General features: G+C 44.7%; 2 long non-coding RNA genes across 2 annotated transcripts; both read right to left on the reverse strand.

Annotated features, from left to right (window-relative positions):
- Window positions 1–29,756: 29,756 nt before the first annotated feature.
- LOC137480687 (uncharacterized) lies at window positions 29,757–42,805 on the reverse strand. Its single transcript, XR_011003033.1, has 4 exons — window positions 42,089–42,805; window positions 41,376–41,434; window positions 34,988–35,174; window positions 29,757–30,292 (listed from the first exon to the last, which is right to left on the reverse strand). It is a non-coding gene; the product is annotated as an uncharacterized lncRNA (long non-coding RNA).
- A 2,689-nt stretch (window positions 42,806–45,494) lies between these two features.
- LOC137480689 (uncharacterized) lies at window positions 45,495–60,495 on the reverse strand. Its single transcript, XR_011003034.1, has 3 exons — window positions 60,376–60,495; window positions 49,352–49,707; window positions 45,495–48,204 (listed from the first exon to the last, which is right to left on the reverse strand). It is a non-coding gene; the product is annotated as an uncharacterized lncRNA (long non-coding RNA).
- Window positions 60,496–60,948: the final 453 nt, after the last annotated feature.

Here is a 60,948-nt window from a genome sequence, read left to right on the forward strand (position 1 = left end):
CCCACCTGGAGCAGACTCTGGTACCTTTCTACATCTCTTTGCCAAACTAAGCCAACATCCTCTGCTTCTCCCCTCTCTCCCCACGCTGCTGTACACCGTTTGCAGCAGCTGCAAAGCTGACAGCGTCCTTTCCCACCGCCTTTGGGTACAGATTGCAGGGGAAGCGCCGCACGACCCTGAGCTGCCTCCCGTGCCCGGGGTGTGTGGCAGAGCCAGGAGAGGTCGGGCCGCTGGCTTGACCTCCTAAGCTCCATCTGCCTCCGCGCAAGTGAAGACACACGCTCTAAACATGGATTATCTTTTCAGGACATTTGTTTCGGGAGCGAGTTGTGCTAAGCAAAGGTACGTCAATTGATAATAAACCTGCTCCACACTGTCATTTGTGGGTGATTTGAGGAAAACCAGACCATGTAATCAGGTCTAAGGGGTCCCTAATACCAGAGACGCTGGTGCTGTCAGCTATAGAAAATAATTAGAACTGTTATCCCTGTGGCAAGGAGAATGTAAATACATCTAAAATACGACATAATGTCATTCTCCTCTGTAAGCCAGGGGATCTGCTTCAAATAAAAGGGCCATTAACACAACAATTAAAGCCGAGGGGGCCGGTGAAGTAGGGAGCTGGCCTGGTGCAGGGCGAGGCGAGCGAACGCCCGGCGTAAATCTTTCGCCATCCCAGCCAGGAATGTGACTATTAGCCCTCTCATGACCCGAGGGCTTCCCAATAATGCATCTGCTCTCTGTCAGGGCCAGGATTTCGTAACGTGCTCCAGTGCGAGCCCAGGGCTGACTCCACGGTGCGGCGCCAAAGCGGGAGCCGGCGGGAGCGGGAGGCTCCGCTCGGACCTTGGCCCCCGTTCAGCAAAGCACTTAAACCGCTGGGCCTGGACACGTCTCCTCCCAGGGATGTTCGGGCACTCGGAGATGAGCCATGGGTGGGCTTCACTCAGTCAGTTTCCCTGTGCTCATCTTGCGAAGTCCTTCCCTCCAGCTCCGCTGTGGGGATGTGCCCGCGGAATGGGGAACGTCCTTGTACCACTCCAGCTCAGGGAACCTGCAAGAACCAAGACACGGAGAGCACCATGGAAATTAAGGCATTTTTCAAAGGAAATAATGTCACTGCTTTCACCATCCAGACAGCAAACACCCTGAACAGGCTCCAGGCACCATAGAGATAATATTATCTATAAGCTCTTTGGCAAACTTTCGGAAATGATGGACGAGTGCCTGGAGAGGCCAGCGGTTCCCACCTTTCAGCCAGTCTGAAATAGGTGATGATAAAAGTCCCAAACGTATCAGGAACTTTGATTCCAAGACAAAATGCATCCAGCACATCCCTGCAGGTTGTTGGCAAAGGAAAAATATCACTGAACTGACAAAATCAGCTTGCACAATAATATCGGGCTCAGGCATAAGTTTTTCTAAGGCTGACAAGTTAGGTCACAAACAAAAATTTTATTTGCTTCTTTGTAGAGATGAAAGTCTCATGAGATTCAAAATACTTCTTCATATTTTCTCCTCTGTTTTCGATTTTTAGTTTTGTGACTTTTTGTGGTAAATGCAAAATTTTATATGTCCGGTGGAAATTTGTAAATGCCAGAAAACAGGAAATGGCTGAGTCTTGCAGGAAGAAAACAGCACTCTTTGGGAAAAATCTGTCAAAAGTCAGTTTTATTGCACCTATCCTCTTTTTCAATTCTAATAGTGCTTCTAAGAGCATGACACAGCAGGGTCTTCAAAACAAAGCAAAATCATCAGAGTTGTGCTTTTAAGGCCCAGTGTTTCAAAATCCACAGGTAACATGTTGCCTGGGCATATGCACATTCCCATTTTCCACCCCAAATGAATAAATTTAAATAGTTACAGGACATACAGAAACTTGTAAGGCTAGTTAAAAATTAATGCTAATTTTTAAAAAGAAGATAATTCATATCCGCTCAACCTTTATAAGTAAGGAAGGTCTGAAAAATCAACTACAGAAGTCACATTTCTCTTACAAAATCATACCAAACATCCAGGAGACACACAAGGATAATTTCTCCCTACATTAATGACTTTCACAAAAGAAGCCCTTGTTTAATAACTGAGAAGCAGAATAACTCAAGCTATAGTAACTGAAAATCAGAACTTATGTCCAGAAATATTTGCATCTCATGAAATGAGGCTCTGGTTGCCAAGAAATTCAGAAATTCAGACCAAATTCTGGGGCAAAGCAAAAATGTCTCATACAGTCTGGGCTATGTGGGCACTCAGTCCATCCACCACTGATGGATACAGGATCAACACCCTCTAGAGGATGCACAGCTGAGCTAAGAGAGAATGATGTATTTTAAGGTAGGATCTCAATATGGAAAAAAATTACATAAGCAAAAACTTATCTGCATGTCCAATAAAGAATAATCTTTGAAGATTCTCATTACAAGTAAACAGAGGATAATAACTAATGGATAAGCTAATTAGTCATGCAAATCTGATGGATTTTCACTGCCTCCTTCCAGCTACTTACTTCTTTAGAAGGCATTTCATTTTCTGAGTAGTGCACAGTTTAACATCCAATTCATATTAGCTGGGCAAAAAGACAGTCCTTTAATCTTGTGACACTTGGGTCCTCAGTGTGAAACACAGGGAAACTGTCCAACGGAGAAGCAAAATGAGTCATAATATAAAAGAAAATATTAGCAAAAGCTCCCATGGAACAAAATCAGGTGGTGTTCTCTGGCAGATCTAATGCCTGAGCATTGTAGACAGCAGTAACTTATAACCTGCGATTGCAGAGACAGCAGCTGACACGTGTCCCCTTCAATTTTGTGAGCTGCCTTATATATAATAAAGCTGGTAAAAAGCATCTGAAATAAACCACAGCCAGCCTTTATAGCTAAGGTCACACTGGCCAAAAGGGTTGTGAATGTTCCAGCAAGCTAGGAACAAGTTTCTAGACAGCTGGAGATATTTTGAGCAAACATGGGCCAAATTAAACCGACGTGGGAAGCCAAAGTGAAACCAGTAAAAGCTTGCCTACTCAGATGACTTTTGTTTGAGCTGGAAGCTAAATTCAAACAAAATTCTTGGGATGATACTGCTTTGACTGTGACAGCAGACACCTGAGTCATGTGATAAGCACTTTGCTTTAAAAATTCCACCATGTCACTCCTGAGAACACTAGCATATCAGATCCATGAGAAGCAAAAACAAAGGGGGAAAAGAAAGAAAAATAAAAGCTTTTGTACAAACTCTGTGAACCAAGTCCCCTATGTCTCTTTCCTTCCAGACATTTGTGAAAAAACAGCTCACTGGAACCACAAAAAACAACAACTGAGCAGCATTCTAATATGGGACATCCTGCTGGACCAGCGTGAGTTGAAGGAAAAAAGAAAGCCACAAACGTCAGAACTCAAATTGGACACTCAAACCTAAAGCCTTACATTTTGGTGCATTTTTTCCCATTTAAACCAGTGTAATCAATTGGTCACCATAACAGGGGCTTCAAGCAGCTGGCTCAGTCACGTCCATCTGTGACGAACCCTGGAACCAAAGCCATGTGTTCGAAAGTACACACACTTGGAAACACAAATAAATGATCAACTATTGTGTCTTAAAATATCTACAGTTGACTTTGTGCATCACCACTAATAAGTATCATAGCACACTGTGTAGTCCTAATGTTGTTCCAATCAATTCCTTAGAAATACAATTTATACTGCATTAAGTCCTAGGGACGGATTTCCCCTCATATTGACTTAAAAACCATGGGTGAAGTTTTATCAAGGGTCATTGCCTTGTGCTAATGACCCTATCTTGGGAAAGGTTGCAGTTCAGAGGGCATGGGAAATAATATGAAGAGACTATCAAGAAAAGAAAGATTATAAAACAAGATAGTAACTTGGGGAAAGTGTTGTGGTTTTTTTTTTCCCAGGAAGCAGTAAATAACTGGAAAACTGGAAGGTAAAAAACTTCCCTAATTAACTTAAAAGAATTATTTTGAAGCAGATCCTTAAAAGATGATTAGTGACAAGGTCCACAAGTAGGTCTTATCCACCTCTGTCTACGAGGTGGTCTCTACTTTGCTTCCTTCCTGCCAGCTGGGCATCAAGGCTTCATGGCGCACCTGAGTAGAGCAGGGCACTGTCACATACCCCATCTGCCCCAGTGCCCACCAGCCTGGAGACAAAAGGCTGCAAGGATGAAGCAAAACTGAGCCCAGTCCCAGCACGGGGTCAGATCATGGCTGGACCACGACTCCCAGCCAGAGTCCAGCTTGGACCAAGGAGCTGGAAAATGCTCCTTGGACCCTATTCCATCTCTGGGATGTTTTTCAAAACTGAACCAGCTGCAGAGCCAAGGTCTGATAAAATGGAACCTGGAAGTTGACCAGGCCTGTTTTTTGGATTTACAACCCCAAAATCCAACAGCCAAGACACCACAAATCCAACAGGATGCCTGAAAAGTTGGGCTGCTGCAGGCCGCATGCTTTTAAGGTCCACATTTGGGTTTATAATATGTTCCAGTATGGTGCAATTCTCCCTTTCATGGCCTTTTACCTCAAATAGGACCCACACATGCTCAGTTTTGCTGTATCTACCTTCTTCACCTCCACTTTCTCTCTACTCTCCACGACCGCTGCCTTTATCCATGTTTAGCAGCCTCAAAGATAAACTCAGTAAGTAAATGGCCAAGGGATGTTGAGGCTGCTACAAGAACAAAACCAACCACTGACTCTCTTTTTATCTATTAAAGCAAAGGCTTAAATTCTCCTAAAAATAAACTGGGTGTTGTTGCAAAAGAAAGCAGCATTCATAGCAGTAACAAGAACAGAGATAAATGTCCTATGAGAATATAATGGAACTCCAGTAAATTACTTTAAAATAAGAAATCCAGGGTGATGGGGAAACTCCCCAAAAGTGAACAAGTGCTTTTCACATCTTAAATAAGGAAAAGATTCCTTCCCACCCTCCCTTATTTTTTCTTCCTTTCTTTCCAGCAGCTAGAAGTCCCATCTGGTTCCTGTTTCTATTCGTCTGATCTCCCAGAAATTTCTAAAAGCCATAAGCATCAGCCAAAATTTCCCCAGGCATGGACTCCTTTCCAAAATAGCCCACAAAACGGCATTTTTTAGGTGGGTTGGTTTGGAAGGAGCAGAAAGGGGGAATGTTGATTTCTGTAACATTCCTAGGAATTTCTTGCATCTATTCTCCCCTGTAGAATTTCTTCTCTGCCTGAATTCCCCTTCCACTTTCCACTGTCATGCTGGTCAGCACCAGCACTGCCCACTCCCATGTGGCAGGATTCAGTTCTTGTGTCAGCTCACAGGATGATGAGAGGCTTTTATCCTCAAGGAAGGCAAAGGAAGTTGCAATGCCCTTGCAGCTGAGATCTCCTCTGCTGGGCTGGTCTCTGTGCCATTTGGAGGCTGCATAACTGGATGTTTTCCCTTGCTAAGGTGTTGCCAAGACAGAAATTTTGGAATTAACAACTTGATGTAAATAAGCAAGATAGACAAGACAAAAAAGCATGGATCAACCCTACATGCTCTACTTCATGGCCTTAGGGACAGGTGGAAGAGGTTTTCTAGGAGAACCCCAGCTCCCATCTCACCTGGAAGCAGAGGCAGCATTGTATGGCACCCTCAGGTCTCATTGCTAAAGAGAATGGTGGCTCTGAAAAGCAACCAGTGTGTCCAATTTCTGTACGCTTAGGATCTGGTCCAAGCAAGATTTGTAAAGGTGATTAGCTCTCACTGACCTTGGTGTGTGCTTAAGAGCTTCCCTGGACACTTTACATAACTAAGACCAAACAAAAGCAGCCCCATTTAATTCATTATGAGTACACCTCTTGATTGCACCCATGCTTCTTGTAAAGGTGCACAGACCTGTCATGTTTCTTGGTCTCCTCTGCTTCTGAAGCCTCACCATCCTTTACTAAATGCAACAAACTTTTACAAACTTTTAGACAGAGATTCAGAAACACAGGGAGAACAGGGCAGCTCCAGAGATGGGACATGGACTCTAGTGGTCTGTCCCCCACAAAAAAATCATCCCAGGTCACTGATGACTAAAGGTTGCTACCTTTAGACATCTGAAATTATGAATTTATTTTAACTTCACAAAAAAACCCCCAGTTGCCTCACTGGACCCATCCAGTATTTATAGAGTAACAGAATAATCTAAAAGGTCACAGCCTTATCTCTACACCCTGCACTTGCTTGTGCTTGCTTAAGAAAATAAGCTAGAGGCATAAGAGAGGGCAGGGAGGCTCTAAGGCTCTGTGGCACAGCTCCAGGACAAAATGCCATGCTGTACAGTGTTCAGCACATTCTCTTGCGTTGTCAAAACACATCCACTCAATAAGTCTTGGATCATCTTAGCACCTAGTCCTGCTTGAGAAGATATCACTGGAGTTCCCTGGCTCTCCTGGCACAACTGTGGCATGTCACCAAAAACCCCATGGCATCCCTTTGCCCTTCCCATTCACAAAATATTTAACCAAGCCTGGTATTTTTGTACCAAAGACCAACTGGCATTTCTAGTCCAGGCACAGTCTGAGATGCCGCTAAGAACACCTCTCAAATCCTCTGTACAATTAAATACTTCATCAATAAAAAGTAAACACACTTCATTTTCTATTATAAAAGAATCTCTCCCTCCCCCCTAATGTTTTATTTTAGCAAGTGCACTCAACCATGTTCTCAATCTGCACTTCATTTCCTCCTATTCAGTTTTCTGTGGTTCACAGACAAAAATACCTGGGGGAAAAAACAAAAAAAGCACAATACCAGATCCCAGGGGGCTCTGATTTACCACAGGAGAAAAATGTGTAGCACTGTACAACAGGAGCCTACTGCCCAGGATGGGAGCTGGAGACACAATGGGTGAAACAGAGAGTGTTAAGCTCAGGGACAGCAGTGCCAAGAGCTTCTCAAGTCTTCTTCCAGCCAAGGGTATTTCCAGGAGGGTATCCCTGTCTTCTTAATCTATAATTTATCACTGTAGAAGTAGTAAATAAAGAAATGGGGTCTTTCTGTACAGGGCATTCCACCAGCCCAAGAAAAAGAGCAAATAAGAGCTTTAGTCCCTGTTCCTGCCAGACCAGGCCCTTTCATCATTATAGAGTTAATACAGAGAAATGCATTTTTGCAGCCACGTCCATCCATGAGGATCTCACAGTGCCAGGTCTTCTGCAGCTGTGGTTGGCATAAGATATGAAAGCAGGCAGAACCTGACAACACATTGCCATGGAATTTATAGAGCAAGATGTACAGCAAGATGACATGGCCATTGTCTCTGCAATTTGGGCGGAAGGAGGTTTGGGAAGAGAGGTTTGGTGTTCTTGGCAATGAAGTACTTCCCACCCACTGCAGCACAGACTTTCCTCACCAAACAGATGCTTCTGGTGCTGCTCCTTGTCAGAGAGAAAACCAAGGGGACACAGGTGAATCAAGACCAAAGAATAATCCATCAAAAGAGAGCCAGCAGATCCACCTCCTCCACTGCAGCAAGTCAGGGCAGCCAAGGGATAGCAGGTGAGGCTGGAGATGGAATTGTGTCCATCCCAGCAGGTCCCATCTCACCCATTCCACTGGTCACAGCAGTGATGGAAACCGCAGCAGGGAGTTCACTCACACATTTTATCACATCACTTCACTCCAAGTGATGTGCAACTAGCACTAAGTAGGTGACACAGCATTACAAACATTGAGCCTTGTCTCTGTGCTCCAGCTTCCCCTGCTATCCTGAGTGGAGAATTGCCAATTACAGGGTTCGCTGGAGTTGAAGTAGCAAAGAGGAAGGAGAGGGACAGAGCAAAGCCAGAAAATAAAAAGATGGAGAAAGGAAAGACTGGAGGAAGGAGGGGACCTGGGGCTAAATACAAGTGTTAGGGAACAGAGAAGAGTTTGTAAGCACAGGGATGGGAAGGCAGAGATGAAGAGCCAAGGATAAATTGTTTTGTTGAGTGCTTCAATGCTGAAATAAATATAACCACCCAAGGGGGCTGTGTGACTCAGTCTGACATTTTGGCTATTTTTTTTCATGCCACCAGATGTAATCAATTTAGCTGGGGGGGCAAGGGGGAAGCACACACATATTTTTATTGCATTCTAATATCCAAAAAAAAAAAAAAAAAAAAAAAAAAAAAAAAAAAAAAAAAAGTACGTGTTTTGTTTTGTTTGGGTTTCTTTCTAGTCATAGTATACAACATTTTGCGCAGAACCAAGCACAAGCAGAACTTTCACCTGCCCTTTACCATCACAGAAACTGGAGTTTTAGGGACTGGGTGCAGATCAACCCCCTCATCTCCAGTGCAGCAGGGAGAAAACCCCCAAGCTGAAGGAGGATGTAAGGGGTAGCTCTGCAACTTTGTTCACATTTGCCTCAATACGCACGAGGGAACAAATATGGCCAATAACATCCTAAGATATTGTCGTGCTGAAATTCTTTGTTTACCAAGAAATGACATGTTGAAAGCCCTTGGCATTTATGAAGCAGATGATTTCTATTTTGAAATTGAAGCATTTTACAGTACTTACCCAGACAGTTGGAGCGATTAATTTGCCAGATCTCATGTGGAGGACTGAGGCAGATGGGTGAGCTCCAGAAAAATCTCTTAGGGTCCTAGAAGAAGTGGTGTGTTACTCAGGTGGGTGGTGTCACCCTTCCATCCGGGACCAAGGTAAGGGACCAAGGTAAGGGAGGGGGCCTGTACTGCTGGTTTCTTTCAGTTGTAGCTGCAATTGGGCATTCAGAAACCTTCGACTCCTGTCCAAAACTTTGGGGAAATGTTTCTGCGTGCTGTTAAACAGCTCCTGCATTCTACCCAGGGCCTGGTGCTGTTCTGTGGTAGGTGAATAATTCCCATATTTACTCTTTGCAAAATATTTTGGACTCTGGAGAGTTTTTGCTCAGGCAGACTCCTCCTGAATTAGTAACAGCTTTGCCTGAGCGACAGCTAAAAAATGAGAAGACAGTGCTGGAGAAATTCATATTTTTTAATTCATCTCACCCATGGGCTTTGCAGATTAGTGTGCTGGTGGGAAATACATATTCCTGTCTTTCTGCTATACAGCTGTCCTCCTCTGCCTCCTGCCCATGTATCTTTGGAGGAGCCATAGGAACTCAGCCCAACACAGGACCTAGGATCATACATCCAATAACGAAACATAACTATTCACTGAACTGGTTGCTAAGCCTCCATCCAATGACCAACATAATGTCCATTTTATCCAACATCTAACCCTTAACTGGACCCACATTTTATTTGAAAATCTGTAAAGATGCAGCAGTCCTCAAGAGTTACTTCCACCACGACTAGGGTGTCTTCTCCTTGGATAGTTATTGGCATGGAAAAGAAGCCCACAACTTTCCCTTTTAGGGCCTCTGTTTTTCAGCTGTCACTGAATTAATCCCCCTTCCATTTCCTAGGAGCTCTGTGCTGAAGGCCATCAGAAACAGAGGAGTTCTGTGAGGCTGCTTAGTTTTCAAAGATGATCTCTAGTATATCTTAATTTTCAACTCTGAGCACACAATTTTTTTTTCTGTCTTTAACACATCCCCAGAATCTGAAACGCTATTTCAAAATCAAATCCACTGCATTTATTTAAAGTGTCACAGTTGCTCTTATCTGTCATGTTAATTATAAAGGCTTTTTTCCCTTTAAGTGGGAGTCATTTGAAATATATATAAATGATTCCATAACATGACTTCTTATCACCTATTCTAATGTTTCAAATCAAGTCATCCACAGTGATGAATCCTGGGTATTTTGCAAATTAGCCATTTTGAACGTGTTTTGTGTGCAAGGAATTGTGTCTTGTGCTCTGTGCACAGTCTACCCTGATTCTGTACATGTATGTACATGCCTGAAAGTACCAAATTTATATCTACTTGTAGGGACAATCTCTGAACATTCAAGAAGTTGCCTTATCACAATGGGGTAGAGAAAGAGATAGAGAAAATTCTACAGCTGCGCAATGATCTTGTCTTAACTCTGTAATGTCATTAATCCTTGGACTGGAAATTGCTAAGTTTTAAAGATTGAATTAGTTAAGTTTAGTATTTGGTTACCCTAGCTTTCTAAGAAAAAGAAGGTTGTCTAAGGAAAACAATCTTTAAGTTTGAAAATCCTAAGGAAAGACATGTATTAAAACCACAAGCCTCCTGTAAATGATAAATTCAACCCTGGAATCGCTGCTTCAGAATCACCATGAATGCAGGTCTCTCAGTTCCCAGAGGTAATTTTCAGTCCTGCAGTCCTAAACAGATTTTTCTGTATTTCAGCTGTCCTTACAAAAAACAGAAAAAAACCCAAACAAAACCCCCTACCACAAACCAAAAGCCTCCTACCAGAGATACCCTTAACGAAGTTAAGACCAGGTTTTTAAGTCTGGCATCCTCGACCCAGATAGGGAGACAGGCAAGCTGCAAATCCAATAGTTGCACTAAGATACCCATGTAAAATTTCTACAACTTTATAACTGATAAAATGCTTTTCCTTAAGCTGAATAATTTTTCTAGCCTCCTTGCTAAGGAGATGGAATTGAAGTCATGATTGAAAAAAAAGTTGATACATTAGACGTAGGAAGTGGAGATTTTTGCCTTTATGTTTTTGAATCATCCTGAAAAAGTAGAGCACATGAAAAACTAATGACCAAAATATATTTTTTAAATAGAAAGTGTAGTTTTCACAAAATCTGAATGTTCCATGGAAAAACTTTAATTTTGCCAGAGCTGCTTAGTTTTCCACTGGGGAAGATCTAAACAAGAGATTTCCTTTTAAGTTCTAGTTGACTGAAATGTAAGATTTTAAGTAATTTTTCAAATAATAAACAAGTAAATAAAGTGGGATCATCCTCTAAGGATTTCTTTCAGCCTGATATCTCCTGAAACATGAAAGATGGACCTATACCACAAGGCAGAGATTAGCAAGGAGCTCTACAAATAGGACTCCAACTAGCACAGTCCATACCTTCAGCAACAATGTGTCACTGGGCTAAGAAAAAGCATGGAAAATTTCAACACAAAAGGACTGAGCCTGAGTAAGATATGAGCACAAGTGATGGAGGACAGGCAGGAACAGCAGCTGGAGCTCTACGTCCGTTCCAGCAGCTCTTGCCAACCATTAATAAATACCAGCCCCCTGTGCAGACCAAGGTGAGACAGACACTGTCACTCGTGCTGTTTAACAGCCTGCAGGAGATACCTGCTCTGGCTGCATGAGCAGAGATCCACACCATCATCCTTACCCCCAGGGACACCACCCCTTGGGATGTGATACCTTAAGCGCAATATCCCACTTTTGTGAGCTTCCATGCATGGATCCCTCTGGCTGCTGGTGGCCTGGGAGTCCTGCAAGCACCAGAGGTGTGGTTGGGTACCTCATGAACACCTCCAGCACAGACTCAGGTCCTTCTGTGTGTCTTCCTTGAGCACAGGGGCACTACACCATTGCCATGACTTCCATGTGACCAGCAGGAAGGGAGCCTGTCCTCTTCCACCTTTCTGCTTGCCAGGACTGGTTCTGGCCAACCTGGATGTCTGTTGCAGAAGATGATGCTCCTATGGGGAGGAAGAGTTTCATGGAGCCTTTCCACTGCACACCTGACCTCTCCTTGTCCTCCTTGAGAGCCTGGCATTGCTGAGACCTGAGCACAATCAGAGGCAACTGCAACCTGAGACCTGAGTCTGTCCCAGCCCGAGGCCCCCACGCAGCTTCTCCCCACATGTCTCTGCCCTCTCTCAGAGCAGGGCAGCTGTCTCCAGAAGGCAGCTCTTGAGACAATTTTCAGACAATCCAACACAAATGGAATTTGAAAACCTATTTCTTCAAAGTTTCTTCCTGCCCTGAAGCAACTTATATTTTTGTTCACACTGCTGGCGCTCAGTAAAATGGAGGATGGTTTTCTTTTCCTCTGGAAAACAGAAAGAAAAACAAAAATAATCAGTGTTGCCAGCTTTTGAAATTTTAGTCCCACGGTACTTGATGTTTTTCTTCACCCCTTCTTCAGCTTCTTGCTTCAATGTGTTAGGCAAAAATCTCAGATTTCATTTTGAAAAGAGAAGAAAAAGGAACAAGCAGATCATGGACTTCCAGGTTCTAGAAAAAAGCTGAGAAAGATTAACTCAGAGCATCCTAAGGCACCTCCAAAAAAAAAAAAAAAAAAAAAAATGGAGAAAGCAATATTTATCACCTTTTTTTTTTTTAAAGAGGTGAGTTAAAAAAAAAACAAAACAAAAACAAACAACCCTCATGACCTGAAGGACTCAACTGATTTTTGAGCCCATGGGATGAAGAGTCAGCTAATTCTATAGGTACCAGCAGTGGCTTGCACTGGCCAGATTTCAGCTCCCTGTGCAACAACATGGAGATAAAATGTCCTTTTTGAGGAGCAGGGCTAAGTTGCTATCCCACACCTTGGTCTTCTGAAGAAAAAAAGGAATAAATTAGGGCTCGAAGAGAAGGAAGATTGCACTTCAGTGGGATTTCACAGTTGCTCTGTGAGATGGTTCTGTGGTGGTCTGTTCCAGGAAGACAAGTGCCCATGTAAACCATGTTTTTTCCTGGGTTAATCAGAAGATCCAAGGAGATTAAAACACTGCATATAGACATGGACAATGCTGAGAGGTACAGGGTACTGAGGGCATGGGCTGCCTTCTCATGCACCCCATCATGTGCTGGGGGACCAGTCAACCCCAGGAACAGTCCCTCCTGTGCTTGCTGGGTCTCTGCACTTTTAAGAACTGTGCCAAGAGGGCCCACTTAGTCCCTGTGTCAAGAACCCATTTCAGAGGAAGAAGATGCACTCAGAGTAACTGAACTGCTTTGGAGACTTTGCTTTTCCTCTGTCTTGTTCTGGCATTTAATTTTTTAAAAAAATCTAAAACACAAGACATCCATTTTTGAATTTTGTGGCTGAAATTTTGTGGCTGCTGTTTATGTATGGAAAATATTTAACAGTTCAGTCAGAAAGCCCAATATTCAGAACCTTAAGGGCAATCCAAAACTCCTAGGGTCTTCACAATCAGACTAAAAATACCATGAGAACAGGCTTCCTTGGACCAGATACTGATTTTCTGCAGCAGTGTGAAGGAATTAAAGTTGTCCTTAAGCACCAGTTGGGAACTGCCCTGACATTTTCGTGTCATCTGCTCCCTGGTCCTCTTGTGAAGGCCATGCAGTGATAGGCTGGAGGCTTTCAGGGCCCTGCTATAATCCAGCAAACCTTGGCTGGTAGAACCAGCCCCAGAAGAGAATCCAGCTGGCTTAAGTTAGAGCAGCCCTGTGGCTGCTCTAACTTAAACCACCTGCCAGTTCAGTCCTGGGCCAGCTCTAGGATCTGGGAGGTAGGAACGTGGACAAAAGTCAAATTTGCCTGCTGTCTTCCTCATCTGTTCCAAGAGGAGGCAAGAGGTCCCAACCCCATTTGGAGATGTCCCTGGTCTAAGGTGTCAGAGAGACACCTTTGAGCTCCTGGTTGCATCTGAAATCCAAGAATGTCCACTATTCAGTCCCATCTTCCTTCCTTACCTTCTCTCATCACAGTGCTTGCATTCATAATATTGAAGCCTGAACATGAGGAAATGTGCAAGGACAGGTTATTTCCTGGAACAGCTGATGCTTTCTGCCCTCTTTTGACTTCCCAGACAGCCTCTCCCCTGCAGCTCTCTCTCCCTCCAGCCTGCACTCCTGGAGGGAACCAAGCGGTAGAGACCAGACCAGATAGAGAGGGTATTTTTCTCTTTTGAAGAGTGAAAAATCAGAAAGTATATTTAAAAACAAGCAAACAAAACTTTCCCCAAATATTTCCAGAGCTGCTGATCTTGGTTTGAGCTTTGGCAGTAAGATCACAATGAATTTAAACAGCCCCAGTTCACCCTTTCACAGAGACACACATAATCATGTGCAGTGGTAGGAATTACCCTGGTAATACAAGCCTGAATTGTCCTGCCCCTGCCCTTCCTCCTTGCCTTTCACCGTGCAGCTACCAAAGATAATGAGTAACAGTTATATTAAACAGGGATTTGGGGTTTTTTGCCTTTTTTTTTTCCCCTCTAGAAAGTGGATAACATCCTACAGTAGATAGAAAAATCCATCCGACTTTATTTAACTGTAACATTTATTAAGAGCAGTGAAAAGGTCAGCATGGACTGTATGGGCTAAACTCCTTCCCCTAGCCTTGAATGCGACAAGAAAGCAGATCCTTTAAGATGCAACTATCTTAAGCTCCCCTCCGATGGTTAAACTCTTAGTAATTCTAGGTTTTGGAGACAAACGTCAAAGCAGAGGGCTCTTCCCTTCATTATTCAAGAAAAGGCCCCATCAATATTATCTGTAATAAGAATCTGCTGTTGACATGGCTCACCCCGCAGTTCCTGTTCCAGGCAGTAGTCCCTGTCAATAGGATTAAAGTGGAGGAATGCCTTTGACAAGTCCACTGGCTGCTGATTCATTGCTGCCATCAGGCTGCCGGCTGGGAAAGGCAATGGGCACCACGAGCCAGTCCTGCCCTGGCCAGGCAGGGACAAGTGCTCCTGAAGCTTTGATTTCTTGTGCCTGAGGGGAGCTCCCTGGAGCTGCAGGGGGAAGTGGGGAGAGGGAAAGCCTGGGAGTGGTTTGCACTGCTGGTGTCCTACCTTGTTGCTTTTGGCTGAGCAATGGGCACATCAGCTGGGAAGTTTTGAGGTGGCTGGATGAGCAGTGTTGAAGCCAGGGGCACAGGGAAGCCATCCATCCTGTACAGGATGGGAAGCAGTGTTCCTCAGTCTCTGTCACCATCTCCTCCTTGTCAGTCTGGGAGATTGCACACTGAGATGAAAGAGGGACTCTGCTCTCACCCTGGAGTGCTCTCAGTGCCAAGCAGCCCACAGGAAGCCATGAGCAGTGACACCTGAGCAGTGCTGCCCAGCTGCAGCAATGGCAGCTGACAGACCGGAGGCACAATGGCCCTGGGAACCCACAGGGAGAGGCACGAGCAACTTTTTGTGACTCGTCTTTCTCCTGGAGCTTGGCCTATGCTTCACCAGTCATAAGGATGCAAGGATGTGCTCAAGGGACCAGAAGTAACTCCATGATAAAAATGAACCACTGTGGTTAAAGCCCTGGAAGGAAAGCTCTGGGCACCAAGGGTGCATAGTTGGGCACATCCAGTCCTCGACAATACTGACTTGTGTTTTTCTTCTTGTTTACCACAGTTCCCTGTACAAAGGCTCTGTCATCACCCCCTGGCTTGCACAGCCCCAGGTCAGCAAAGGCCCTGGCTCACCCTCCCCTGCAGGCTGGTACGCGCGGTGGAAGAGCCAGAGCAGGGATTGTGCAGCCCCACTAGAGCCCGCAGGGTCTGACACCGCCTAAAAACCAGCACCCAGCCACAAAAGTCAGGGGAAAAGTGAGCTGCAGGGAAAATCGGAGCCTCCTAACCTTCCACCTCTCAACTCTTCTAGCAGAGCATGCAGGACACATGTGCACACACACATACACATTAACACCCTCATCTTTTCCAGTGACTAAGCTCCTGTCTAATTCGTTCTGTTCCTGTCCCCTCAGGTGCTGAGGCCAGGTCAGGAAGCAGGCAGCCTAGAGTAAATAGATCAGCTCTTTTTAAAATAAAACCTCTATTATTATCCATAGGAAAAAAAATAACAACCCTCATTTTCAGGAATTGTTACATTTAATTAGGCTGCAGGTTCCACTGGGCTCCACAAACGGAGCCAAGAAAGCATGAATGTCAAAATATTCTGCACACAAGATGAAAAACCCTGAGCTGGGCGATTCAGTGAAAGGGAGCCCTGTCAGCTCGCCTGTCAACTGGGCCGCAGATTTTTCAAACCTAATTAAAATGATCTTTAATTTTTTTTTCTTCTGCTTTTAAAAAAACACATTTTTCTTTAATTTTTTAATTTTTTTTCCGCTTTAGTTTTTAATCAGTCTGATTTCCTGCATTGAGCCAGCCAGGAAGAAAGTGAAAGGGAGACTCTCACAGGCATCCAGGGCTGGAAAACAGGAGGATGGGTGGCTGTTCAGGCAGCAGAGCCTTTGCTGCAGCTCACCACGCACCCACTGTTTACTCACATGTGAGATCAGCCCTAACAGGAAGAACAAGGTACCAAATTCTGTCCCTGCCTGTTTCCTGCCACCTTTGGGGGAATGGGACCTTTTGGGCTCTTTGTAAATAAACAGGAGCACATCAAAGGGACACCTGACCACTGCACCCATTTTTGGAAAAAATAGAACAACTTACAGGCACTCGAATTTCTGGCTGACAGCTCATACCAAAAAAGCCTTTACTGCCCTGGTATTAGCTAGCAGCTCTGATGCTTTGGAGCTGATAGAGGAAATCAGTTTGCAAATCCTGAAACAGGAGCCTTATAGGAGAGCTTGAGCCACTGATTAATTTTGCTCACATCTATGCCTTGCCCCTGTGGGGCCCTGCCAACCCCCACTCTATCACTGGGTTCATTGTTTATATGTGTGAAGTTATTTGGATGGGCTGATCTCAGCAAAGAGGTCTGTAGAATTCTGCAGCAAAACCGGAGCTTGCTGAGATGAAGGTGGCAGCACAGGGCAGAGCAAGTCATTAGGAATAATAACCAGCACGATAAAAATGGGCATAAATAGGGATAAAGAGCTTTAAACCAAGAAACTAATACTTAAGGGAAGGTTTGGTCAACAACTATATAAACACACACTTCCCCTCCCACCTTCCCTGCTCTAGTGTCTTCAAGAAAAATATTTGCTTACTTAAACAACCATTTTTTTTCAGCCTAGTTTCCTAGAGAAACAATTTGTTTGTGGTCATGCTGTGGGTGTGTCTTTCTCCCTAATAAAACTTGTGAACTCCCTGGCCAATTTCAACCAACTTTACCAGAAGGGCAGAGTCCTCAAAGATACCAACTGCTTTCAAGTCTTGCCAGAGCTGGGTAGACAAGAAAACACTGAACTCATGGTGAGACAAAGGCTGCAGCCTGGGCACTCCTGATATTAAACACCAGAGTATCCAACCTGGAGTTGCCGCTTCCTCTGCAGGAAGCCACAGTTCATTGACTCACACGAAGTGCAGTGTAGAAATGGCATCATTTGGGCTGAGAATTCAGAATTAATGGTCTCTTTCTGAGAAATGTCACAAGATCAGCGTCAGCATGGGAAGGAGTCCCAGCCAGGTAAAATGAGATGCCTGCAGGCCCAGGGTAGTAGCAGCACTGCTCTGCAGCCACCTAAACCTGTCCTCAGCCCTTCCTGCACCAAAGCCACCTCTTGGGCACCAAGGGGATCCAAGGCCAGGAGCAGGGATGGGATCACCTTCTGCTCCATGCAACATCCCAGCTGCAGGGTCTTTCCTGCTGCTTGGGCTAGCAGAAGTAGAGGTAGGTGCAGTCTAGCTACTGTGGGAGTCAGTGACTCATAAACTGAGAGCATTTGACCTGGGATCAGCCAGAGGGAAGGACATTCTAACAAGGTCACTCTCCTACAGCATCAGTTTTCAGGCTCAACTTGCACTTTAAAAGCAGATCGGGAAAGGCCTGCTGCAGATGTCTCTCTCTCATAAAGGGCACAGAGATGCTCTTGGCTAGGGTGGGACCATGGAAGTGATCTGGGACCTGCCATACTCCAACAGAGCTTGGGTGCTGATGGGGAGGAGGGCTTGAAAAGGACAATGGAATAAATTGAGAGTCCCAACCAGGGCTGCTCAGTGCCAGCACAAGAAAATGTCCTAATTAAGAGGGTCTCTTTTCCTCTAGGTTGGGTTTAGGATGGTTTAGTGCAGTCAGATTTAGGAAAAAAGTCAAGGACGTTACCAAAGATTTGGATGCAGCCATGAGCTCCTGTTCTCCAAGATGATGGAGACACCATAGGGGAAGGCGAAAAGGACATTTATAATGGGGAGGATCTCGATTTCAACAATCCTACCCCCGCTCCCACATAATTTAAATATGGAAATCTCCTCAGAATATCACAACAATCCATTTTGTTGTGGATGTCCTGGCACTTCTTCCCTCTCTTCAGCTCCCTATTATCTCATTGGGAACACTCTCACATCCGCTGAAAAAAAATAAAGCATCTCCTGGAGTAAGCAAACCCTTCAGTCGGAGCTAAAGGAAGCCTGGCAGGTTTTACCTTGTGATTGCTCAGGGAAAATTCACCCATGTGATCTTTGTGTCTCACAGAAGAGATGAAATCGAGCCTTGCGCAAGGCGCTGCAGGGGAGGGATGGACAGGTGGGTTTGCCTCACGGTGAACAAGCTGGGATCTTGCGTGCCTGGGAATCATGTCCCTAGGGGAATAGATGGAGCTGGCATTTTTGGGACCCTGTGACTGGCTGTCCAGCTAGTAATTTAGCAAAGGGTGAGCAGGTAATTTCCTGTTGGACTGGTCTGTTGGAAGGGCCTTTCCCCTCCGGGGAGCTGCTGGCTACGCAGCCAAGCCTGAAGACACACGGGAGCAAAGCGTGCTCGCTCCTTTTATAGCAGGGCTGGTTTCCCCGCATTGCCGTCATCCTGGGGGTGAGCAGTGCTCTAAGACATTTGAGGCTCTCCCCCGCAGAGGGTAAAAAGTCAAAAGGGTATTAAGCTGTCACATTGGGGCAATTTATGTGTATAAACAGAGCCCCGCTTTGCTGATTTACACCCTGATAGCACATGGCCCACAGGTAATGAACGCAGCACATCCCCACATCTGCCAGTGGAAGCAGTTTGGATTGACTGACCCATAAAACTGCAAGGCCTGAAGTTATCTGTCTTCACATCTACATATACACACGCAAACAGCCGCAGCCAGCAAGTGCTCATGGAGTAACACGATATAAGCAATAAACGCTTTCCCCCAGCAAAAGTTAGGGGAGAGATTAGATAAGGTGGCTAAAACAAACTTTAACCACCACGGTGGGAGCTTGACTGGGCTGTCCTTTTACTCAGCTGAATAAGTCACAGCATAGGGAGCCCACAGCAGAGTCACTCTGTAGCACTGGTTCCCCAAAGGGTGCAGACAACTCAAAGTAGCCAGCCTATCTCCACTCTCTGTGAAAGCACCCTTATCCCCATCATGATGAGAGAGCTGTGCTCCCTCCCAAGCTCAGGGTCTAGTTCAGTCTTGCCTCCCACTGGAGAAGGGCACCAAATCCTTTTTCCCATTTGGGAATGCTCCTGTTGGGAGCTAGAGACACGGCTGGCTGTGGTGGGCACAGGGGAGAGGGAGGTGGCTCTGGTGCCATTGCTCCCCTCCCAGATGGTGCAATACAGCTCCCTTCAACTGCATTGCACAACCAAATCCCACTCCCTCCCACCTTTCCAGGCAAAATCACTTTGCAGCTGACCTAGAAACTCCATCCTTCTCCCTTAAATGACTCCAAGAAAGCAGATCACCCCCTGACCACCGACATCTGAAGGTAGGACTGATGGACACACAGATGGGTGCCTGCTCCTGACATACCATGTGCAGCCTTTGCTTCCCATCACTGCAGCTCATGCCTTCACATCACTGTGCCGCTGTGGGGATGTGAGCAGCCACTACATTCCCCTTCTGCCCAGCAGACTTCAGTGTCAATTGCATGCTTTGGGCAAGAATAACAATTGGAAAAAGTAATTGCATTTATCATGTTGGCGACTCAGCCAGCTACATAAGAATGTTACATAGCAAAACCACAGAATTCAGCCTTCTTTTCACACAAACAGCAGAACAATGACTGGCAGGAGTTCCCTGACATCAGACACTTGCCTTTAACTCAAGCAGTTTTTCCACCAGCATCTCAAATCCACCAACCTGGGATGCCACAGCAGTCTGGCCTGCAGGTAAATTGAAGCTGATGAAGATACCAACATCCAGAGGACAATTTCCAACAAGCAAGCAGGCAGGAATACCACAGCAGACTTATTCTACTATTTTTTCAGTGGAGGCTCAGAAAAATATAGGATTTAACTTCTCAAGTCACACCATGATTCATAGGAAATTAAACTTCCCATGCTTGAGGCAGCAGTGATGGGTGACAGATTATGGAAGAGGCAAATGATGGCTCTTCCAGTGTCACCATAGACACTATAGATATGTGAATTACAGCTGTGCCTCTTACTGTAGCTTTTCAACCTGCACAGTACCGTGTGTTATTTCAGTCTAGACTTTCCTCCTTTCCTTAGCCCACTAACTCTGCCCCTGTGTAACCTGGTCACTGTGCCTGTACACTGCTTTCTTGCACAATTTGTCTCACTAGAATATGCTGCTAACTTGCTTTGCTGTTGTGAGGAGGGATTTAAGATAATGCAATGCCCATCTCAAAGAGTCCAAGTCATAGAATCAACTATTATTGAACAGGCTCCATCCCTTCTAACCAAAGGGGGCCACAAAATCCTACCCACTCTTTTGGACTGTAGTGACTGGGAAGCCACTCTGAAAGTTGTATTTTTTCAAAGTAGATTAGATCCAATTTGAAACCAGCTCACCAAAACAGAGCCTGCACAAGCATCAAGTAAATTTAGCTGCTCAAGAGACAAGGTGAGGTGGGAAACAGAAGAGCAGTGCTGCCCCTTTTGGATGCAGTGCCCAGCTAGATGGGTTAGCCAAAACATGACTTTGTTCCCCAAAGCCTTGGAAGCAAATGTAAGTTAAAATAGGTCCCTCTTGGATTCAGTGTTCATTGGTCTTCTGACTGCATGGTGTGTAAATTATGTCAGTTGTAGGCTCCCTACAACTTCATTGTCTTGGCATAAAACACCAAAATGAATCTGCCTGGGGCATTCTTCTGCTCACAGGATATAAACAGTTGGCAGTGACTGATCTGCCACTTGTCAATGCACCCTCCTAGCCTGATCCTGCGAAATAAACTGCATTAGCCTAAGCTACCTTCAAGCTGCAGTAAAGCCATTCCTGGCATTAGCTTGTTCTTCTCAATGAAACTTGAACTTAGATCTTATTTAGCAAACAACTTAAATACATAGCAACACCAGTGCAACTACACTTAAATCAGTCCTAGATGTTGGTTCATGCTGTGGATACAGGTTATGATGGACATCCTTGTCCTCCAGGTCTTCCTGAGCTAGCTGATAGTTTAACCACGAGATGCTCATTGGCACCTCCCTAGAGAGGCGGCCACCCCACAAACCCACTGCTGGATGGAATCTTTTCAAGCTGAGGTGGACAAGAACCAGTTGGTTGTGGGTATGGTAACATTTCAACTATCACAGCTTATGTTGTCAACACCTATCTAAAGATTTGGAGTTACAACCAGCACCACCTACAGCAGTTTTAAATCAATTTTGAGATGTCTATCCAAGAACTTGTACTACATTAGTTTAAAAATACTTTAGTGTTTTTTCCACATTTGTGTATAGACCAGAATATAAAGGTGCCTAAGAACTCACAAGTTCTACCTCCCCCAAGGCACTTTTGGTGCAGACTTCAACATAAGCAGAGCTTCAGCTTTTACTTCTGTGCAGGTGTCAGCCACCAATCTGGCTATGCCAGTGTAGCAGTGCTGGTTTAATCTGGCTGAGATTCTGGTCCCTGACTCAGGTATGCCATGAGTTGCTGAGCCTGGACAAAGATCCCAGACAACAGAAATTAATTCCTGATCAAGCTGACTCCTTGAAGCCTTTTCCCAAATGACTGCCTCCACACCCAACTTCCAGTTGCTGTGCAGTAGTCTACTACAGAAAAAAACCAAAAAATCCTAGTATTTACTCCACTCCCCACATCTGCAAACTGAGACCAACTCTATCTTCAATTTTGCTCTGGCGGCTTAGCAAACGGGGTCACTCAGGGCTTTTCTATCTTTCCAAAATGATTCTGTCTCTTTCCTGAACCCTCTCCAGTATTTTGATGCTTTTACTCACCACAGCAGCACTGCCCTCAGGAGGAAATAAATTAGAGACACTCTATGCTCTTTCTACCTCCGAGTGTCGCCCTGCTCAGTTACAGCTCTACCCCAAGACCATCCAGCCAGTTGATTTTTGGCTGGTGAAGAAGCTTTTCCAAAAATAAAAAAAGCTTCCCAAAAGCTTCTTCAGGATCCTTCTTCCTGGAGTTCGCTGTCTTATAAACACAGCTTTTATTATTCGTTCTTGTGTTCACCTGCATCACTATATTTGTTGTTTCCTTGAGCCTGGCTCCCCAAGCACTCTGTATTCTTCCCTATCAGTGACCTCCCCTCTCCATTATTTACTGTTTCCGTCTCATCACACCATCAACAGACTACATCAGTGGTGATTTTATGTTTTCTTCCATGTCATTGATAAAGATATTAAAACCAAGAATACTGGAGGGACTTTGCTACAAACACAGCTGGCAGATGATTTACAGTTACATTTGGAGACTTGTCAGGGAGCCAGGTTTTAATCCATTTAATGCACACCCTCTTGATTTTATACTGCTCTAGATTTTTAATCAAAATGTCATGTGGTACCCAGTCAAATGTCTCACAGAAGTCTTGTATGTTACTATCACTTTTATCAACTAAACTAAAGAGAGGCATCCCATTCTATTTTCCATTAACTCATGCTGATTGGCATTAATTACAATTTTCATCCTTTAATTGCTCATGGACTCCCATGAATGAGGGCTAACTTGCACCACCCAGTGCACCACTAACAGCATCTGTCTGACTCATCCTTGGCACAGCCCACGTGTATTTTGAGAACAGCAATCCTGTAAAATCTGAAGGTGGACCTGGGCACAAGCAAAGCTGGGCACTGTCTGAAGTGGCACAATAGCAGGACCATGGAAACAATCATGGCTTTGCTGATGGCTTTGCCTTTTGCCTCCCTTTTCCAGGGGGTTGGAAGGGCAGGTGAGGTGCTCATTTTGGACACTAAAGAAAGGATGTGAAGAATGGCTCTGTCAAGAGAATCAACCACAACCAGTCTTTGAGGTAGCACTGCTCCACACTGGAATCATTTCCCCAGGAGTTGTCAGGAGAGTCTTTTTCATGGTACAAGGGGTGATACAAAATGTTTCTCTCACTGCAAAGAGATCAAAGCTGTTTATTCAGCACACACATGAGACTGAAACATACTTCTAACAATAACATAGCACGTGTTATCTTATTATCACAACTATTTGGTTTTCTTCCTTGAAGGCTGGACGTAATTCATTAGCTTAGCACTGAGTCACTGACTTGTTTTTTTTCAAATCTCAAGGCAAATATAGGAAGAAATCCCACAGCACCTAGCCACAATACTGACACATCTATGACCCTGGACTGTTCTCTTTTTATCCTTTAACTCTGCAAATCATTGTCTAAGTGTCCCAAGTGGAAGCAATTCCTCACCAAGAAACTACAGAGAATAAAAGGAAACGAGAATTTTGCTTCAAACATCCAAATCATGTTTGTTTTCATTTTGACGTAGTTGGTGTTTGAAAAAAATTTGGAGCAGAACAAAAGTATTGGTTTAACTTTAAGCTTTTTCTTTTTTTATGAGGGAGGTACTTTAAAAAATTGATTTAACTAAAACTGAAGGAAATTTCTAGGAATAAATGTCTCATGTTTTGCAGGAGAGGACAAAATATAAAAGCTGAAGTCCTTCCAACACAATAGCAAAGGCACATCAAAGTGAAGTCACATAACATTTCAGCATCACTAAAACAGCATTTGTTTATTTCATACAAATATCTTAGCTGAGGGATTTTTCCAATCATCAGTCTTGGTCAGTTACTACCAGAATTCAACTGCAGCCTGTCTCCATTTCAAGTGTGCAAGCCCTAGTAAGGGGTAGAGATGAAAACCTCATGACTACCACAAAAAGTAATTCCCATAACAAGCCTGCTTGGATGGAAATGAAGTATCTGATGTAACTACCTAGAAAGCCCTTCTAAACCTTGAGTTTGGGAGCCCCATAAATCTGAGCACCAGAAGCAGAGGACAACGGGCGACATAAGATTGCAACTCCCCAGACAGAACCATTCTCAGTGGCTTTTTCCGTTTTCCACTTGTCCAACACTGAAGAAAATGACTGTGCTGGACAGTAGGAATGTTTCCCTGCTCAGTGGTGATTATACACAGGCTCTTCTCTGTCCCAGGGAACGACACAGAAGACAGCAGTTTTCAGCTGTAAGATACTCTAGTTTTCATCTTTTCTCTGCTAAAGGCAAAATCTTGGCAGCACATGCTGGAAAAACACAAAGGATATTGCAGTCTTGGGGTTAATGGCTATGCTGCTGAAAACTTTGCAGAGCCTTTGACTTATCTCATTAGCAAGCCAGAGATCTGCTTTGGCATTAGATGTCACCTATGCATTTGGAACAATCCCAGCATCAATAAATCTCAGCAAACATTCCCTCACTGCAACCCAAGTGCCTGCAAGGGTGCTAATCCCCAGCCAACATTCACTTGGCTAAATTATTTTTAAAAGATGATGCAGCTAATACTCCTTATTCCAGAGAATCCTGCATTGTTTTCCTTGTAAATTGCTCCTCCAAAAGGATAAAAGCTACAGCTTCTCACTTTGCACTCCAAAATAACCCTTCTTGGCCAGAGCAGCAGCCTGTGAACTTCCCCAGGAAAAGTGAGATGCAGCTGGTGAGTCAGAGCCCAGTCCCCAGCCACAGCCAGAGTGATGGTCAGGGGCCGTGGCTGTGTTTTATCAACCCTTGCTCTTTGTGCTGTGCCTGGCGTTTATGTCTGTTTCCCTCCTGGATTTGGACGTCCCTCCCGCCGGTGGGGCTGGGGGGCAGGAGCAAGGCCATGCAGGAGTCAGCGGCATTGAAGGGCTCTGTGCTGGCAGAACAATGGGTTTGCTCCAGGCACAGCTACTGACTTTTAACAGCTTTTGCCAGTAACCCCATACGGGATTGCATCATGGAAAATCCTAGTGGAAAGCTAGGAACAAAGGAAAGATGTCAGGCTGCTTTTAAAAGGGACTTGTTCTCAGAGCAGAGGAAGCCCTTTGGTGGCCAGAGTGGGAGGCTCAAGCAGAGGAACCTGAGCTCTGTTAAAGACTGGAGGCAAATCTGAAGACATACACCAGACGGGAGAGATGAGAAAAGGGCAATGCTCAGGAGGCGACAGCTTTGCCTCACTTTGCAGCGTTCCTGCATTGTCTAGGGATGAAATGTGTGTGTTTGTGTGGAAAAAATTCCTATGCAGATGTTATGTCCCTTTATTGAATTGTCCCCATGGTCGCTGAAGAGTCCAGAGTGCCGGTCAGGACAGACGATGCAACAATGCCCACAGGCTACTGAGCTCTCATCTGTGATCCAACATCCCCAGAAAGGGAGCCAGGCAAGAGACATGTCCCTGAAAACCAGGGCTTGGGACACTGCCTGGACTCTGTCCAGGCTCGGGTAGCTGAAAAGCACCCAGAGCTGATTTTACAATGTGTGACAAGAGATTTTGGTCAAGAGAGGCTCTGTTCTTCAATAGAGAAGCATAGTGAAAGGTACAAACAGAATCACCACTCCATTTCTGAAGGGATCACAGCTCTAAGTGGTATCACATTGCAAGCCCAATGAGAAACCTTTTGATGGGGATTAGAAAAGCAACACTTCTGTAAGTATGGAAGAAATTGTTCACGAGAAGGAAAACTCCCAAGGAGAGCCCAGCAAAGACACTCTACACTGCCCAACCATGGGCTCACTGAAGTCTGTATACCATGTGACTTTGGCTCTGATGTGATATACACTGTATATCTGTAACTTACAAAGACGGACCTTCTTGTCTGCCTTGATTATTCTAAACTGGTCTTTCTTTAACCCTCCAGGGACAGCATGTGGAAGGATAGTGCACAGCAGGTGCTTGAGAGGCTCTGCTTCCTACTTTGTCATTCCACTCAAAACACTCCATTTCTCACTGGCAGCAGAAGGAGACCCCCACCAGCCAGTGTGATGCACTTAGATCATATGGCTAAAGGAAGGACACTTAGGTACCATCCACAGAAAGGAAGCAGCAGAGGCTGTAAGCAAGCCTGGAAAATGAGCACATTTGCATTCTCATTAGCTATATGGAAAACAGCTAGGAAGATCTTTTTTTTTTTGGCAATACAGCTAGCCACTGACTTTCTTACTTGGCTGAAAGACTGATGCCAAGGAGCAGCAAAGCAAAGCAAGAGAGCTGGCCTTGAACCAAGGGATTTTGCAGAGCTCTCATTTTGCATTCATTCCCCTTAGTCTAGGGGTCTTAAATGTTGTCAGTTTTAGGGCATGATTTGGAAACTGGATTGCAGAAGGAGCTCTTCCCTGTTTGTATATGGGTGTCCCTGCCTTTCCTTTTCACTCCATCCTTGGCCAAACAGTTCAGATTTTGGACAGAAACTCCCTCCCAAACTCCAGTGCTCCCGTGCCTGTGAGTGTACAGGGCTGGCTGACTGGAGCAGGGTGTGGAGTGCTGCTCTGGCAGCATGGTCACATCCGCAGTGCCCAGCCAGCTCTCCCTGCTGCTGGCTGGGGATGGCTCTGCTGCCACTCCTTGTCACAAAAGACACACTCTTTGCTCAGCCAGAGGCGCTGCACACCGCTCTGGGCTGCCTCAGTCCCAGTCATACTGGCAGTGTTGCTGGATGATAAATGAGGGCTCCCTTGCCTGAGAGCCCCAGCACGGACTGGATATCTCAATCACCTTGTCCCAGTCATCTCCAGAAACAGCAGCCAGAGCAGGAACAGCACACCTCTCTCCTGCCTGTACCAAACACCATGAGCGGGGACACAATGGCCCTATGCAAACACCATGGAGAAGCGAATCCCAGAGTGCCAGAAGACTGGGAATGCTCCTGGTTTTCCATTACTGTGGCATTACGTGGGACTTTGCTTGGAAAGGTTTGCTGCTCTGGGTTGCCCTGAGAAATCTTTACAAGAAGATGGAAAAGAGTGAAGCAGATACCAGCTGTGAAGAGAAACCCTTCTTCCACCAACTTCCTTTAAGGTTGGAGGTGGTTATGTATCTCAAACCTTTCCCCCACCATCATTTCAAATAAATGGTTCAAATTTGGTCTGCCTGCATTCACACGCTTTTATGTTTGTTTACCAATAATATTCTAACAATGGCATTTACTGTCAAGAACATTTACTGAAATGGCAAATAATAGAAACCTCAGAAACACAGCAGTTCAGACCAGAATCTGGTTCTGAAAGTCACGTACTAGTATTTCAGAGAAGAAACAATGCCATGTGAACGTTCACCTAAGCCAAAATCAGCAGCACAGCTGAGATTTCAACCATTCACTAGTAACACGTTCATTAATCAAGATATATTGCCTGAATTATTCTTAGATGTTATTCAGAGAATTATTTCAAATAATTAATATATGTAAGAAAATTACTGGCTCTGAACAGAAGAATTGAACTTGTCATATTAGAGCTGAATAAATGTCCTGCAACTATTTACTCCTCTCTTTTGGATACACTAATTTAATCACATTCAATCTTTAACCCCATTGGGGCTGAAGGAGAAGTTCTTCTATAGCTCTGCTTGCTGTGGTTTGGGACACAATCCCCAGGAACTCCATCCCTCTCTGTAGGGGGACTGTGGCCTTGTCTCACGGGCTCTCCATTGTATTTCAGGAAGGAGAGTCATAGTTTTACCTTTCACTTACCCCAGGATAATTTCTGTGGTCTTCAGCAGAGCTGTGGTTACACGTCCATGCACAGGACAAGAATTGCACCAGGTTTAATCTTGTCCACGGTGCATTGTTTCAGCATCTCAGAGGAGGTGCTGGCAAGAGCTGGCAGGACCTGGTGGTCCATGGCCAGATGCTGGGGACAGCCAAGGCAGGGCAGGCTGGAACCTGTGCTTGGATCTCCAAGAAACAAAGAAGTCTTGACGCTATTTGGGCTGGTCTCAGGAAGAGAAAAGTGAGCGTCACCAATTTGTCCAAACATAGACATGAGAGGAATCAGATCCAGAAGCTGAAATTCCCGACTTGTGCTGTTACAGAAAAACGTGGTGGCAAGAACCACAGATCCTCAGCAGTCATGCATTTTGATAACACCTTCAACAAGTAGTGTGGGGTTTTTGCATTGGTTTGTTTGGGGTTTTGTGCCTATGGACTTTCCAGACACCAGAAACTGCTGTAGCCCTCTGTGCCCACAGAACAACACAATCCCACCAACCTGCACTTGCACCATAGGTGACCCGTGTCCCGCAGCTTTTGTCTTTCACAATGAATTCCTGTTACCTGTAAGAGCAGCCTTGTCCCTAGAATCCCTCCAGCACATGTGATGGAGCTTCAGGATTAAGGATGCAGGATCAGGCTTCACGTGGATAAAAAATAAAAATATAGAGAGACATGTAAGACAAGTAGAATAACTAAGGGAAGAGGCACATTTACATGAAAGTTGTTAAATAGGTGTCTTGTTAACTGCATTGTGGCATTGTTCCTTGTCCTGTTATTCCCAAGGGCTTAATCCCTTCTCATGCAAGCCCAGGACAGGCTTAACCTGACTGAGGGCAGGGTCTAGGTTTTACTGGGCAACAGAGGTCAGTGTGGGGAAAGAGTCTGCCTAGCAGGGTTTGAAGAGGGATTTGGGTGAGGAAGGGGCCCAGGGGTCACAATGGGATCTTTTGCAAGACCTCAAAGATGCAGCTCATGGCATCCTGGCTACCCAAAATCATACAGAGCCGCAAGACCCAGGAGAACTTTTCTGCATCAACAATCAAAACTACAAAAAGAAGTAGCAATAACTGGGAGTATCTGAAAGGGGTTCTTTGCTATTTTCTCCCCCCCAACTCCCCCTTTTTTATTTGCCTGACTGACAGAGGATTTAAATGCAAAGTGGATCTAATGCACACCCTGAAGTCGGCTGGCAGTATGCAAATGACCTGTCAGATTAAAATCTGAATGAAAGAGATAACAAGCTTATCTTCATAACAAAAGACTCTTACGGCAAACTATTTGACGCAGTGTTGATGTTTGTTTTAACCCGTGGACTTTGGACAGTGCAATATTTCAGGGGCTTCACTCTCCTCACTCCCCAGTGCTTGCACGCCTGTGTGTGGGGTGTGTGTGTGTATTTGTATTTGCACTGGCAACAAAAGGCAAGTGCTGTAATAATAGAAGAGGGAGGAGCAAAAAACAAAAAACAAAAAAAAAAAAGAGAGAGAGAAGCCTAGTGAGGGCTCTAACAGTCGATTTTGAAGTCTTTTTTAGGGGGGGATGGCTCTGCAGAGTCAGTGCCAAACAAACCAGCAATAGGTCAACTCACGCTTGCAACCAGCACTACAGCTGCAGTGAGAATAAGCAAACACAGCAGCAGGGGAAAGAATTAAAGAAGGGGGCTGGGGGTGAGGCGGGCGATTTATTCTTCTGGCACGTGCAGAGGGGCTGGAGATGGATCAGCTGTATTTATTCTGTGAAAAGGGAAAAGAAAAGGTGGCAAAAGAGCAAAGCAAGTTTCACTGCATCAGAGAAAACAAAGATTTTCAATAAACTCCCCATTGCCACCCGCTCCCTGGAAAAAGGGGGAGAGGAAGAAAAAAAAAAAGCTGCAGGTGTTTGCGAGGGGTCTGTATAGAAGCCGTGCAGGGAATTAGCAACTGAGGCAAGTTGCCTTTGGAAAAGGAATCTGCCCTGAATAGATTTGCATTTCTTAATTTAGGGATCATCAGCAAACAAGAGCCAGAGAAAGCGCCCCTCTGCAGCACCAGGGGCTTCAAAGTGAGCAGGGCCGTGCGGCGGGCGGGCCGGGCCGGCTGCTGGGGCTGGGAGCTCCCGCTGGGGCTGCGCTCCTTGGGCTGGCGCCGGCCGGAGCCCGGCCCGGCTCCCTCCGGCCACCCCGCTTTATGCTTTATCCTCCCCACACAATAGCGGCGTGCGAGCATTGAGCGCTCCTCGCCCAGAGGAAGTGCCACCAAATCCTCCCCAATCCTCTAAAGCCCCTCAGTTAATGCCCCGCTGCTCTGCTCTCTTCCTGCTGGCCTCAAACCACCAAGCAGTATTTGCAAGCTTTTCCCCACGTTGCAATTCACCCTGATGCCGACCCCTTTGCTGCAGGGGACAGCAGAGGTGTGCCCATGCCACAGGGACAGTGGCAGGAGCAGAGTCCTGAGATAGAGCCTGGACCCACACCACCAAACCAAGGCAATGCTCTCCACTCCTTGCAGTGACAATGAATCCCAACTGCATCCCAACACCCAAACAATTTCCCATTATTCCTGTATGTTCTTGTGTAAGGGCAGTCTTTGCACAGGACACCTTCCCATGCGTGGTTTGTAGTGCTCCCCATGCTCAGTCCTGCACTACAGAAATGTACCTGCTCCAAATTGTTCTGTGGGAAATGGGCTGGAAGAGAAATCCCAAATGCAGTTGACTTGGATGAGACTGCAGAGCATGAAACCACAGGCCAGGGAGAGCCCTCCAGGGCAGGGCACTGCACTCCACAAAAAGGCCTTTCAGTTCTGGAAGGTAAAAGCAAAAAGAAATATTACATAGATATTAAATGAGGAGTGATTTGAGCACTGTGAAACTTTGCCATTACTCCCCTCCCAGCTCTGATTGAACATAAGATGGGACGCAGCAGATAAACCTGCAGATGCAAAAGAACAGATGGAGTGGAGTATGTTAGAGATACAGAGCCATAGAATTGTTTAGGATGGAACAGTCTTTTCAGAACATAGAGCTCAGCTGTTTACCCAGCACTGCCAAGGTCACCACTAACCCATGTCCCTCAGTGCCACCTCTATATGTCTTCTAAATTCCTCCAAGGGTGGTGGTTCCACCACCACACTGGGCAGCTGTTCCAGTGCTTGACAGCCCAGTTGGTGATGATTTCTTCCTAAAATCCAATCCCATTGTACCTCCCCTGCTGCAACCTGAGGCCGTTTCTTCTTATCCTATTGTTTGTTACTTGGAAAAATCTGCACAACCACTCTCACCAACTTTTATGACTATGGAGCATCTCAAGGTGGACTGGGATTCCTTGAAATTCGTTGGTGGCCATTTCCAGTTCTCACTACTGATGTGCTGCTTAGCTGTGATCAGGGTTGACATGAGCACATGAAACATCTTCTTAGCTGGATAACTAGAACTCCCTTTCAGTCCTGTGGGAAGGGTTGGATATTCACTGATGTTAAACCTACTCGGCACAAACCGTAAGTTCCAGTGACATACACTGGTACAAACAGACAGAGAAACCAGACAAGGGTAAAAATGCAGTCAAAAGGGGTAGAGAAAAGAATTCCAAATTTCCAGTCCTAGAACACTTGCAGCCATATTTTTCATGCTCTGGGAAACAGCTTTGCTGGCCCTTCTCTTCCACTCTTAGATTTTTGTAGTTGGCTTGAGACCACAAATTCACAGTGAGCTTATACTACACAAGGTTTTTCTTGAAGGTTCAGTTTTAGCTCTCAGAGGCAACAAATGAAACCAGAGATGAGGGGCTGTCTCTTAAACTGTAACTTGGGTAACTAACCTTGGGAGGTTGGTCTCCAAATGGTCCTTTCAGAGGAGCATGGAGACATTCAGAAGAGTAGTTTCCCCACTCAGACACCCAAGACAGGTGTCTCAAGGTGAGCACTATAAATTATCACACATTCTTCAACAGGTAAAAAGAGTATCTAGCCTTCATTACTTTGGAAAAAGGAAGAAAATGTAGTTTTTTAAGTACCCTTATGGTTTCAAACACAGAAAGTAGGTAAGAACCACCAGCAATTAAATCAGCCTTTTAAAAACCTTCTTGCTTGCAATCCAAGGTCATTGATTTTCCTGAATGTTGAATTGCAACCTCTAAATCTTGGGTAGCACCACAGCAAGAAAATAACACATTTTTAGTGACTCAAACCAAGGATTTGCAAAGAGGTGTAGACCACTCTCTTCTGAACAGGAATCCTGGAATATTCACTGCCAAGATTAAACCTGGAACAAAGTAATACATAGGAATGTACAGAAAATTTATGTCCAGCTTGTTGGAGGCTATTTTTGTTATGGTATTTGCAACAGCAGGAAGAGCAAGTGTTTAACCAGCATGTCTGAGTAGTCATAGGTCCATTGGGACATGCCCTCACTAAAGAGAGGCACCCCAGCCAGCACAGCTCTGCCATGCTTAGGGCTCATGCTCACCATCTGAGGCTCCTCCAGGCCAAGACTTTGCCCAGCAGATCCAAATCCTGTTGCCTGCTGAAGCTCTGTTCAAGGCAAGAATGACCCTTAAACCAGGAACTTCTCGGGAAAGGGCAGTCGTGACTCCACTCAAACGGACAACAAAGCTCCATCTGGCTTAATTATATTCAGCATTTCATGCCATCATGTCTGTTAAATGCCTCAGAGTGCTCTACCCAACTTCAGTGCTATATAGACAGTAAAAAGCCATGAGCACAACATTTCTGCCCTTGTCCTTTGCATAATTTGTCTGTTAGTGATTTTGGTTTTAAGAACTAGCAGTGAACAAAAATCTGTATATTAATTAAGCCTATGAGGCACATAAGGCAAAACCTCCCTTGTGCTGGGCATTCACTTTTGGTCTTTTCTCAGCAATAAATCCAAGCAGCAGGATCCTCAGCTGGCATGACTCAACACAGCTTATTTGAACTCACCAGTGACACGCTGCTCCTCTGCAGCACAGATCCTGGCTCCATCTACATAAGTAAGAGCCTGTGTTTGCTCCAGAAAGGTAAGATAGGATCTAGAGAGATGACACTACCAAAATGAGGATGGGAGGGTAAAGCCAGACAGCTGAGACAAGGCAGACAGTCCATGAAAAGCTGGAATTAATATATTAATTTTTAATTCTTTTCTTTTCTTTTCTTTTCTTTTCTTTTTCTTTTTCTTTTTCTTTTTTCTTTTTCTTCCTTTTCCTTTCCTTTTTTCTTTTTTTCTCTCCACTGATGGGACACTGATGTGTAATTGAGACTGGAGTTCTCTTTGTCAAGAGTCTATGTGGAGGGCTCTTGAAGTTTTTGGCTGTGATCATCCAAAAGAAGTTTTAAGATGAGTTGCTTTTAACCTTTTTTTTTTTTTTTCTGAGAAATGATCCATGTCTGGAGCATCCTGCTCCATCAGAGATGAAGCTACAAAACTTTAAACTCATGAGGGACCCTCTCTTCCTGCCCTTACCACCTGTGTGCTGCTGATGTGTGTGGGCAAACTCCATCAAGTGAATAACTTTTGGGCTGCTCTCCTGTTACCCTTGTGCATGGGGAACATCTGCCAGTGCCATGATGTTGGAGCCCTGGGCCCTCTTTCAAAATCCTCTGCTGCTTCACAGGCTTTCTTCATTCACAAACCTCCAGGACCGCTCTGTGCCTCAGTTTCCCTGAGTATAAAGCTGACAAAAAAGAAACTCCCATTTCCCCATGCTTTTTCTTTAAATTATTATGTCTTCCTTATACAATGGCAGTGAATAGATGCAGCCAAAATAAAAATCACAGTGTAAAAATATACAAAAAAGGCAGCCCTGCTCCAGACATGGCTTTGAACACAGACTGCAGTCAATTTGAACTGGCTCTACTCATGTTATTTGCCAAAACAAGAGCACTTTGTAAATAATACTGTGATTATACTGCTTCATTGGGTTGTTTTAAACCCTCGGTCATCTTGTGTGGAAGAGCAGTGTGAGCACCAGCCTTTCCCATGCAAGGTAGTTTAAACTGTTAAATCAGGGCATGTGGGAATAGACTCACAAGGATTTTACCTGTAGCTTCCATGGATTGCCCTGTTTCCAGTCAATGCCTGTTTTCCCCCTTCGGTTACAGAAGGATAGTGGTCAGGGGGAGTGCACTGCACTGCTGGCAGTGTAGAAGCAGCTAATATACAAAGCCAGAGATAAAGAGCTTTATGAAATAAAAAAACAATACAGAAAATCCCCTTGCATTCCTGAATCATCAGGAATTGACTGGCTTATACTCTTAGCTGTACAAGTATGAAATAAATAAAGATGATGTTGTTAATTTTGTGCGTGTGTCTAATCCTATATTCTCAATAAAATGCATTTAACCTTGTTCCTTTAAAAGAGCTCTGGACAATCAGAATCATCTTTACAGAAGACTGCATCTGCTTCTAAATTAGCTTTTTAAAACGCAGTCATTCTCTCTTTCTCCTTTTCCAATTCCCATTCACACTTGGCACAGATAAACACAGGCAGGCCAGAGCTAGGAGCCCTCCGAATATTTAAATGGAAACCACACTCCAGAAGAGCAGTGCTTTTCCCCCACAGCAAGTACACAGTTTGCTGTCTGACCAAGCCATAAGAGATTCAGAAGTTTTGTTTGTCAGCTGCCCCTCAAATTCCAAAAGTTTAGATAAACAAGCTTGCAAAACAACTACACCAGTCCATGTGACCACTGGTAAAACACCTGGGAGATGGTTTTACATTCCAGTAATACCACAGAAAGCACCTCACTCTCTCAGAAACATTTCTATCAGGTGCAGGTCAAATCTATTTAACCTAATTTTTGCCTATCCTGGCTTTACATCCAAAAGTCAAGTCCAGCTCCCAGCCACATGGGGAATTGTTCATGACACTGACCTCCGTGTCAAGCACAAACTTGGGAGCTGGTGTGGAATTTGACCTGTAGCATTTGTTAATAACCTCCTTATTAATCATCTTTGTCACTTCTCCAGTGCCTCCCCGCTGTGGATGCAGGAGCACCTTGCGAGCCACGGTGAACTAAAGTGACGGTGTGGATTAAGAAGGGTATCTCCATTTTCCACCTGGGAACAGAGGAGCACAGGGGGCTGTGTAATTAATGCTCAGAAGATGGGGGCTGCTGGCATTTCCACAGCTGCAGATAAGTCCTGCCTACACACAAACCGTGCTCCCACCGTGATCCTGAATGCACAGGGATGTCCTCCCATGGCGGGGCTGCAGTGTGGGAGAGGAGCCACTGTGGTGCTGTGCTGGGTGGGTGGAAATGATACAGGAAAATGAGCACATCTGTGGCCGAGGATGGCATGTGCTGGGTGGGGGAATCACAACAGAGAAACCATCAGGGAGAAAGTTTCCATGCTGCAATTGCTGGAATTGAACCACCCTTATCATCTCCAGGGCTGCGTAACGGTGAGCTTGAATGATCAAATTACTGTTCTGTCTGTGAGCTCAGGTTAAAATCCCAGCAGAGATGATGTCTGGCTTTAGCACAGGGCTTTGCACTACTTACAGGTAGCTCAGCTCAGGCACTGCTGTGCAGCTCTGCTGCCGGTGACTCTGGCACAGCTGATGAGACCGATGTGGGAGGATGTGCCCTGGTGACGTGAGCAGGAGCCAGCAGCCAGGACCCCAGTGTCCAGGGCCCCTCCTGGGCTCTGTCTCTGAAGTCCTTGAACCAGCAGGTTTGAGTCAGAGCCCTAGATAGACCCAGGGAAAAGGCAATGTTATATCCAAGTGCGTAATCCCAATTTTACCACAGTGAGATCCCATCCTAACCCCTTTCAGTCCCTTATAGCTTTGGAAAATAAGTATTATTCACTTGACATATTTCATCCTCACATTCAACAGCAAAGCAAAATCCACAGGGTGAGGTTTTCCCTTTTATTAGACCAGCTGGAAGCACTGGAGGGGAAAAGACAGACAAGTTATCAATGTCTAAGCTCCTCTTCAAACAGTGTGTGTAAGAATATTCCAAACTGTGGTTTGCAACTGAAATTTCTGCTGATTTAATAATATCCTAGACAGATTTCTTACATTCTTAGTTGAATATCTGTAGATCAGTACTGTTTTGCATGTCTCAGGAAAACAGCCCCACACGTTAGCCATGGGGAAAGTGCAGAAGCAGCCCTGGGTGGTCCCACATTACATTGCACAAAACCATACTGGGAGTGAGAATAAAAGAACTCCGTACATTACAAAATCAGCTTTTCAAATAAAAATGCTTTTCGAATAAAAAGTTTTGAGTTATATTTTTCTTCCTTTTTAAGAAAAGAAAAAAAATTAAATGGAATAATTTTCTCAGTACCCATTCTGGTTTTTAATCAGTAATTGTTTTTTAGTACTAAAAAGTGCTTTGCCTTCTTGTGAAGCACTAAAAAAATAAACATCCCTTTAAACTTTTAAGGCAAATGCAGTATTCCCCCCTGCCACCCCCAGCAAGCAGTATTCAGTACAATACATTTTTTAAATGTGGGGGCGAAGCATCAGCATACTTCAGCAATGTGTATTTTAGTAACACTGGCTTTATAATTCACCTTGGAAGCCTCAGATTGCTGCTCAGGGCAGCTCAGATGGCAGAGCACCAACGGCAGAGGTGCCACGGGGTACAGACAGGCTGGATCATATATCGATCAAATTGGTCTAAGTGTTCAGATTGAAACACTTGTATTATAACACGTGGCAGGGAGGAAAAGAACTCCTTATAGCCCCAGGCCTTTAAGAAAGGGCAGATGATCTCGCAGGGGAAAGGGGAGACGAGGCAGAGCATGGGCAGGGCTCTCTGACTCAAACTCATGCATCTCTGAGCTCTTGCCCATTTACTCAATGAGCTCCTGCTTAGCACTGCTTTAAGGTGGAATTTTCTAGGAGTTTTTCCACCCTGAAAGGTACTTTTAGTACAGCAGGGTTTGCACGAACCCATGCCTTAGAAAATGGGAACAGTTGTCTATTTTTAAGGGTTGTTAGGGTAAAACTTGGGCAACGGGATGGGTTTGATGAGCAGGGTGCCAGGGAGGTGTTTGGAGACCTGGATTTCATGGCTGACTGCACGCGCAGCTGGGGGATCCCAGTCAAGTGCACACACTATCTCTGTATCTCACTTCCTGCAGCAGTAAAACTAGAGCATTTCTCAAGACCATTAGGAGGCTAAATTCACAAATATTTGAAATTTGGCTTGAGATCTCTGAGGGACAGGACTGTGGCGTGCCAAACCACGGCAGTACTGTGCATGTTGGAGGCATGGTGAATGCTAGCCAATTAACTGCAGATTATTATGTTTAGAGGAATTAAAATAAACCCCTGGATTCTGACTTGGTACAGCCAGGAGGGTGTAACAGTCCCTCTGCTGTGTCAATATCATCACCAGGTCCATCAGTGCAGGGTCTCTGTGGGGCAGAAAAGCCAAGCCCCACACCAACATTATTCAACAACTAGTCATGCACAAAAACTGTCCCCACCAGTGGCTGTCTGGGGAGAGCTGGAAGCATTTGGTTTTTATCTGACTTGATTCTGCAGCTCTCATTTCTCACCCCCAGTATTTCCCTCCAATATTCCTTTCAGTATTTTGGGAGAGGTGAACATAGTAAACAGCACATCTGATCAAGAACTCTGTCACCCCTAAGTATTTGCTTTCCAGCCTGCCTGGCCACAGTGGGAGCAGTGGTCAGTTCCCGAAGGACTGGATATCTCTGACTCTGGGAGCAGGAATCAGAGCCATGCAGATAAGGCTGTCATCAGAGATAACAGCAGTCAACAACCCTCAGCGTCATTATCTCAGCAAAGGGAAAAAGCAGGCAGCCCCCCTTAATATACAAAGTGCGGTGGTTATATATGTCTCCTTTACAATGATAGATGGAAAGGGATAAAGGGAGAAATCTAACAGAAAGCCTTCAAAGCCAGCCTGCTTCACATCCTCACTCTCCCAAACTGGAGCATGTTTCCAAAAAAGCAGTAAACAGCCTCCCCCCAGCCCACACCCACGCTCACCCAGCAAAGTGGCTCCAGCAAAACAATTTCATCAACATGGATCTGAGCGAGGGCTGTTTCCCCTCCTTTGGTTAGTGGAATTTCTTAAGAAGGAATAATGAAGCAGTGATTGTCAAACATACCTTACTGGAAGGCAAACAAATTGACTGGATCAGGCCTTTTTAATTTGAAAAAATAAATAGAATAAACGTGAATTTATTTGCAATGGTTTGATTGCCGTCCGAAGCCATTGCATTGTTGAGCTCCTTTTCACCTTATAATCAAACTCCAGGAGCATAACACACTCCAGCGTGTCACTGTGCTGTGTGAGCTGCCCCAGGATTTACCTGGCTGGATCCTCCCCATGGCACACACAGACATGTGCAGTACAGGACCCAGCACTTCCCTGCCACAGCTGGCTGCTTCCAGAGAGGAACCTGTGTGTCACCATCACCAAAACCCCAACACCAGCATGACACGCTGCAACTGCCCCTTTCAAACATGCAGGCCAGTTTGCAAAGCCCCAGATGAGCTGATCCTCAAAGAAACACCTTAATCAAAGCTGAAGAGGAAGCAGGGCAAATTAATAAGCAAAGATGTAAGGAAAAGGAAAAGTGGCAAAATCCTAAATAAAACGCCTGGGTCTGATTTCTTTATGTGCGTTTCTAAAGTGAGAAGAAGCACACAGAAGGGCATTTAATTAAATCAAAGGCTAAAGGAAGGGGTTGCCATGCAGCTTGCTATTATGTTACAGTTCACTAAAATGAAAACTTATTTTTAAACCTCTGGTATTAATTTGAGATTATTCAGATACTTAATTAAAAGTGCAGCATGTGTTAAATATTATTTCAACAAAGATTATCATCAAAACCCTATGTAATAAGATCCTTCAATGCTTAGAGCGATATTTTATGCAAATTTTCTATGCCACCAAATGAAGGTCTCTTCAATTTTTTCCCCCCTTCTTCATTTGCTGCAGCAAAATGTTCCAGGCAGGGAAAAAAAAAAAGGTTTCTAGAATAACAAGGATACTACAGATAATGCAGTGCAACAAATAGCAGCTCGGTGGTAGTCACGTTTCTGTGCTTAGCTCCCTTCCTGATACCACTCGGCAATAAAGGACGAGATCAAACAGGCTCCCCTTAGAGCTGAAGGGCTGAATTTTGCTCCCACTGAGGTTACAGATGGTGTAAGCCAGGAGTAAATTTGCCCTGGCAAAACCCTGTCAGAGTAAGAAAGGCAGGAATTCACTCTTCATGCATCAGGAATGAACCAACAGTTCATACCTGGAACATATAAGATAACCAGGTTATCCAGGGCAAAGAATATGTTTTCTTGGGTGGGATTTCTTCTGTGGCCTTTGCTCCTGTGTGTGAAGTTGATGGGAACTAATCCTGTAAGACCAAGGTTCAGTGCTAAGTTTTCAGTGTCATTTGCAGTTTGATTATTTTAGAGAAAAAAAGATTAAATACTTGCTCTAAGTGACACCATCCTGCCTGAAAACCAGCAAATGAAACCCTTAGGAAAATAATCAAATACTTAAATGGATTTTCCTCTTATATAATGGCTGCGTTAGTCCTGCCACAAGCAAACTTCATTTATTGATTAGGGCCAGCATTGCACTGATTCCCTAACAAGCCCAGGACTATTCCTGAGCAAAGACCTCATTGTTTAAAGTGAATGTAACAGTTGTGAGGAATTGCACACACTGGTTTGAACATATAAAACACTGATACTCCACAATGCAGAACAACTTCAAAAATAGTTTGTTCTTGGTATTCAGCATGCACTCAATGCACTGATTTTCTAAAAACCGGGAAAGACTTCTATTTATTAGAGTCTGCTGTCAAAATATAGGAAAAGCAACTACTTTCAGTTTGGGGAATAGTTCAAGCCATCATCAAAAAACAGAACAAAAACCTTCCAGAGAACCAAAAATCAAAAATAATATTCTCAGTTTATTAAAGAGTCTGCCCATATCCTACACCCCCAGTACCACACACACACAGAGCTTCTCTCATGGATTCTTCACTTTCACGGCTGCCATGCAGTTTGAAAGCCCCCACTGAATTGACAAACCATGTATTCTGCTGAAATCACAGCCCTAAAAATCTAGGGATAGGAAATGCTGAAGCTATGTTATAGCAACTGTTAGCCAGCCTCGGATTGTGGTTGGAGGTAAACTGCACCAGCAACACGAGCAAGAGATAATATGGAAGAATAATTAAAAATATCCAAATCAACATATCAGAGCAGTAGAATGCCAGCCCGCGGCTTCAATCTGAGAGCCAGGAGGGGAATTCCTCTGCGCTGGATAAGGATTATCAGTGTGGCTGTCCTCAGAACAAACTGCGGGAAAGGTGCAATAAAGTGCATTTAAGGCGAAGAGAAAAATGTGGAGCCGAGGAGCAGTGCTCGTTTGTAACCATTTGCTCGGTCCTTCCTGCGCCTCGGTCGGTGCTTCGGCAGCAGCAGCGGCTCTGGCTGCAAACTCACCCGGGGAAGCAGCTCGCCCTTGTACTTGCCAGAAAAGTTCAGAGAACTGGCCACTGATGCTACCAACATCGGAGTAACAAATCCACATGGGATCTAAAAGGATTTTGGTTTAGTTTGGTTTTTAAAGGATCTTGTTAACAGGCAAAGAGAGAGTTAGAAAAAGTAATAATCACGGGATTTTAATACTGAGTGTGCATGTGCTGAAAACAGCAAAGTTAGAAGTGATGAAATAAGAGGTAAAAGATGTTAAAACAGCAAAGTTAGAAGTGATGAAATAAGAGGTAAAAGATGTTCCATCGTGAAATCTACCCATAGCTGTATCTTGAAACAAAGATCAGAGCATGGCACGATATTGCATCTTGGGTTTCATACGGACCCTCACGCAAACAAAAAGCTGCTTTTACAGCAACTTACATATTCTATACACGCATTTACTCAGATGTTCTTCGGGGTGTATTTTTGCACAAGCAACACAACATTATTAATAGGTATGTAAGTGGTTGCAGTTTTTGTTTTCTTTTTAGTAGGTCTTTAGGTTTGGTTTTGTTTTTTTCCATTGTGGGGAAAGTTACCTAGGACAGCCCGTCAGAGCCTCCTCACTCCGCGCTGCAATTATACACACACAAACAGAGAAAAAGCGAAAAACCGCAAAAACAAAAAAAACCCCGCTTCCTGCAGGGGGCTGTTGCCATGAGCAGCGGGGCTGCGCGGGGCTGGGGGTGGCTGCGCGGGGCGCTTTGCGCCGTGCGGGGCTGGCGCGGAGCTGGCGCGGAGCTGGCGCGGGCTTTGCGCGGCACGGGCGGAGCGCGGCCCGAGCGCAGGCGGCTGCTGCCCCCTATGGGCCGCGGCGCGCACTGCCCCGGCCGGCGCTGCCCGCGGAGCCGGCCCGCGGCAGCGCAGCGCAGCGCGGCGCAGCGCAGCGCAGCGCGGCGCAGCCAGCGCTCCGAGAGGCCGCTGAGCCGCCGCCGAATACCCGCTCTTAGGCCCGCCAGGCCGGACAAAGCCAGGCTGGCCAGAGCGGCTCTGCTCAGGGCATCGCTTTCCCAGCGCCGCTCCCGCCAACTTTCACTATCGCAACTGCTAGAGAAAACCCCTGGCTTTATCGCGGGCTCTTTGTGCTTTAGCTCGCTGCTTTATGGATTCAAAAAGGGATCGACACAATGCGGGAAAAGAAGAGGGAGCGCAAGACTCCCACTAGAGCAGCTGACTAGGTATTAAAAGAAAATTAAAAAAAAGAAAAAAAAAAAAAAAAAAGGGATAGGACTTTTGACCACCAAAGTGGTTGGGGGGGGAAAAAAAAAAAAGAGCACAGCAATGCACAAATATTGACCTGTGAAGCCCCACACTTTCCACTCTTTGGTGCAGTCATTTCTGAGATGGGCTGAAAGCAGCACCCTTACCCAGTCCCTTAACACAAGTGCATCCATGCAAACGCTCACCTTCAAGGAGCACAAGTGCTCCTCTCAATCCTGTCCTCACTTCCACTGGTTTTGAAAATCTGGAGAAAAGCCACAAAGTTAAGTTAAACCAGCAAGAGTTTAGAATCAGATTTCCAAATATAGTCATTTTAAAGGATGAACTTGCTCCTCCTAATAATGCATAAAATGTTGGTGTCAGTCCTGTTTCCATTTAAGCCCTTATAAATACGCATATACAAATTGTGTATAATATGATGTCTAAGTAGGAAGAGAATCATTTATGTGTGTATCCAAACTGTATTACTGATAATAAATATGCATGTTCTCTCTTACCAAAATGCATATTGGGGTAAATACTGAGGCATATAAGAAAGTATATATATTTTTTTTCAGGTACCTAAAGTAGCTAATGAGACCGGGCAATGAAAGCTTACAGAGAAAAATTTAAGATCATAATTTAAAGCAATTAAGATTAGATCAATCTTTTCAAAAAATATGTCAGATATCAGGCCCCAGATGTCAGCATATCCTGTCTCTCAGGTAATAACTGAGAAAAATAAACCAAACTGTGGGGTTTGTACTAATCTGAATGTGTTTGAGTGCTTCTCTGATGGGGGCACATAACTGCCTCAGTCCCAGAACAGAGGCAGTTCAGGATGAAGTCTCTACCCAACACTGTATTTCATAAAAACCAACCCAAATTTATTCCCTTCCTTAAGATCTTTCGGCCTTACCTGCACCGATCTGTTAGTTCATAACCGCTGCAAGGGTAAAGGCTGCTCTTAATTCCTGCATCTGGTGTGAGGCAGAGGACAGAGCTGGTTTTGAAAAGCAAGTCATAGTGAGAGCATGCAATGAAAACCTAACGGGGCCAGTAACACTTTGTGATACGCTTTGCAAATTTTATCCCGTCTTTTTATTCTATTGCAATTAGAAATAAATTATCTTGCAGAGAAAGCAGACAGTGATGTGCAGCTGGCCTAGGTGGCATGGTTAAATTTATTATGAAGTCGCACAAGTGAAGATTTCTGTCACATGGAGGTCAGTGTGCAGTGCACAGACACTCCGTGAGCGTGTTCTGCGGATCATGTTTTTATCTTCCTAAACGAATGCGTCTCTACAGTAACCGAACGTTTGTTTGCTTGTAGGGAGCTCATTACAGCAGGGTCATACTTGAAATCCCAGAGTTTATGGCATGTACAGGGGAAATTATTTTTCATATGATCTCTGGTCGTGCTCCTCTGCAGACATTCAAAGCCACCCACATAGCCCACACCCCGCTGCCAGCCGAACTGTGTAACACCAATCAGTCGGTGTTTTTAAAATACCCATGTCCATAAGCAGCTTCCCATTGACCAAAATGATGGCTGTTAGTCTTCATCAAACTTAAATGGATACCAACACATCTAAAATACATTAGTCTTTTTTTTTTTTTTGTCTGAAAAAAGCAAGGAAAAGCCACAACTATGTTCAGAAAAAGAGAAAAACTCTGAGAATGTTTTTTATTGACTGACTGCAGTGTGACACCAGGTACATGAACCTGCTCTCCAAAACCTTCTGTACTCCTACCATGTTATTAATTGCACTGAAAACTCCTTCAGTTATTTGAAGCCTTCAGTTATCCAAAATTCACCCCTTCTCCACCATTATGTTCAGATAATTGAGGCTGTGTGGAGCACACTTGCAGCCAGCGAGAAGAGCGAGCATTATCTTTCAGCTGATACAACTATCAATAGCAAGTGTACAGCATATACTACAAAGGCTTTATTGTGCATATGTAGGGAGATAGAGATGAGATACGGTTCCGGGAGGCAGTTTGTCTAGTGGTTACAGTACAGAGTTGGGTGTCATGAGACCAAAGTTTTAATTACTACCTCTGCTACCGACTCTGTTACTCAGATAAACTGCTTGCTGTCTCTGCATGCCAGCATCTCACCCAGCAAAAAAAAGGGCACTGTGAGAATTACCCACCTTTGTCAAGCACTTTGATACCCTTAGATAAACAGCTTTTTATGTATAACTGCTGAGTCTTACTGTCCATTTAATTGCATTTCTAAAACTCTTTGAAAGAAAGGACTGAAAAAAAATAGCTGAAAACATTTGAGAAGCATAACTTTAGTTGTCAAAGACTGGCACAAAGTTCAGCAGAGCTGTGCTGACTTAAATCAAGGCAGACCTGGCCCTTGAAACATAGTTTGCTGGATGTGACGTGACCAGTGTGAACAAGCTGTACCTGTGCTAGGTACAAACTACCAAATGCAGATTCATATGTATTGCTGCAAAAATCCTCATGTCTTACCACAAACTAGTACCAGTACTTGGTATTTGAACAACAGTAATTCAGCATTCATTAAAGCAATAATCTTTGTGTTCAGTATGCTCTGAACAAAGTCATTTTGTTTAGAGAGTCCTGAAACTTTCCGCATAGAGGGATCGGCACCAGTGTGTGTCCTCCCCTCGAATGGAGCCAAGCGATGCGCAGCACATCACACGCTGGCACCAGGCGAGGTGCCAGCCTCAAAGAACACATCTTAAACCCTGGTGCCATTAATGCTTCCAGCACACAAAATGCACAAAGATAATAGAAAACAAAGGTCTTTGAATAGTGATAAACCTCCTGATTGCAGGTGAGGGACTACACAAGCTCCTTGTACAAAGCTGTAACTGCACGTACAGTACACCCGGATACGGTGCAGACGTATTTGTAATCACCATCCACCAAACTCCTTCCGAGCAGGCAGAACACGACCCTGTGAGGTAAGGAGAAGGCACCTGCCGCTCTGCTATCTTTCTGCTTTGTCTTATAAGCATCTGAAATTCTGTTTTAAGGCTTTTCCACGTGGTGATTTCTATAAATCGCTCTTATCGGCAGGAGTGCTGAGGTGAGGGGAAAAAAATCCTGCGCTCACTTAAAGCCTTTTATTTCTCTTGTGACAGGGACATCTTGGAGAGCAGATTAGCCAAAGGAGGAAAAAAAAAAAAAAAAAGGCAAACAGAATACCGTGACCTAATCCTTCCTCTCAGAAAAAGAAAGGGGAAAGAAAGTCTCTTGTGATCTCCAAGGAGTAACTTGCCTTGTAAACTAGTCTCCTGTTTGAAACGGAAACAAGAATGTGAATCCTGATACAGAGAGGCTACCAAAGGCAGGGAACAGCTTAACAGACCACAGCTTTTCCCTTTCAGTGCAATGCCGGGTATTACACTGGTCCTGCCTACATTAGAAATACAGGCAGCAAAAACTTAACAGGTTACAAGATCCTTTGGCCACAAAGACATCGAAATGCTGTTATTTTTATACACTAGGCAGAAGCATAATCTGTGTCCAAGTTTATAAACTGTGGGCTTGTAGTTTATTAAAAGGATTCTATTACTGGCTCCCCTCTCTTCAGTTATTGCATCCAACCCCCGTGACATGCAATTAAAGCCCTCTCAAGCCTGCCCCTCTATAAAACCAGGAATGCTGCCCCTGCCCCCTACTCCCCTTAGGGAATGGGGGCAATCAGCATTAGAGTAACTAAATATTTGAAGAAGATATCCATTTTTACTGGCAAACATTACTTGGAATAAAAGTTTGTAGTTCCTCAAGTGCTTAGATAAAAGGGCATGGAGGCAGGCACACTGGCTGCCATTGTCCTTTTTTATCAGGTAAGAAAGCTGAGATCTGGGGTAAGCTCATGGCAAAATTGAGAAGAACCCCTCAAAACTCCCCAGGCCCCTTTGCAGCACCAAAGTGGACAACTGGCCCACTGAGCCTAGTCTCTTCTCCAGCTCCACCCAGCCAGATAATTCCTAACAGCCAATTCTTGAGACAAATTTAATTTCCCCTCCTGCATGCACATGCCCACGACTAGGCTACTTACACCCTCCATTTTTCATTGTCCAGAAATACTTGGAGTGGTAAGGTTTTTTGCAGCTTCTTTGAACATCTCATTCCATTCTCAAGAAGTGCTGTAAATATGCTCTGAGCACTGTGGAGGCATCACTTCTGTTCCATTCAAGCAGAGGATCTGACCATCACTGGCTCTGACACACAAACACGACTGGCATGAAAAGGTCCCAGGAATACTCAGGTGTTTATGCTTTTGTTTTACTCTGCAGGAGCACAAACACTAAGTGAAAGATTCAGGTTTTCAGTGAAAACCTGAATGGCGAGGAACATATACAAACAGAACTTCATCGTGGCAACAGCTAATTCATCTTTTGAATTCCAGGTATTATCTTCAGACTTCTTTTTTGGCATCCTTCCCCAGTTCCTATACAAGTATCCAATGTCCACAGCTTCCTAAAACATGGTGGCAGATGCCATTCTGATAGGAAACCAGAAATTCCTTCCTGATCCAGCAGATTACGTCATGCCTCTGAAATGCAAGATCAAATCCAATCCAGCTACCTGTCCATCTCCAGAGTGCCTATCAATTAGCATTAGACACTAATTTGATTAAATTGGTATGTTGAAATTTTATTTGATTCCACCTAAGGAGTGTAATTCCCCTTGCGCGTTCTCTGTAACCCACTAATTTTCCAATGGAATGGGAAACACAGGTTGGGATTTAGAGGCTAGTTCTTCTACTTGTTAACATGTGAGCTTAAAACCACAGTAAAAAATAAATCCGTGCAGCTTGGTAGAATGAGACTTGCCAATTTAAGAAAAAACGGCTTTCTACAGAATAACCCAGATGGGGGAAAAAGTATACTTTTAACTCTGAAACCTGAAGTGTTCTTTGAGGGAAAACGAATACATTTTAGCCTTAAAGGGATCACAGACTGCAATTATATAATTCTTGTCAACTGATGTTAAAGATAGGCTGGAAAGAATGTATGCTGAGGCCCTGCAATAAAACGAGCTCCTTTACTCCTTTCAAATGTTTGCAAGCCTTGGAGGTTATCCAAAGGTCGGATACAGGAAAAGTCTTGGTGAACAGAAAACATAATCATGAGCTTTTTTAATACGGGCTCTTTTTGTAATAAAATAAAATTATGGTAAGGGAAGGGAGGGCGGGCTCTGTCTCCTCAGATCTAAGGCCAGAGGGGCTGAGTTTTAATCAGAGGCTGCTGTTCTCCCCTCCTCTCTCCTCCCCAGCCTGTCACTGCACAGAGAGAGAAGCCAGCAGAGGTGCATAGACACTGGGTGCGCTGCAGAGGGGCAAAGGTACAAGCCTGCACTGAAACCCCTTGGCTTTGCTGCAATGCAAGGATACATTTCCCCAGAGGGAGATGGATCTTCATGGCCAGCCAGCTTTCACAGGAAAAAAGCAGATCCTCCTCAACACCCTCCTCGCCTGGGGTCTGTTGGAGAACAGCTCCGTACAATGCTGGAACTAATGTGCTGCCCCTTCTGGGGTGCACCAGAGCAAATGGCATGTTTCCCACAGAAACACCCCTGGAAGCTGGAAGTAAGGTATATGGAGAATATCACATCCAGCTGCAACTACACAGGAGTTGTCAATACACTCCTAGATTTTGGGGTGGAATCCAGGGCTGCAGTCTTTACTCTTTCCAAAAGTGATATGGCTTTAGTTGTGACCACCTGCAGTCAGGGGGCTGCTTTCTGTTTTACTTGGAGTACCTGGAGACACTGCCTGGTTACCCCACCTGGGCTATGGCCACAAGTCACACACAAGCACTTGCATCACCTCCTGCATTTGGTTCAGGAATTTTCTATCCAAGTACAGATTTGACCCCATCCCATCAGTCTGCTAAACACAAACCTGGAGCAGCAAACCATGAAGTACCTGGAGGGAATTCATGAAGTGGACATTTGTTGAAGACATCAGGCACCTCTGAGTTGTGATCATCCTCCATCAGAAAACCTGTGAGACACCCACCAAGAGTGGCTTTGTTCTAATCCCACACTCTGTAACATTTTATCACAACTTATCTCTTATGGTGACTGATCCATCATCCAACTGTCGCTACAAACCTGTCTTACCTGTACCTCAGAAGCTGAGAAAACAATCTTACAACAAATAATACTTTTTTCTCTCAAAAATTAGAAATCTGTTTTAATGATCCATCTGGGGAATGTCATTCATGCTGACAAGTCCACCACTGTTTTGAAGCTATTTTTCCCTGTTTCTTGAATTTCTTCTGGACTTCCTCTTGCATTGCACCATTATCAATCTAGATGGAGACACCTTTCCCATTCCATGCTTCATATGAATAAATAGAATCAGGAAAAAAAAAAGAAAAAAGAACATACCTACCATTCCCACCTAAGCAAGAAATCCACTTGAGAGCTGGAGAGAGTTGGAGCAATGTGGATTGACTGGTAAATGCACCTGCTCTGTTAGGATTTGAAACTGTTTCACATTAGCAGTGCTTCCATGGACCAACTCTCATCCTACAGACATGGAAACTTGACTGCATATTTAATGTAAATTTAAGCCTTGGGGGTGTCCTGTGCAGGGCCAGGAGGTGACTTTGATGATCTTAGTGGGTCACTTGCAACTCAGGATAGTCTAAGATTCTATGAAAGTATTTCTTTTTTATGTCATTTCATGCCTATAGTATGTTTTCTGTTATGAACAGCACATTTTGTTCTCCCTCCTCTTTGAGGAATAGATGCAGAGCTGCCTTTCACAAAACCAGAAGACAAAGACCTTTGACAGACCCTCAACATTACTGCATGCAGAATCTGCCATATATTTATTTTTAACAGTATAGTGAGTCACAAAAGAGATGTGATTGGCAGCCCTATTGCATTCCAGGAGTGATGGTACAAGCCATTAGGAGGTATGACCCAGAAAATCACCTCTCCTTTTCATTTCACATCTCCCTCTTTCATCCAATCCTTTTCCTGCTGAGTGGCGTTCCTTGGCTCTACCCACATGTCCTTCCTCTTCCCTTTCAGCTGAAAAGTCAAGAGAAGAAATATATGAGCCCTGGAAAAGCCACTGTAAAGAAAACTGCTGATTTTAAAAATAAAGTTACCTATTCACAGGCTGATTTAGAGAATTGTTTTGGCATGTACCGAAATGCAGCTGATCTCCACAAGATGTAAAACTGCACTAAAACTCAGACACCAAAACTCAAACAGACATTGAGAAGCCCTTCCTGAGTGAAGCCACTTGCCCGAGCTGAGGGATAAGTTAAGATATCCTATAGAAATTCCATGTGCTCAGGACAGCTCTTGGGCCCAAGAAACAGTGGTAACAGTAAGCTGACCCTGCACACCGAAATGCAATCAGAGCCCCGGGAGATGAGATCCAGATTTTCCTGAGAGCAGAATGTGGATGCTCGGTGGTGCTGCAGGCAGGCAGCTCTTCAAACGAGCTCCACACATGGGAACAAACATGACCAAAGGCCTCACACCCAACGGGAAGCTGCTGGGTGCCGAAGGCAGCTGAAAATCTGGCGCTCAGAGCGGGCACCGAGCCCTGGCAAATCCAACTCCCATCCCTGCTGAAAATCTGTCACCACATCGTCAATGTTAAAAGACAAGTTTTTCAAATGGGAAAAGTGCGTTTATCACCCTCAGCAAACTCACGATCAACACAAGGCATAATTGCTCAAATGTCAAATAAAAATTCTCGGCTGAGCAAACACCACACGTGGACCTTTTTTGATCCCCAAATATGAATGCTTTAGAGCAGGATGAGCATGTGGCCAGCGGGGCTGGAATGGAGAGTGCTTTGTAACCTTAACTATACCAGGCGTGATAAAGTGCCCGCTATCATGAAAAAAAGCTCATCTGAAAGACAGAGGGAAACCAGATGGGAAAAGAACACAAACTCTCAGCAGGAATTTCAGTTTGGTTTTTTTTTGACATTGTTTTCAATTTTTCCAAAATAAAAATCTCATCCCATTGCTTGATGCTAAGTATAAACACGGTCTGATCCACCTGAGGCATTCTGAGGGGAAAGTTGAAAGGTCAGGGTTAGCTCTGGAGCTGGAGCTGCAGCCTCCCATGCCATCGGGATCTGTGAGCCCAGCCCAGGGGAGCGAGTACTGCCAGCCCCTCCACCCCCTCAGGCACCTGGGGCTGCAGGAGTGCCTACCTCAGCTATTGCTGACTGCAACACCTTGGCTACTTCTGCCACTGCGGTTCTTTCTGCTGCCCTGGCAAATGCTTCAGCCACTCTTTCTGCTGCTGGGTTTTCCGATGCTCCCACCACAATTGCTGCTGCTCCTTCAGGATTGGCCACCTTCCCCACTAGGCCTTCTGCCTCTGGCATTGCAGATGCTTTTTCTGCTTCTTCCACCTTGGCTTGTGATGCTGTTGAATCCTTCCCTGCTTCCTCTGGTGCTGTGACAGCCAGCAGCTCCATGTCCCCTGCCAGGTCACCAGCGGCCAGCGCAGCAGGAGGACCCTTTCTTCCCTGAGGACAGCACAGTCGTAGAGCTGGCCTGGAACCTGCTGGTAGAAACAGAGTGTGAAGCAGCACAACTGTAAAGAAATGTGTTTTCTGGTGTTGCTACAAGGGGACCAGTGACAGGTCCTGGAGCCAGCAAGGACCGCTTTCTCATGGCCTGCCTTGTCCATAGCAGCCCAGAGCAAGAGGCCAGGACTCACAGCACTTGTGCAGTAGCACGGCTTTGACTGTCTTGTCCCAGCCCCGTGTTCTCCTGTGGGTAGCAGCCACTTTTGCAGTCTTGAACTGAGGCCAAGCTCACACTGTATCCCCAAAACATCTCAATGCCTCCTCATATCAAGTAGTTTGTGCAGCAAAAAGGAGAATAAAAGGAAGGCTGACTCTTTCCCAATATACATTTTTGTTTAATATTCCAGGAAAAAAACCCAACATTCTCTACAGAGAAAACAGCATAAAATCCAGGGAAAATGCAAGTCAAAGTGGTTTTTAAAATTGTCATAATTTCCTATGAAAAGAATCTGAGGGTCATGCCTACAGGTTGGGAATAGCAGGCATGGGTCAGACAGACATGGTGTGTCTTGTCCCAGAGTTTTGCTAATGCATCTCACTTCTGACTTGCACCATCCTCCCTGCTGCAGTCTGTGCTCCCCATACACACCTTGGCTTTGGGCTTCAAACTCTTTCTGCAGTCTCATAAGCTTACAACTGGCATGTTTTTCCCAATGCTGTGGGAGGTACAGGTGAAATTTTGACAATCCAGTTATCTTTTCTGGTAAATACACAAGAGACACTGGTAGAAGAGATCTATAACTATCTAATATGCATGTATCAATCAACTTTTGTATTAGAAAGATCCTCTACCAAGTGTAGCTGCTATCAGGTCAAAATGTAGCTTGCAGTGAGGTAAATGAATGATTCCCATAACAAACTGTGAGAGGTGTTGTATTGTAGATGCTGCTACTCCTCCTTAGTGGTACCTACTCCAATCTAGAAGTCAGGACAAGTCTGAGAGGTGATGCTGGATGGACTAAATGGTATGAATTCAGAGCACAAGTTTAGGAGTCAGAAAGAGTCATTGAATCTGCTCATATCCACTGACTTGAGCAGAAAAAAAACAAACCACCATTTGATTAATTCCTGCATGTTTTGTCCCATCTCTCTTACAGAGACCAACACAGGCACTGGATTAACACACAAGTAACTTTTTGGCTTTGACTACACAGCAATACAAAGATTCCTGCAGCATGGAGACATCCTCATGCTGGCTGTAACCCTGCCAGCACCACACCAGGGTTTGGCACAGCTCACAACCCCCTGCACACCTCCACGGGCAGTCCCAAGAAAAGGACAAGTAACACTTGACAGATGTGCTGAGAAACTGGGATCGGCGGGGGACCCTGATGCAAGCACATGGAGGACACTAGCCGTTCCCAAGCTCACATATGCTCCATAAACCACAGGCAGGAACTTGGGCAGGCCTGATGAAATAGTGATGACACCACTGTTCAATGCTGCTTAGCATCAGTAATTAAAAAAAAGTGGAGGAAAAATAAGGTGGAGAGCTATGAAAGGTCAGGATGGAATACACAAGAAGTGCTAGGGTTGAAAAAAAGACAGTAGTTGAGAAAAAAGGTAAAAGGAGTTCAGAGAAGGTAGAGGGGGAAAACTGGAGAAGAGGGAAACGGGATACAGATTGTCACTGCTGAGAGTTGAGCCCAAATGCACTTAGAGAGAAGACAGGGGCCGAAAGCCACCTGAAGTGTCCTGTCACACACACCTACATCCTTGTGGACACAAGTCAGTCACTTGCTCACTGAACAAGTTACCTGCATATCTGCTTCATTAAATAGTAACCCTGTAGGTCTGCTGACAAGAACATACTTCTCTCTCCTTTGGTAATTAGCCCTGAAGGCTGGTCATGCTCACTGGCCATGAAACGCTGCAACAAGCAGCCTTTTCATGCCTCGAGCTTACCTTTGTCCCTGTCTGTTCCCGTCAGGCTGGTGAAGGCAGGCACGATGCCCACCTGACACTGGTGCTCCCCGGCTGCATTCTGGCTCTCACCCCGCCCAGAGGGTGCCGGCGTCTCTCAACAGGGCAGATATGAGCTCGCTGGGACAGCTGTGACCGCAGAAACCGGGAACTTTCAGCCTTCTCCTTCTGCTTGGAGAACACCCAAGGGCAGACTCGGGAGCAGCAATTTGCTGCCAGTCAGCTTGAGACAGCTGCAATTCGATATGCTGGGAAGAGGAAGGGTCTTACAAGGCTCCAGAGATACAGGAGAGGAAGGACAGGGTTTTGTGTCAGGAGCTGGACAGGAGCTGGAGGCTCAGCCCTTCTGCAGAGGCTGGGCATGCTGTTTGCTCAGTAGACCTGAAACTGGGGCTGAGCAGCTTTCTCTCACTTTTGCCACCAAGGACAGGATTTTGCTGGCCCTAGTCAGTGACGTAGCTGTAAGAGCACTAAGAGACTCAAACCTATTTTAACAAACATAAAATGCCTCCTAAAGTTCCTGCAATGTGGGTTGAGTTAAGCTAAAGCTGACATGAACTCAGTGTAAGGAATTAAAATGGTTTTGGGTTTTTTGGTTTTTGTTTTTCTCAATAACTTTTCTTGTCAAAAAACAAAGGAGGCAGGTTACTAACACTTACCCCTCTAAAACCTGTTAGGAGCCTGAAGAGAAGCATGCATAGCCCAAAGCTTTAGCTTTATGATCACATTTCCCCTCCAAAATATTTTGGAGATAAATTCCAGGCGCTTCAGCCTGGAGAACTTCACTGGAGAACAGTGCAAAGATTAAAACCAAACATATTGCCAGTAATTCCAAGCAGCCTGTTCCAGCAGTGAGACCATGAACCTGGGAATGAAACTTCAGCTGTGCTCTGAGTCAAGATAAGACCTTGAGTAAGTCCCACCTGCCACTCTGGCCTGCAATACTCTGCAGGGGCAATGACTGAGAATTAGCAAAGGTTATTCCTTATTTTATGGTGTCTGAGGTCTGGTCACTCCAAGTCTGTTTTTTCAAGAAGCTTGCTGCCTGCGTGCACTGTTTTTGTATATGTATATATTAGCATTTTGACCCATTTGCATGGGAGCCAATTTCACCTCCTAACCTCCAGTTTAACCTCATAAATTGCCTCTAAGCCACCAGAACATGAGCCTGCTGCTCCCCCAGGAGAGCAGGCTGGCAGGATTTTGGATCAAGCCACCATTCAGCTGCACCATACTGTCAAAGTCCACCACTCTCTGCCCAGCTCACTCTGATGCCAGATCTGCATCTGTCCCACCCTGACCTCCTTTTCCCAAGCACTTGCATACCTGGCTCAAGGCTGCTATGTAGGTAAACTCCCTTGTGCCACACAAGCCCTGTTCCTTCCACCAGAGACCACTTCAAGGTCTGTTTTCTGCTCTGCAACAATTCTGTTCGTGGAGGGACACAGTTTGCAAAGCCCCTTTTTTGAAATCTCTCTCACCATTTGGCACTCATCTAATCTGCCCCCAGCCCAATTGTTTATGTCTGACTAATGTTCATTGCCTCCAAATCAGTTTGGAGCTAATGCTGTCTACCAGTTAAATGTTTGATGGAATGACATCAAAATCAAAACAGACAGAAAAAAGTATTTCCCTTTGATATGCTGACCACATTGTACAAAACTCACTATTATAAGAATCAGGTTGCTTAGAATTTTGCCAGACTTTAATCTTTTGAATTAAAGCTTTTGATGCTGGTTGTCTGTCCTGCTGGAATTCAGGGTGAAAATTTCAGCTAATGCAGTTCATCTACTACAGAAAAGCTTTTTACCCCAGTTAAAAAAAAAAAGGAACAACAAACAACTGATATCTCGTGCAAGCTTTTTGGTTGAATAGTATCAGTGCTATCATTTGGAGCCCTGCTTTAAATTTTGGCAGGAAGGTCACAATGGTGCCAGGGAATAATTTTTTACAGGAAGAGTAATGCACCTTTGTCCAAGCTGTAAGCCCCTGAAAAATCAGTTTGCATATGCTCTGTAGTGATTTGTGATAGGCAGCAAAAATATTTTTCAAAGTCCTGATTTCACAATCTCAATATTCTTTTAGTTCAGTTTTGGTTTCTTTTAACGTAATCTATAAAAATAGCCAGTGACCTTTAGTGACATCTAAACAGGCTCCCAGTTTCCTTCCATGGTTTGAAGCCTTAAACAATAGCCCCAAAGAAATGACTCAATACCACACACACATGTGTGTACATGCCTGGGAAATTGCTGGTTGTTGGTCAGCAAGAACAAGGAGATTCACACAGCTCCAATGCATGGCAGCTTCAGGGAATTTGGGGAACTCAAGGCATCAAAAGCTGAGATGCAGGAAGCCAACATCCTCCCAGCCACCACTGTGAACTCCAAGCAGTGTGAAGATGCCCACGAGTTCTGAGTGAACAATAATGAGGGTAAAAAACCTTTTGGGATTCCATGGGACGTTGTGGCTCCACTCACTGAGCTGCCATGTGCTGAGCTCCCAACTTCTTAGCACAGGCTGCTGAAGTCTTTCAGTGTGGCAGAGTGGAGGATTTGTGCTCCCAAATCAGTATATTCCTATATTAGGGCAGGAGCGTTAAATTACCCTTGTTCTTATAGAAGGAGGAAATTTCAGAATCCTATTAGGCAAAATTCACCTGACACCAGCTTTTAATATGTGTATGTATAACCTCAGACAGAAAGAAACCTTTGACAGCTCAGCTGGTGGAACTCTTGCCTTTAGACCACAAGCAATGTGTGTGAAACCTGAGAGAGGAAATCTGCAAGTTTCTGAATAAATCAGGATTCTGGAAGTGAGGTCAGCCTTCTGGCTGACAGTCACAATATGGCAATCATCAGTGCCCAAGGACAGTGGGCAGTTTGGAATGAATTATGTCGTTGCTCTGGAACCCCTGTGTCCTAAGGACTTCTTTTCTATATACCTGCCAAAGCTGCTATTTACCCAACATAGCCATAGCATTGGGTCATTAAACAATACTGATGGCAATGCCCAGAGAATTCCAAGCACCTATTGTACTATCACTGAATTCCTCCTTTGATCACCATGGTCAGAAATATCTGATTTTTATCACTCTTTAATAGCTCCCAATCAACTTTAAGAAGTTACCACAATGCTCATGGTAGAACCTTTGTCAGACCAGGCTAATAATTGACAAACCCAGAACAGCAGATCTCACTGGCTCTGCATTGTCAGTCATATACGACCTTCTCCATGGGCTTGAAACACCAGGGACAGGGTTTGAGCTTCCAGGTTGAAGATTACTCTGCCTGTGTCAGAGCAAAAAAGAGCTGTAGATGTGGAAGCCTTTTGTCCAGCTTCCTGCAAAAGCCCACAGAGATAAATAGGGAAGAAAATTTGAAGTGCAATCTCAGAAGGACACACACTCCTGAGCCTGAAATAGGAACTTTCCCGTTCATGTATTTGTTACTCGATCACTCAAGAGAAACACATCTTTCCCATACTCAAGGTACAACAAGACTCTTCCTTGTGCAGTTCTGCCATCCTTCACCTGTGTACCAGACCATGCTTACAAATAATCTGGCAACACTTCCCAGTCGCTGTTATGACCTAGAGATCCCTACTCTCACCACCTTCCCCTCACTGAGATGGTCTAATTCACACATATCTAACCCCAAGCAGCTGCTTATTCAGCACATGATTAGCACTGACAGCTTCTCGTTCAAATTTGGAGGGCTCATGTGCCTCAAAGTTTGCCTGAGCTCTCCAACCATGCCGCTCCATCTAATAAAAGACACTATTTCTTGTCCAGCAGTAATCAGAGAAATTTATCTTGTCTGATTTCAAAATTTGTCAGTTAAAAGGAAATTAAAACCCAGTGCTCTGATGAATGCTTCTGAAAACAAAATGGTCAAAAGAAAGGAATCTGAAATCAAGTTTATAAATTATAGAAGTTAATATTATTTTACAAATCCCTGTTTTCTGTATGCTGCTAATGTTGCTCTTGAGAGGCTTATTCTTGAAACCTAGGAAACCCTCAAGAATCCGAAACACTGGAAGTGAGTTTAGGACCAAGACTTCTCTTGGTGAAGGAGACATACACTGACACCCATGACTGCTTGTTTCAGAGAAAAAAGAAAAAGAGTTATCCTTGGGTTTGGATTTATTCTGTGAAATTAATGAAGACTATAACCCAGTTGCAACATATTTAATGAAGCAAAACAAGCAGATGACAAATTTGCAACAGTCATTTGAAGAGGGAGCATTTTTAGGTAATCGTAAGTTATGTAATGACATGATTAATGCTCTAGTTTGTAGGTAGTCAAAACATGGCAACAATACATATAACAACATGTTTAATCCAGCTCAATAATGTGCAGTTGTAACCCCATGTTCAGATAAGAATTTCTGTCTTTATTACCTACTAGGTGATGTACAACCTGGAAATTCCTGGATTGACATTGGAGCACCAGGCACTGTCTACAGGCAATACAGTGGACTCAAGGGACAGCTGTAAAGTGCATTGGCCAATTTAGGGGAGCTTCTAAGGGCTTAAACAATAATGGGAATTTACAAGACTTGCATGTTCCTGAGGAGTAAGAAAAAAAGGAAAAATCACATATGTCTAAAGGAAACTTTTAGAGTAGGCATGTTGGCATAAACTACCATGAAATAAAAAGTGTAGATTGCATTCACCTCACCCAAGAAGCATCTGCGTGTTCTGGTGGAAGTGTTGGTTTCCTGCCTCTAACATGTGCACACATTCATGTCCCTCAGCTGCAGATCACAAACCCTTTAGTCCAGTTACTTGATTTGTAAAGTTTAGGAAATCATAAGGATTTTCACTCTGGTGTATTTTGGGAATTCTGCAGACTTTCAGTGCTCCTACTCAAGTCAGCCATGCAACCAGATGATTAAGCTAAATTTAGATAAAAGAAAATCCTTATTAGATACTTAAACAAAACCACTGAGCTCTAAAACACTGAAGTGTTATTTAATGACCACTGTGGCAGTGTGACAGCCAGATGCAAGCTGCTCTGTGCTGTCCAAACTCAGCTTCCCAGGGGTGATGCTCTGCATGACACAAACCCTCCTAGCAACGACTCTGACAGCACAGGGTAGCTCCACAACGTTTGAGCCCTTGACCCAACACAGAGGCAGGGAGAACATCCATCTCCTCTGGCTCTGGGTGGGACAGAGGGGCTGAGCCGCCCTTCAGAGCAGCCTGATGTTGCATTATCCCAAATTGTGTGCATCGCTCTCTGCAGGCTCACGGAGCTGCTCCTGGGCTCTGCCTCTTCCCACTGAAGCCAGTGGGCATCGTGTAGGCAGCAAATGGGAAAAGGCCTTGGGCTGTGCTTATGCTGTATGGCAACACAGTCCATATAGAGCATGCAGACAGAATAACTGAACCTTTGCCACAAAGCAGCTGTCTCAGGCTTAGAAACCAATGGCTCTTTACTAGTTAGCCAATAAAAAGATTTAGGGTTACTAAAGAATAAACACCCACTATCTCAGGGAAACCTTTATAGAATACATGGATGTACCAAGCTTTTCATTTGGTGAGCTCTAATTACTGAAAACCCCACAGATGCAAGTAGCCAGACTGTGCTCAGACTCTCAGAGGGACACTTGAAAAGCTCTCCTCTAATCAACATACTGTGTCAGAAAAGCAGAGTTAGAAAAATTCGAGTAAATCCCTTCTGGATTCTCAAAGGAAGCTCTTATCCAATCCTACCATCTACTGAGAAATTCTGTTTTTGAAGGAAAAGGACCTGTCTCCCATCATGAAAATTTCCTCCAGCATCTGAGCTGAGCCAAGTGCAAATGAAACCTTGAACCTATGCCCAGAATGATCATCAGGAACTGAAACTTTTGAATTAGGACAATATAAAATATGCCAATAAAAATTTCTTTACTGCTAGTCCTGTTCTGATGTATAGGTGTTGCCTCACGTCCCTCCTAGCCCAGCTAAAACCTGGGCTGTGCAAAAACCCCAGAGAGACCCCACTCACAGTATTTCTGACACAAGCCAGGGAACGGTTGAAATTACAAAAGACAGTTCTCAGATCAAAGAAACCCACCTCAATTTGCATGAACTTTTAGATAAACACCACAAAAAAGTTAAAAGTTCATTGAGGGACTGACTCTTTCCTGCAATCACCCTCACACAAATCCTCTATTTGCCATTTGTCTTGATGGGTGGTAAGGTCTTAGGGCAGGCACCACGACTTCCTCTGCATTAGTAAAATACCAGTACCATCAGCTTCTGGTTCTAAATGGAGTCTGTGAGTCCTGCCACAGTAGAAATAAAATTCATAACCTATCCAAGCCCTAACACGACTTCATAAACACTCTCCCCTCCTCTATCCACACTGCTCTAAGATACTGAGGTCAGATTTAGTGAGGCTGGACATGTGAAACTGACTCACATATAGTATGTTCAAATGATCAGAGACTGGGAAACAAGACACATGATCAGGTCATACCAGAGCAAAAGTGAAAAATTTATAACAGAACTCATCTCTCTCTCATTCCTCCTTTGCTTTAATCACCAGATGTTCTCCATTCAACGACCTGCTACCCTCTCTGAGATTTAAATTAGGTACATAGTACTCTCAGAGACATGATCATAGCACAGAAAGGTTATAGGAGAAATACATTTTTGCCTTGGCATCCTACAACTGGTAAGAGATACAAAAAGAACTGAAAATCCTGTGATGACAAGCTAGCTTCAGGCACCCTACCCAAGAGCTCAGAAATCTCACTCCTTCCCTTGAATTAGAGCGAGCAGCTTCACAAAGACTCAAACCCTAGATTATCTTCAGAGTTATTGTGAGGTGACTGCGAAGCTTTCTTGTCAGGCTGCCAGTGGGGGGGACAAAAAAAGCTTTCTGAATCAGGCCCTTATCATTTATACCACATTACAATCCAAAATGAAAAATTACTTGCTCCAGATTTGATAGAATGAAGCATCTTGAGATGCCACAGAAATATCCAATTTTCAATAAAGACATTAAACCTAAGCTTCAAAAAAAGGGAATAATTACATTGCTTTTGCTTTGAGTTCTAATGTTAAAAGTGTCAATTTATAAAACCAGGTAAACAACCACAATTCCTAAGCAGACTGCAACTAATTAGACCCCTTTTGATCTTTTATTTTGCCTAGAAGCTTATTTAACAACTTTACACAAAACTCAAGGTTTTGACACACTAGTGGGCTGCGGGAGGGAGGAGACCACAGAAAAGAAATTTTTTCTCTGCTGCTTGCTAAGGTGGGAGACTGGTCTCTTCCTGAAGCACACTCACTAACAGCAAGCCTGGGAAGCTTTCTAGCCATGAAAAAAATTGCCTCTTATTTGAGCTGTCTTGATGGAGACAAAAACTAAATCAAAGCACAAATCAAATGCTCCAGTTCTACACACACTATTTGTGTGTGTGGATTGCTGGTTTAGATGAAGGATCAGAATGCAGAAGACCAAACAGCATGACTGCAGACCTGCTATTGCAGTATTCCCCAAAAGGGCTGCAGAGTGCAGAGAGAGGAGGCAGCTGCAGTTTCCTACGAGCAGCAATGCCCTACACTGCAGAGGAGGGGTCCAACAGGGTCAGGTGGGAGTAGGACAAGCAGTGCTGGTTAGAGCAGCAGAGCCCATCCTGTGCTGTGCTGCACCAAAACAAATCTTTGAGCAAGCTGACTCCATCTTGGGGCAGCAGAAAGCACTAGACAATATCTCCATATCCCTTCCAGCTCTTTCCCACAGAGAACTGACATTAAAATAACCATGAGGGCTGGGTGACACAGAAGCCACTAGGACTTGGGCACTTGTCACTTCTGTGACCACATGACATCCACCTCCTTTCTGTAACAGGAGACACAGACATCCCTATCTCCCAGGAACTCAGCACAGCAGCTGAGTCAGGAGTGTTAAGGGCAAAAAGCTCCTTGTCCTGTCCTGAAATTAAACAGTATAATTAGACTTGAAGGACTCAGGTCGTTGGGCTCATGCACACAGACAAAAGCAAAAGACACAAACATCCTTCCCCCTCCTTATAACTGGGAGACCATTCCCCTGTGATCATCCCTGCCCTGCCTGGGCACACCAAGTGGCTGTCTCTGTAGTCCTTCCCAGAGGGTGACAGTTTCACAGCATCCACCTATTTGCAGCAGCCTTCCCACTCCCCTGGGTTGAGGCTCAGCCCTGACAGCAGGAGGCCAGGCATGGAGAGGGAAGAGTAACAGAGTGGGAGAGAAGAGGAGAGGGAGTGAGCTGCTCCAAGCAGCATAGCTGTGTCTGCAGTGACATGCTCCTGTCTGCAAGCAGATCCCATCAAACAAGTATCTGGATAAATCTGAAACAACCATGACAATTTTGATTTACTGGTTCAGCTGTGTTAATCCTCTAACAAGCAAACCTGGGGCCCGATGCAAACCTCAGTCTGATGTTAGTAATAGACTCCCAATGTTTCCCTGTCACCACTTCACTGTCTTCAGTCTTGAGGTGGGAAAATCTGAGCTTACCTGATACCTAAGATTCTTTGTCCAAGCAGGAATAAACATGCTGATGGCAGCTCTCAGCCCCCACTGAGCTGTTAGAGCCTCCCCACACCCACAGCCAGGTACCACCCAGAGGATACAGACACAGCCTTTGACTGTGTTCCATTCTCCCACCCTAGGCTCACAACCACTAAGAAAGCTTAAAACATTGCCAATTTCTTGAAAAACTGATCGTCCTCACCCAGTTCCAAGGCTGTCCTGGCTTGCAACTTCACTTCCTTTTCTCTTCACTCTCCTGCCGGTGCATCAGCTGAATGATGGTTCAACAGAGGAAGGGAAGAAGGAAGTGATCAGAGGTGGTACCTGCACAGCAGCAGAGCTGTTTCACCCTCATGCTGCACCATTGCAATGTTAATGATTTCAAAGAAAACCATTTGCAAAGCTAAAAGCTTAATGCAGGAACAAAAATCAATACTGTGCTCACTGAAGTCCCCTGATACTGGAGACTCTAAAGCATCATTCAGGTGGACAGCACTGGGCATTCCTCCTCAACCACTGCCTGCAGACCATGAGAGACAGGACAGTGCTTTAATTTATTCTCTTTGTCATTCTAATATAGATCTTCCCTTTTAAAATGGTGTTTGTACTTTATACTGGGTTCAGAAATAGAACAAGTCCTAAAAGCTGGGATCAATACATCCCACATTACCTTTCAGAAGGGAGGCAGAGAGCACAGCAAAGAGAAGAGGGCCAAGTGCCTTGCTGACAGAAATAGTGAGTTCCTAGATGCTGCTGTTTAAAATATGAGTCAAAG

The sequence above is a fragment of the Anomalospiza imberbis genome, chromosome 11 (assembly GCF_031753505.1).
Source record: "Anomalospiza imberbis isolate Cuckoo-Finch-1a 21T00152 chromosome 11, ASM3175350v1, whole genome shotgun sequence".
In the NCBI taxonomy this organism is placed as follows: domain Eukaryota; kingdom Metazoa; phylum Chordata; class Aves; order Passeriformes; family Viduidae; genus Anomalospiza; species Anomalospiza imberbis.